Below are 72,089 nucleotides of genomic sequence, written 5' to 3'. Positions count from 1 at the left end.
AGTATTCATTTATATATTCACAACTTAGTTTCAGATTTATCAGATAGCAACACATATAGTTTAATACAGGTCATCAGTGCACTACAGAAAGTCAACGTTCGCGTTAGACAACGCTTACAACCTTAGAGATAAACTTCAGATCTGACTCACATACCTTAATAACTCCACAAGGCTTGGCACATGCCCGTGTCGTTCACCTGTATGGTCCTAAACTGCAAATAGTGAGTCATATAGCCTGGACACACGCCTATGTCTATAACACCCTAGATTTTAGGGTTAAAAGATTTGAGGTTTGAAGTAAGGGTTAGTGAGTAGGTTGAATAGTTGGGCTAGTTTGCACGTTTTAGTGTAAGAATGGGTCTACTGGTCTGGTGGTTGATTGAGTGTTAGTGTACCTCTAGGTTCTAGGTTCGAATCCTCATGCGCGCTTTGAGAAATTTGTTTTATTTTTGTTGCTTTTAAGTTTTGAGTATTTATTTATTTATTTATTTCTATTTTATTTTTATTTTAATTTGGTTATAAGAAATTTCATAGGAAATAAAAATAAAAAGAAAGCATGTTCTTTCTGTCTCCCTCTCTAGACGTTTTCTTCCTTTCTCCTTTTGTATTTCAATTTCAAGATTTTTTTCTTCCCTTTCTTTTCTATTCCTCAAATTAATCTTGGGTTTTCATCATGGTTGATTGATTGGGATCGAGTGTTCTATTGGATTGGTTTGAAATCGGGTAAGTTTTGTCTTTTATTTTAATGGGGGATTACGTCAATTTCGTTGTGTTGCTTAAATTAAATTCTCATAGTTTAGTTGTACTTGTAATTGAGGTCTCAGAATTGGTTTGGAGGAGCGAATCAAATAATTCTGGTGTTTGCTATCCCAAAATTAAGGTGTGGCTTCGAAAACTTTTCCTTTCTGTTATTGACAAAATTCTGATTTGGTTCTGTGAATTTCGACATGGTTTGTGGGTTTCTGAAATTTATCAACTGAAGTGTTGTTTTTGCAAAATCATTTTGAATTTTGGGTGTTTTGGCTTATTCATGAGTTAACGACGGTTGGGGATCATTTCGACATCAAAGGTATGTTTTGCAGCCTATTTCGGTGTTGTTTCCTAACCACACAGGTGGCTACACGAGCGTGTACCCCACTTGGGTAGCTCACACAGGCGTATGAGATCTCCACACGACCGTATCTCCTCTACACTTAATTTTAGCACTTCTGGACAGTGTGTTACACGTGCTGCTCACAAGGGAGTATCTCCCCTCCATACGGGCATGTGTGGCCTTCACACGAGTTTGTGTAGCCTCCATATGAGCATGTAGACCCCCACACAGCTTGGGCATTACCACACAGTCGGGGTATTTTGTGGTTCTGTGTGTTCCGGCCCTTGGCTAGGTTTTAGTAAAGGTAGTCAAGACTCTATTTCTTCTCAGGCATATCTATTATACGCAATCGTTGCATTAGTTAAGTGACTCATTAATGTGATATTGCCTAATATTTAAGTATTGTGGTGTATGATCCTGGATTTGGCTGATTGAACATGCGTACTTCCAGTTCTGTTTAACTGGTGTGTGACTATCTGAAAACTATGTGCATCAATTTTGTTATTGATTGACTAATTACGATCTTCTGTGTCAGTGTAATTGACAGTGTTTGGTGTGCAATTTTGCATTTACATTATGATTTCGAGTTTGGGAAATGAAGAGAAAGAAGTCTGATCTGATTTGTCAGTTTCAACCCCAATACATCTGTATAGCGGTTTACCGCATAGTACGATACTTCTGGCAGCCCAGCTACATACTGCTATTTACATGGCTTTGTTCCACATGCAGGGTGTGTAGGGTTGGATGGGATTTTTGAGGTCCTATGTGGTGTGCAGGGCTGGTTGAGCATCTTATAGCTCATTTGTGGTGTGAATAGGGGACGAAGAGGTGTTTGGTTGGATGGGTTGGTTTCACGTTGATGCATTTGTTCCACATTTTGTCTGTCTGATTGCGAGATTAATGGTATATAGATCGACGAATTTAGTACTGATGTGTCTGTTTTGGTTGTGATGATTATTTGGATATCGGATTGCCATTGTAAATTTTCTTTTATTAAGATACTTACTTTTTATTTTTATTTTGTTTCGATCTCACACTGAGCTTTTGTAGCTCACCCCTTTCAGTTTATTCCTTTGCAGGTACCCTAGTTTTTTGTAGCTGGACTTAGCATGTTGGAGGACTCGGATAGCCACGTTTTAAAATCAACTTTAAAAGTATTCTCATAAATTCCGCATTTATAAATAAACGGTTTGAATTGTGAGTTTTATTTAGAATATTATGGTTTAATTTTTGGGTTTTACGTACGTAATCTTCTTTTGGACTGAAATTTTTGTAATATTGGGATTTTACATCGGAGAGTTTTACGTAACCTAAATACTTTTTTGCTTATAATTGAGGAACTGAAACTTTTAGTTTTACGTACGTATGTAATCATGTTTCCCCACACGGGCATGTAAGATCTCTACACGGTCATGTCTCCTCTACACTTAATTTTAGCACTTTTGGCAAGTGAGTTACACGGGTTGCTCACACGGGCGTGTGTGGCCTTTACACGGGTGAGTATGGCCTCCACATCAGCGTGTAGACCTCTACATAGCCTGGCCACTTACACACTGTCGGGGCACACGACCAGTTTGTACTGTGTTGATTTATGACTAGTTTGTAGTACTGTGTGTTCCGACCCCTGACTAGGTTTTAGTAAGGGTAGTCGAGGCTCTGTTTTGTCTCGATCATATGTGTTATACGCAATCGTTGCATTAGTTAAGTGATTCATTAATGTGGTGTTGTCTAATATTTGAGTATTATGATGTATGATCCTGGATTTGGTCGATTGAACATACGTACTTCCAATTCTATTTAATTGGTGTGTGACTACCTGAAAACTGTGTACATCGATACGAGCTTCTGTGTCTGTTTGATTGACAGTGTTTGGTGTGCATTTTTGCATTTGCATTATGATTTTGGGTCTTGGATATGAAGAGAAGAAAGTCTGATCTAATTTGGTAGTTTCAACTGCAATACGTCGGTATAGCGGTTTACCGCACAATACGATACTTCTAGCAACTCAGCTGCATACTGCTATTTACGTGGCTTTGTTCCACATGCGTGGTGTGTAGGGTTGGATAGGCGTTTCTAGGTCCTATATGGTGTGCAGGGCTGGTTGAGCTTCTTATAGCTCAATTGTAGTATGAATGGGGAATGAAGAGGTGATTGGCTAGATAGGTGGTTCCATGTTGATGCATTTGTTCCACATTTTTTCTATCTGTCTTATTGCGAGATTAACGGTATATAGATCGACGTATTCAGTACTGATGTGCCTATTTTGGTTGTGATGATTATTTGGATATCGAATTGCCATCGTAAATTTTCTTTCATTATGATACTTAATTTTTGTTTTTCTGCCTTTTTGATCTCACACTGAGCTTGTGTAGCTCACCCCCTCTCAGTTTATTCCTTTACAAGTACCCTCGTTTTCTGTAGCTAGACTTAGCATTGTTGGAGGTCTCGAACAACCTCGTTTTAGAATAAACTCTAAAAGTATTCTAATAAATTCTAAATTTATAAATAAACGGTTTGAATTGTAAGTTTTATTTTGAATATTGTGGTATAAATTTTGGGTTTTACGCACGTAAGGATTTTTTGGACTGAAATTTTTGTAATATCGAGATTTGAAAATGGAGTGTTTTACGTAACTTAAATTTTATTTGTTTTCTAGATGGTTAAACTAATTTTTTTTCTACGATCACTTTGGTGATCAATGTAACCTCCGACATTCGGTCTAAATTTTTAAGTCGGGTTTGGGGGCATTACATTAAGCGGTATCAGAGCCAGGTTTGCAAAAAATCAGCCTGTGTTTTTATGTATCTGTGTGAGCGCGTGTTATTTTTTTAAAAAAAATTTGATAAACCGTACCATAGTATTTTGAAATGATATGTATTTCACTAATTTTAAGGAGATAAAATGTCTGAGACTTCAGTGCTGGTCTAGATAGAAATTCAAAACTGTAAGATTAGAAATATAGATTTTCGTATTTATTTTGTGTCTTTTTTTTCTAGAAATGTAGATACTCTAAGTTAGTCACAAGACTGATATTGATTCTGATGGTAAGCATGACCGTGAGGGTCAATCTGGTGAGACACTCAAAAAGTCGTTGGCTTCTACGGGACATGAGCTTGTACAGGAGTTAGAAGTCAATGCGATTTCGCCAACTTTGGGTAGTGATAACCCAGAGGTTTGTACCGATGTGCTAACTCGGGTGGTGAGAGGTGATAGAGAAAGTCTTCGAGGCTAGTTTAGAGAGGAATAAAGACTTTGTTCAAGGTAGGTGTGTGGATTGTGAGAAGAAAAGGGATCGTAGCCCTTTGAGGTTAGAGCCCCAGTCTGTGAAGCGTATAAGAACGCAGTTGGGTGTTAGTAAAGGTTATGCAGATGGTTCTGGTAATGGGGCGAGTGTATCCGTTTGTGAACACTATAAGAAGTGCCATTTGGGCAACTGTTGGAAGAAGTTGGGAGAGTGTCTTAGATGCGAGTCCATAGAGCATCCAGTTATGGAGTGTCCGTGACGACATTGAGACAGGTATGAAAGTAGGTTGTAGTGATTCTGTTTGTTATTTGTAGGAACGACATTGATTGCTTATTCGTTGGATAATGTTTGTGTGTGTGATGAACAAATATGTACCTACTTCAGTGGCTAACTGTTTCGGTTGTGTGTTTGAGGTTTTAGGTTCGAGTGTCCGTGTATGTAAATACGTTGATCTGGTTTAAAGGTTAGATGTTCGGTTTATGGGTGTGAGATTTAAATGTTTGGTACGATAGTGTTTCGGGTTTAGAGTGCGCAGCGAAAGCGTAGTGGTAAAGTTTGTGTTAGACAACTGTTCTGTTAGTGAAAATTTCAGGGACGAAATATCTTGAAGGAGGGGTGAGTTGTAACACCCCAGATTTTAGGGTTACAATATTTAAGGTTTGAAGTAAGGGTCAGTGAGTAGGTTGAACAGTTGAGTTAGTTTCCACGTTTTAGTGTCAAAATAGGCCTGCTAGTCTAGTGGTTGGTTGAGTGTTAGTCTACCTTTAGGTTCTAGGTTCGAATCCTCATGTGCGCTTTAAGGAATTTGTTTTATTTTCGTTGCTTTTATGTTTTGAGTATTTATTTGTTTATTTATTTATTTCTATTTTATTTTTATTTTAATTTGGGTATAAGAAATTTTATAATAAATAAAAATAAAAAAGCACGTTCTTTTCCTCTCCCTCTCTTGACGTTTTCTTCTTTTTCCCTTTGTTTTTCAATTTCAAGATTTTCTTTTCTTCGTTTTCTATTTTGTTTCTTAAATTAATCTCGGGTTTGTCATCATCATGGTTGATTGATTGTACTCGAGTGTTCTAATAGATTAGTTTGAAATTGAGTAAGTTTTATCTTTTTTTAATAGGGGGATTGCTTCAATTTTGTTGTGTTACTTAAATTAAATTATCATAGTTTAGTTGTTCTTGTAATTGAGATCTCAGAATTGGTTTAGAGGAGAGAATCGAACGATTCTGGTGTTTGCTATCGTGAAATTAAGGAGTGCGTTCAGAAACTTTTCCTTTTTGCTATTGACGAAATTCTGATTTGGTTCTCTCAATTTCGAAATGGTTTGTTGGTTTCTAAAATTTATCAACTGAAGTGTCATTGTTACGGAATCGTTTGGAATTCTGGGGGTTTTTGACTTATTCTTGAGTTAACGAGGGTTGGAGATCGTTTTGACATCAAAGGCACATTTTACAACCTGTTTCGGTATGGTTTCGTGGCCACACGGGTGGCCACACAGGCGTGTGCCTGACATGTGTAGATCATACGGCCATGTAAAATTAGAAATTAGGGTTTTTAGGTGAATTTTTGTGCCACATAGCCTGGCCACACGGGCATGTGTCCCCACACAGGTGAGTAAGATCTCCACACGATCATGTCTCCTCTGCATTTAATTTTAGCACTTTTGGACAGTGAGTTACACAGGCTGCCTACACGGTCGTTTGTCCCCTCCACACGGGTGTGTGTGGACTTTACATAGGGGTGTGTGGCCTCCACACAGCCTGGCCACTTTCACACTGTCATATGGCCCTATCTTGCCAAATTTTATACTGTGTTGATTTATGACCAGTTTGTAGTTCTTTGTGTTCCGACCCCTGGCTAGGTTTTAGTAAGGGTAGTTAGGACTCTATTTTGTCTCGGACATATTTGCTATACGCAATCGTTGCATTAGGTAAATGACTCGTTAATGTGATGTTACCTAATATTTGAGTATTGTGATGTATGATCCTGGATTTCGTCGATTGAACATGCGTACTTTCGATTCTGTGTAACTCGTGTTTGACTGCTTGAAAACTGTGTACATCGATTCTGTATCTGTGTGATTGGCAGTGTTTGGTGTGCATTTTTACATTTACATTTTGATTTCGGGTCTAGGATATGAAGAGAATAAAGTCGATCGATTTGGCGCTTCAATCAGTAATATACAGATAGCAGCCACCGCACAAGACGATACTTCTGGCAGCTCAACTGTATACTGCTATTTACGTGGCTTTGTTTCCTATGTGTGGTGTGTAGGGTTGGATAGGCTTTTCGAGGTCCTATGTGGTGTGTAAGGTTGATTGAGCTTATTATAGCTCATTTGTGGTGTGAATGGAGGACGAAGAGGTGTTTGGCTAGATGGGTGGGTTTGATGTTGATGCATTTGTTCCATATTTTGTCTATCTTATTACGAGATTAACGGTATATAGATCGGTGTATTCAGTATTGATGTGTCTATTTTGGTTGTGATGATTATTTGGATATCGGATTGCTGTCGTAATTTTCTTTTACTATGGTACCTAATTTTTGTTTTTCTGTTGTTTCGATCTCACACTGAGCTTGTATAGCTCACCCCTTTCAGTTTATTCCTTTGTAGGTACCCTCATTGTATATAGCTGGACTTAGCACGTTGAAGGTCTCAAACAGCCACGTTTTAGAATCAACTTTAAAAGTATTCTCATAAATTCCACATTTATAAATAAACAGTTTGAATTGTAAGTTTTATTTTGAATATTGTGGTATAAATTTTGGGTTTTATGCACTTAAGCGTCTTTTGGACTAACATTTTTGTAATATCAAGATTTTACAACAGAGAGTTTTACGTAACTTAAATATCGTTTGTTTTCTAGATGGTTACATTAAAATTTTTCCTACGACCACTTCGGTGATCAATGTAACCTCCGAGATTCGATCTAAATTTCTAAGCCGAGTTTTAGGGCATTACATTAAGTGGTATCAGAGTTAGGTTTGTAAAAGCTCGGTCTGTGTTTTTGCGTATCCGTGTGCGCGCATGTTTTTTTTTAAAAAGTTTTGATAAACTGTACCACAGTCTTTTGAAATGATATGTGTTTCACTAATTTTGAGGAGATAAAATGTCTAAGACTCTGATGCTGGTCCGAGTGGAAATTTAAAACTGTAAGATTAGAAATATAGATTTTCGTATTTATTTTGTGTTTGTTTTCCAAAAATGTAGATACTCTAAGTTAGTTAGAAGACTAATATAGATTCTAATGGTAAGCATGATCATGAGGGTCAATCTGGTGAAACCCTCAAAGAGTCATTAACTTCTCCGAGATGTGAGCTTGTACAGGAGTCAGAAGTCAATGCGGTTCCGCCAGCTTTGAGTAGCGATAACCCGGAGGTTGGTACCAAGACGCTGACTCGGGTGGTGAGAGAGGTGTTAAAGAAAGTCTTCGAGGCTAGTTTAGATAGGAATAGAGAGTTAGTTCAAGGTAGGTGTGTGGATTGTAGGAAGAAAAGTGATTGTAACCCTTTGAGGTTGGAGCCTCGGCCTGTGAAGCGTATAATAATGTAGTTGGGTGTTAGTAAACGTTATGCGGATGGTTATGGTAAGGGGGCGAGCGTATCGGTTTGTGGGCACTGTAAGATGTGCCATTCGTGCAACTATTGAAATAAGTTTAAAGCGTGTCTTAAATGCGATTCCATAGAGCATCGAGCTAGGAAGTGTCCACGACAACACTGAGACAGGTATGATAGTATGTTGTAGTGATTTTGTGTGTTATTTGTGGGAACGGCATTGATTGCTTATTCTTTGGATAACGTTTGTGTATGTGATGAACAAATATGTATCTGCTTCAGTGGCTAAGTGTTCTGGTTGTGTGTTTGAGGTTTTAGGTTCGATGTTCGTGTATGTGAGTATGTTGATTTGGTTTAGAGGTTAGATGTTTGGGTTATGGGTGTGAGATTTAAATGTTTGGCACGGTAGTGCTTCGGGTTTATAGTGCGCAGTAGAAATGTAGTAGTAGAGTTTGTGTTAGACAACTGTTCTGTTATTGAGAAATTTCAGGGCCAAAATTTTTTTAAGGAGGGGTGAGTTGTAACACCCTACATTTTGGTGTTAGAAGATTTGAGGTTTGAAGTAAGGGTCAGTGAGTAGGTCAAATATTTGGGCTAGTTTCCGCATTTTAGTGTTAGAATGGGTCTGTTGGTCTAAATGTTGGTTGAGTGTTAATGTACCTTTGGGTTCTAGGTTTGCATTCTCATGTCCGCTTTCAGGAAATTTTTTATTTTTATTACTTTTAAGTTTTGAGTATTTATTTGTTTATTTATTTATTTCTATTTTATTTTTATTTTAATTTGGTTATAAGAAATTTCATAAGAAATAAAAATAAAAAGAAAGCACGTTCTTTTCCTATCCCTCTCTAGACGTGTTCTTCCTTCTCCTTTTGTTTTTCAATTTCAAGATTTTCTTTTCTTCGTTTTCTTTTATGTTCCTCAAATTAATCTCAGGTTTGTCAGGGTCATGGTTGATTGATTGGGCTTGAGTGTTCTGTTAAACTGGTTAGAAATCGGGTAAGTTTTGTCATTTGTTTTAATGGGGGATTACTTCAATTTCGTTGTGTTGCTTAAATTAAATTATCATAGTTTAGCTGTGCTTGTAATTGAGGTCTCGAAATTGGTTTGGAGGAGCTAATTGAACGATTCTGGTGTTTGTTATAGTGAAATTAAGGTGGCGGTTCGAAAACTTTTCCTTTTTGTTATTGACAAAATTCTAATTTGGTTCTATGAATTTCGACATGGTTTGTTGGTTTCTGAAATTCATCAATTGAAGTGTCGTTGTTGCGGAATTGTTTGGAATTCTAGGTGTTTTTGACTTATTCTTGAGTTAACAAGGGTTGGGGATCGTTTCGACATCAAAGGCATGTTTTGTAGCCTATTTCAGTGTTGTTTCGTGACCACACAGGTGGCCATACGGGCGTGTGCCTCACATGGGTGGCTCACACGGCCGTGTGACATTGGAAATTAGGGTTTTTTTTCAAATTTGTGTGCCACACTACCTGGCCACACGGGTATGTGTCCCCACATGGGCATGTAAGATCTAAACACGGCCGTGTCTCCTCTGCACTTAATTTTTGCACTTTTGGCCAGTGAGTTACACGGACTGCTCACACAGGCGTGTGTCCCCTCCACGCGGACGTGTGTGGCCTTCACACGGGCGTTTGTGGCCTGCACATTGCTTGTAGACCCTCACACGGCCTGCCACCTCCACACGGCCGGGGCACACAGTCGTGTGTCCCTATCTTGCCAAATTTTGTACTGTGTTGATTTGTGACCAAATTGTGGTTTTGTGTGTCCTGACACTTGGCTAGGTTTTAGTAAGGGTAGTCGGGACTCTGTTTTGTCTTGGACATATCTGTTATACGCAATCGTTGCATTAGTTAAGTGACTCGTTAATGTGATGTTGCCTAATATTTAAGTTTTGTGATGTATGATCCTGGATTTGGTCGACTGAACATGCATACTTCCGATTCTATTTAACTGGTGTGTGACTGTCTGGAAACCGTGTACATCGATTCTGTAATTGATTGACTGATTACGAGCTTCTGTGTCTATGTAATTGACAGTGTTTGGTGTGCATTCTTGCATTTGCATTATGATTTCGAGTTTGGGATATGAAGAGAATGAAGTCTAATCTGATTTGGCAGTTTCATAGCGGTTTATGGCAATACGTCTCTATAGCGGTTTACTGCACAGTACGATACTTTCGGCAGCTCAGCTGCATACTGTTATTTACGTGGCTTTGTTCCACATTCGTGGTGTGTAGGGTTGGATGGGCTTTTCGATGTCCTATTTGGTGTGCAGGGCTAGTTGAGCTTCATGTAGCTCATTTGTGGTGTGAAAGGGAGACAAAGAGGTGTTTGGCTGGATGGGTGGGTTTCATGTTGATGCATTTGTTCCGCACTTTTTTTGTCTGTCTTATTGCGAGATTAATGATATATAGATCGACGTATTCAGTACTGATGTGTCTATTTTGGTTATGATGATTATTTGGATATCAGATTGCCATTGATTTTTCTTTTATTATGGTACTTAATTTTCGTTTTTCTTTCATTTCGATCTCACACTGAGCTTGTGTAGCTCATCCCCTCTCAGTTTATTCCGTTGCAGGTACCCTTGTTTTCTGTTGCTGGACTAGCATGTTGGAGGTATTGAACAACCACGTTTTAGAATCAACTTTAAAAGTATTCCCATAAATTCCGCATTTATAAATAAACGGTTTGAATTGTAAGTTTCATTTTGAATATTGTGGTATAAATTTTGGGTTTTACGCACGTAAGCGTCTTTTGGACTGAAATTTTTGTAACATCGGGATTTTACAACGGAGAGTTTTACATAACTTAAATACCATTTTTTTCTAGATGGTTAAAGTAAAATTTTTCCTACGATCACTTCGGTGATCAATGTAACCTCCGAGATTCGGTCTAAACTTCTAGGCTGGCTTTTGGGGCATTAGAATGTCTATAGCCCATGTAGACTCTAAAAGCAACAGTGAGTCACATAGCCTGGATACACGCCCGTATCCCTAACCTGTGAGATCCCTATCTTGTATTCAGTGTGTTACATGGCCTAGAGACACGCCTGTGTCCTTAGCCCGTGTGAACACTACACTAACCTGACCATACACGGCCTGGGCACATGCCTGTGTCCCTTGCTCGTGTGGCTTGTTTTTGGTAAACAGTGAATTACACGACCAACCACACGGCCTGGCACATGGTCATGTGGCTCACACGACCTACCACACAACCTGGCGCATGGCTGTGTGGCGTCAAAAGCCATTTTTTTACGTCCAAAATTTGTAAAAACTCGAGTTTTCGATTCACACCTGAAGTAGTTTTGATGTAGAAGCAACATAGAAGACTCCCGAAGCCTAACACAACCATCCAATTACACAATTGAGTCATTTAATTGACAACAGTTCCTAATTACCTCAGAAAAATATGTCAATAGTTTCAATGCAAAACCTTCAAAAATTTCAGACTTACCAACAAAATCAATTGCGATTACTCGAATTATTACGCTGAAGATTGTTGCTTTCGATATTCTCATCGAAAAAGAAACCAAACAATAAAAGAAATTTTAAAGTAATCGAGTTGGAAACAATTCTGGTAGTAAGGACACACGCACTTACCCGACAACGTAGCAGACAAACCGTGTGAACCAAGTAATAATTGGACAATAAAGAAGGAACAAAGTAAAGGGAAATAAAAGAAAAAGAAAAAGAAAGAATAACAGGAAAAAAATAAAGATGGAAGGAAGAGGGAATATTTAATTAATTAACCACAGATCAAAATTCTGGCATTAAGCAAAAACATTACCTAACGCATATGTCGAGACTCGAACACAGGACCAGAGAATGGACAGATGCTTAACTAATGAACTAACAAGCTCATTCTTGACACAGATTTACATAGAATTAAATTTAAGTCTACGGCCCAATAGTAGAGATTGATTAAAATTAAACTAGTAAAACTTCTAAAAACATGGTTTGAACTCCTAACCTCGAACACCTAAGCAGAGCATATAACCACAGATACAGAGACCTAATTACTATAGAATCCCACAAATAAACATTCAAACTTTTGGGACGTTACAGGTGGTTTACAATTGTAAGGAAATGTGTATCATAATCCATATTTACATGTATAAATCAATATTTCCAAGTCAAATCCATCGTTCACTCCTATAGATCTCATTAGAATATAACCAAAACCTTAACTAGCCAAACTTAGCATACAACACCTTTCACCAGTATCCCCATTTCTCGAAATTCCTTAAAATTTTACCAAGTTCCACTCCTACAGATGTCTCACTCTCTGAGGCATTTCCATTCAATATCCCAATGTTAGCAGTTTGCCAAATCTATTCGCCAAAGTATCGTTTAGGCGATTAGAATCATGCTACCATTTTTCTCTGACTTGTTCATCTGACCCAGACTTTGCCCAAAGGTATACCTGTATTTTAACATGTAAATAAAAAATCAGAGTAGTAAGCATGCTGAACATGCATTCGTATTTTAACAGAAACTAGTAAGCATGCGATTTCACACTTTGTAGAACAGATATATCAGATTTCAGTATTTACAAATCACTTAAATAAAAAAAAACCACAATGTCACATTGCAATGGGAATTGAACAAAAACATACCTTGTCAGTACTCGTATATACTTAGCTAATCAAAACATAAAATCATGCTTTTAGAGATTGCATATAGTAGTAGATTATTAATTTTCATACTCGTATCACAGACATATTGCATTATAGAACCTACGAGGTAGCTAGTCTCAAATTGCACTTCAAATATGGCCTTGATTAAATTTTACGGAAAATGGGCCTATAAGGCCTAACACAAGCCTATATGACCTACACGGCCTAAATAATCTAGGCCGTGTGGCCCACACGGTTTGCCACACAACCGTGTGGCTCACACGGTTTGCCACACAGCCTGACACACGGTTATGAGACGTCTATAGTGAACTTTTTGGCATCATGTTGTCTGTTATTTTTTGAGTTTTCCATTAATCAGTTTTCAAAGCACACACCACAATGAGAATTCCAGCACCTAAACCGACAACTAAAACCAACCATTTAGCATCGTTACACTAAATTTAAGCCACTAATTCTACCATAACCATTATCAATAAACGTTAACAAAACGAGTCAGACTCTAAACAACGACATTAGTCACTTACCCTTGACAGAAACAACGGTCTAAGGCACCTAAATTGCTGAAGGAACACCGAACGCCTCGCAGTCTCCTCCTATCAGTGCATCAAAACAATTAGCCCGACAAACCGACTTCTTTGCGATGAAACAATGACATGTTAACATCAAAATATTCAAAACCTTACCAAACCTTACAATATGCACAACCAATGTCAACGATAGAACCACAACAAAAAAACGACACAAAATGGTAAAAGAAAGCTTTGGGAGTAACAAATAAAATAAACACATTTGTTAATTCACATCAGCAACAAGAAAAAAAGGAAAGAAGTAAAATAAAAAGTATTTTGTTCTAATAATAGTTGACGTGAAACAAAATGAGAAAAATCAAGAAAAGTGGAAAGGTAGACGACTGAGTGGGCGAGTATTTTGGGGAGGGATTTTCTTAAAAAAAGAAAAAGAAATCCCAACTTATTGGATTTTCTACTACTTATCAATTGACCAAAGTTTGAATTTGACCCAAACACTAGTCCCATAGGCGACACAGTAAAGAATTAGGAAAAATTGTTCTCATTTGCATACGTAGAGATTCAAACACAGAACCAAAAGGTAAGCTAACACCGTACCACTGAACCAAAAAACTCATTCTAACATCAGTTGAACAAAAATAATATTTAAGGCAGAAGTTCAAAGAAAGGGGTTAGACAAAAATAACAAAAATACAATGAACAAGATTTGAACACAAGACCTCTTACACACAAACATAACACTTAACCATTGAACCAAATCAATTCATTTTACACAATTTTAGAATATTTAACTAAAAACAGAGCGACTCCACTCTATCAGTTCACTAACCCAATTTCTACTAACCTAGTTTTTGGGATGTGACAACTCTCCCCTCCTTAAAAGAATTTCGTCCTCAAAATTATGATGTCACTCCACTCACTTAACCACAAAATCCGTAACTATTTATTCCAACCGGACCATCATGCTACTGCTGCGCAACTTTAATTTCACAACAATCCCGACCATATTTCACTCCCAATCAAGACAATCTTTCTAACGAACTATCTATTAATTCTCTTGGCTTGTCTCTTGAAACTTTTTATAGAAATATTACTAACGATCCCTCTAACCCAGATTCTCAAAAACACTATTGAAAATAGACACTTGAATACAAACATTTCTTATCAACATAAGGTACAATTCAAATAGATCGTAAAAGTACCTGTATCAATTCGGAACACATATAATCATTTTAGTCATACAATATTTTTTAATTTATACAATTCAATTCAAATCAATACTATTTCATCAAAAAATTGAGCAGAAACAACATTTACATCATCTTTCAAATAACCAAATCCAATCACAATATACAATATTAAACAATTTGTTTCTTTTAACTTTATCCATTTAGTGCGATGAACTATGATAAAAAATACGGATACACGGGTAGCCACCCAAAATACACATGATTGTTCAAACAAGCTATACCACCCATATACACACCTAGGCACTAAGTACTAAGCTCGTAGATCTATATCACATCTATATCACACTTGAATCTCTGTAGAGATAAAATTGGTAATCTGCAACAATGTTGGGTTTCGGTAAGTGAATTTCCCATACATTTATATCACATCTCATATAAATCTCGTACAACACACAAATAACCTTATTAGTATGCCAATTGTATCATATCTTATTTGTTCGAGTATGCCCAAAGACCAATCATGAGATGATTGTAATCATATACTCATTTTACCTTATTTGTTAATATAAGGAATTGTCATTGTTATTTCAGTTTTTTTCTATGTGTAAATAAAATGGTTAATAATAAAGCCCTGAGTATAATATGATTAATCCTAAAAGGTCCTTAGTCAAATATTATTATGGGTTGCAACAATAATAATACATTAAGACTAATGTGTAGTTGATTAAAGACAAAGTATTGTCATTGACATAGGGATGTCAAAATCAATACATGAGTATGCGTTAAAGAACAACATATTGGACTGAATGGCTATGAGTATGTTTCTTGCATTATTATGTAATAGTCACAACATTACTTATAGTGATAACTATGTATACAATCCTCAGACTTGAGATCACCATTGTCCCGTCATTGTGAGTCGTATATTTTGACAGTCAAACGTCTACTGTAACAAGTTGTACTATAAAGATTTATGTTGGATATGCCACAATCTATGTAGTGAGATATGATTGATCAAGATAGGATTTGTCCCTCCTACATAATGGGAGCAATATATTAGGCCACTTGATGGAGTGAGACTAGAAATGCACGGCCATGCTCAAATAAGTTGATATGAGGTATCATACTTCTTTGTTTATTGAAGGCTACTTAGAATATAAAAAATGTAATGCCCTAAATAATTTATATCTGTTTCTGTAAATCCTGACACAAATGTGTATTTGAGGGTGTGTTTAAGGTCTTAAGTTCAAGTCCCATTTATGGAAAATTTTGTTATTTTTATCCTAGCGTTATCCCTACTGGTTAGGCTTATGTAATATTCTTTGTAAGCCCCTATCAAAATGAGTATGCTGGTTCGAGTGGTAAGGTGCTAGCTTGTTGGAGGTTCTGTGTTTAAATGCCTGCGTGAGCGAGGGTGATAATTTTTGTTTCGGTTAGCTGAGAGAGTTTGGGTGGACTTGAAATTCTAAGTTGGTTGCGTTGTTAGTGGATGTAGTGGGATCGTGTCCAAATTAATCAAATTTTATTTTTATCTATTTTTTAATTTTTTATTTTTCTCTCTTCCCAAATACCTTTTGACGTTTCTTCTCCAAATTTCTTTTCCAAACGTTTTCTTTTTGACTTCTTCTTTCTTTGATTTCTGTTCGCTATACTGTCATTCAATCAGTTTTTGGGGTTCCGTAATCCCTGCTCGGACTGTGGTAGGTAATTATTCTTAAAGTTTCGGGTATGTTAATGTCAAGGGGATTAAAATTCATCTTCTATTGTATAGTGTGTTTTGGCTATTGTAACTATTTTTGTAAGTGATCAAGCCTTTCGATCGAGTAAAATTATCAAGTATGTCGATTGGATTTTCGATAGATTGATGTTTCGGTACTTGGAATTGATCGATTAAATGGTGTTCTTTTAGGTTTGAAGGGCTTAGGATTGCTTATGCATCAAAAATGAACTAGGTGTGTACCCCTAACGCGAGAAAATAGGGTTTGGTGAAAACCAAAAATTGGGTCTGTCGACGCCATACGGGCATGTGGTCGGCCGTGTGGCTAGCCATGTACGAGACACGACCGTGTGAAAGTCGTAAGTGTGGTCTTGCACGAGACACAACCATGTGACGGTGATGGTTTGGCCGTGTGGGCCAAATGGGCTAGGCTTCATTGGGCATGTAGGCCTACATGGGTGAGCCATATGGGAGTGTGGGCCCACACAGGCATGTTGGCCCAAAATTTAAAAAATTTTCCTAAGGTCGTACAGGTTGATCCAATAGGCTATAGGCCCACCGTAGCGTTGGTAAGGGATAACCAAACCCTTTTTCATGTGATCTGATATTTTGATAGTCTGATCTTTGTAGGAAATTGATATGTATGTCTGACTGTTCTGTTAAAGCATATATGTTATTTGTATACGAGCATGATAAGCATGATAATTACGTTAATTTTGTAATCTTTATTTGTGTTTAGGGTGGGATTTGCATATGTGGAGGAAGTGATCTGTACGGTGACCTTTCACTTATTATCTGGCAGCTCGGCTACATATTATTATGTTATGTGTCTGATTGACACTATATAGTGTGTAGGGATGGGTGGGTGTTTTTAACCCCACATGGTGTGATGAGATAGTTAGAGATGGTGTGTAGCAGATGAGGGTAAGATTCCATATATTTGTTTTGTACATCTAATTACGATATCTATATCTGTTAAGGACTTAGGTCCAACTTTATTTCTGTCTGCATATGAGATTCTGTGAATGTTGCATGACTATTTTTGTTAGGTTACACATTGAGTTTACGAAAACTCAGATTCGTTTGTCTGATCTATACAGGTAACCTTCAGTCATAGGTCAGTTGGTGCAATAGAGGCTTAGTGATGACCACTCGTTGGGAAATTGTTTCCCTATTACCATTAGTTTCAGATTTGTTTGAGAGTTTGTTTGAGAGTTTGTAATTTTTGGAACTCTCTGGACTGTAAAAATTTAACTGTTGCTTTTGGTTTGGTTGCGTTTAAGTTTTTAAAATTATATTGATTGACAAATAGGGGTTTTATGTGAATAAATGTTTTGGAAACACGATCGGATGGTTTTGTTTTAAATGATTTTCAAACTTCTGCTGTGAAATAATTGATTAACTTAAAAGAACAACATGTAACGGTTCCAGTAACATATATATAACTGAATATTTTTTATAAAACTTGGACATTTTATCAAATAACTAAACATTGATTTATCGAAGTTTCATCAGTTTCAAAACCCTTCTTCGTAACACTCCTAGATTCGACCATAACGTTTAGGTCGAGTTTATAGTGTTACATTTAGTAGTATCAGAGCCAGGTTTACAAAACTCAAGCTGTGAATTTTAAGTTCCAAAATTGTGTTTTGAAAAAAGATTGGTTTCAAGCAAAAATTTGTTTTATCCTGAACGAGTATGTGGTACATCGAGTCTTTAGTGTCGATCTTGTAAATATTTTTGAACTTACATAGAACTTTATAAAAACACTATAGTTAGTATATTCTACAACTGTACTGAGTTAGTTAAAGACTAAAACCTCTGAAATACTTTTGAACTTCTGATAATTTAAGTATAAAATATTGGCTAATAAACACTGGAACTGATGCATAAAATTTTATAATGTAGATAAAACTGAAAATATGATGAGCGTTCATGGAACTTACAGTCGTGGTATTCGTGGGCGCGATGGGTGCTGTAGGGGGCTCAAGCTGAGTCTTTCTCTCTGGATAGTATGCCGAATTTGGGTACAAGTGAGACACCAGTTTTACCTACTACTGAGACTGGGTCTCAAAGCCTCTCGGCTAGGGACGACGTACTATCCCAAGCTATGTTGAGAGTGTTGGAGAGGGTCGTTGAACCCCATTCTGGATCTGGGGGCCTTGGGTCCATAGCTGAACAACTCCAGTCTAATGGCGCTAAACTGTTTAGGGGCTTCACTAGAGTCGCCCCCACTGTGGCCGAATATTGGTTGGAGGCCATTGAGAGGATTATGAATGACATCAATTGCATTCCTGAGTAGATATTGAAGGGTGCAGTTTCTTTGCTTCGCGATGAGGCATATCACTGGTGGTTGTCGATTGAGGAGGGTACTCAACCGGATCGCCTGAACTAGGACTACTTTAAGACTGCCTTCCAAGGAAAGTATGTGAGCACTAGCTATGTTGATGCTCGTAGGCGTGAGTTCACGAATCTTACGCAAGGTGATAAGTCTATAGCCAACTATGAGGCTAAGTTTCTGAGATTGAGTCGTTATGCTCGAGGTATGGTGGCATCCGAGTATGAGAAATGCGTTCATTTTTATGACGGTTTAAGGGATAGTCTGAGGGTTCTGATTACACTACAGAGGGAGTGTGAGTTTGCTATTATGGTGGATAATGTGAAGATCACCGAAGAGGTTAAGCGCGTGGAGTGCCAGAATAGAGACCATGAGAGAGGCAAGAATAAGAGGGAGTCGGAGCCCCTTAGTTCTGTTCAAAGGCTTAAGAAACGGTCCAGACTTGATGGGCTTGTTAGAGTAGGATTCCTATTGTTCCTACTAGGATTCAGCCTTGTGGTGATTGTGGTAGGTGTTATCTGGGCGAGTGTTGGAGGAGATTAAAGGTTTGTCTGCGATGTGAGTCATTAGACCACCGAATTGGAGAGTGTCTACATCGTTCTGATCAGATGCAAGTTTCAAGATTGGGTTTTATTTAGCCCTAAAGGGCAGTACAGCGGGCACTTAGGGGCCGTGGACCGGCTAAGGGTGGTAATGGTATGGGCCAAGGATAGAGAGCACTAGGCAGAGGTGTTAATCAAACTAAGGTAAGGCAACTTGCACTGGTTTATGATGCTCGACGTCGAGAGGACAGAGATGCCTCTAATGTGATAACAAGTACGTTCTTTATTTTTTATGCTCGATATACTACTTTGATAGACATAGGTTCTACACACTCCTTCGTAGCTAGTTCTATTTCCGAGAACTTGGGATTACTATTGAGTGTACTTCTGGTGAGGTCTTTGTGCTGAGTCTATTGAGAAAATCTGTTTGGGTAAATAGACTTTATAGGAATGTTCCATTAGAAGTACAAGGGGTTGTGTGTTCAGTAAATCTGATGGAGCTACCGTTTGGGGAGTTTGACTTAATTCTGGGTATGGACTGGTTAGTTGAGCACCGAGTTAGTTTGGACTGCATGACTAAGAGGGGTGTTCTGAGGATCAAGGATGATAAGGAGGTTGTGGTGATCGGTGAGCGTCGAGATTGCCTGTCTAATGTAATATCCGCTCTAGTGGCCGAGGAATTAGTTCGGAAAGAGTGTAAGGCATATTTGGCCTACGTCAGTGTTTCAATTTTTGGGGACTCTTTTGTCAAGAATATCAGAACAGTGAGGGAATTTTTGGATGTATTTCCTGATGAGTTACCGGGTTTACCTCCGAATCGGGAAGTTGAGTTTGGCATTGAGCTTCTACCGAGTACAGCTCTAGTGTCCATTGCTCCTTACCGTATGGCACCGAAGGAGCTTATAGAGCTTAAGGCTCAACTTCAGAAGCTTCTGGATCGTGGTTTCATCCATCCTATTGTGTCTCTGTGGGGGGCACCAGTTCTGTTTGTGAATAAAAATGATGGTACCATGAGAATGTACATTGACTACCGGCAACTGAATAAGGTAACTGTGAAGAATAAATATCCACTTTCGAGAATCGATGACCTGTTTGATTAGTTTAGTGGGGCTATAGTATTCTCGAAGATAGATCTTCGTTCTGGGTATCATCAACATAGGGTTAAGGAAGCTGATATTCATAAGACAGCTTTTAGGACTCGCTATGGGCATTACGAGTTCCTAGTTATGCCCTTTGTTTTAACAAATGCTCCAGCTGTATTCATAGATCTAATAAATTGATTTTTCAGCCGTATCTAGATCGGTTTGTAGTACTCTTCATCGACGATATTCTGGTGTACTCTAAGACTGAGGATGAGCATGATGAGCATCTTAGAGTAGTGCTTCAGAGTTGCATGTGGTTTTTACTGAGGGGATTCGAGTTGATCCTAGAAAGATTAAGGCTGTGCTTGATTGGAAACAGCCTAAGAACGCTTCTTAGATCCGCAGTTTTCTGGGTCTTGCTAGTTATTATCGGAGGTTTGTTCAACTCCTCTGACTAAGCTTCTACGTAAGAATGTTCCTTTTATCTGGACTGATGCACAACAATCAAGCTTTGAGAAGCTCAAGTCTATTCTGACTTAGGCTCCTGTTCTGATATTGTCTAAATCTGTTAAGGAGTTTGTAGTGTATAGTGATGAGTCGCGCGTCTGTCTGAGTTGTGTATTGATGCAAGATGGTAAGGCTGTAGCTTATGCGTCTTGTCAGTTTAAGTTACACGGGGGGAATTATCTGACGCATGATCTCAAGTTAGCCGCTGTAGTGTTTGCATTAAAGATCTAGAGGCACTATCTATATGGTGATAGGTGTATTATCTACACCGATCACAAGAGCCTCAAATACCTCTTTACTCAAAAGGAGTTGAATCTTAGGCAGCGTGGATGGGTGGAGTTGCTCAAAGATTATGACTGCACGATAGAGTATCATCCTAGAAATGCCAATGTGGTGGCTAATGCTCTCAGTCGTAGAGCAATGATTGATTTGAGGGTAATGTTTGCTCATCTCAATTTGTTTGATGATAGGGGGTCTGTTAGCCTAGTTGCAAGTAAAGCCGACTTGGATTGGGCAAATTCGGGAAAAATAGTTAGGGGATGAGTCTCTAGGTTTGCACTTTCGTCAAGTTGAGAGTGGAATTACTTCTGATTTTGGACTGAATAAGGATGGAGTTTTATGTTTTCAAAGTCGAGTTTTTACACCGAACGATTTTGATCTAAGACAGTCAATTTTGAGGGAAGCATATATACTATGCATCCTAGTGGCAATCAGAATTAGGATCTTTGTGAACTGTACTGGTGGCCGGGTTTGAAACGAGAGGTAACAGATTTTGTTGCTCATTGTCTGATGTGACAACAAGTTAAGACTGAGCACCAGCTGACTTCGAGTTTGCTTTAACTTGTTAAGATTCCCTTATGGGAATGGGAACGAGTGACGATGGGCTTCATTCGTGGGTTGCCCTTGACATCCACTAAGAATGATTTTGTTTGGGTCATTGTGTATTGATTAACCAAGTCTGTCTATTTTATTCCGGTTCGGACGGACTACTCTCTACAAAAGTTATAAAAACTCTATATTTTTGAGATTGTGAGATTGCATAGGGTTTCAGTTTCGATAATCACTGATAGGGATCCTCGTTTCACTTCTTGGTTCTAGAAAAAACTATATAAAGCTCTGGGTTCGAGATTGGACTTCAGTACGGCATTTCATTCTAAGAGGGTGATTCAGATACTAGAAAATATGCTTCGAAGCTATGTGATTGATTTCCGAGGTAGTTGTGAGGATTTTCTACTGTTAACTGAGTTTGCCTACAAAAATAGTTTCCAGTCTAGCATTCAGATAGCACCTTACGAGGTTCTGTATAGTGTAAGTGTCGTACTCCGCTATGTTGGACTAAGTTAGGTGAGTGACGAATTTTGGGTCCTGCGTTGGTTTTCGAGAGTAAAGATAAGGTTAGACTGATTCAGGATCATCTTAAGGCAGCTTCTGATAGATAGAAGTCCTATACAGTTCTGAAAAAGAGGGATATCGAGTACGCTATAGGTGAATTTGTATTTCTTAAGGTATCTTCATGGAAGAAAGTTTTGCGGTTTGGTCGTAAGGGCAAGTTAAGCCTTAGGTTCATTGGGCCGTATCGAATTTTGAAGCGTGTGGGAACAATCGCTTATTAATTAGAGCTACCTCTAGAGTTGGATCATATTTAGATGTGTTTCACGTCTCAATGTTGAGACAGTATCGGTCTAATCCATCTCACGTTGTCTCTGTTGAGGAGATTGAGGTTAGAATAGACTTGACTTTGAGGAAGAGCCGGTTCAAATTTTGGATCGGGATATTAAGGTTCTGAGGAGGAAGTCCATTCCGTTAGTTGAGTTTTTATGGTAGAATCATGGCACTAAGGAAGCCACGTGGGAACTTGAATACTCGATGCGTCAGCAGTATCCTCATCTGTTCGGTTCAGGTAAATTTCAAGGCCGAAATTTCTTTTAGGGTAGTAGAGTTGTAACGCCCTGAATAATTTATTTCTATTTCTGTAAATCCTGACACAAATGTGTATATGCTTCAGTGGTTAAATGTATGGAGGGTGTGTTTGAGGTCTTGGGTTCAAGTCTCATTTATGGAAAACTTTGTTATTTTTATCCTAGCCTTATCCCTGTTGGGTAGGTTTGTGTAATATTCTTTGTAAACCCCTATTAGAATGAGTTTGTTGGTTTGAGTGGTAAGGTGTTAGCTTGCTGGAGGTTTTGTGTTCGAATCCCTGCGTGAGCGGGGGTGATAATTTTGTTTCTTGGCTGAGAGAATTTGGATGGACTTGAAATTCTTAGTTCGTTGGGTTGTTAGTGGATGTAGTGGGATTGTGTCCAAATTAATCAAATTTTATTTTTATATTATTTTATTTATTTTATTTTTTTCTTCCCAAATACCTTTTTACGTTTCTTCTCCAAATTCCACTTTCAAACATTTTCTTGTTGATTTTTTATTTTTTTTATTTCTATTCATTATACTATCATTCAATCACTATGTTTTGGGTTCCGTAATCCCTGCTCGGACTGTGGTAGGTAAGTATTATTGAAGTTTTGTGCAATTGGGAATTGTTTTCTGGTGTGTTAATGTAGTGAATTCTTGTGTAGGTGTTAATCAAAATGATCAAAATTCATCTTCTATCGTGTAGTGTGTTTGGGCTATTGTAACTGTCTTGGTAAGTGATCGAGTCTTTCGATCTAGTAAAATTTTCAAGTATGTCGATTGTGGTTTTGATAGATTGGTATTTCGGTACTTGGAATTGATTGATTGAATCGTGTTCTTTTTAGGTTTGAAGGGCTCGAGCTTGCTAACGCGTCAAAAATAAATCAGGTGTATACCATTAACATGAGAAAACGGGGTTCGGCAAAAGTCAAAAATTAGGTCTGTCGACACCACACAAGCGTGTGGCCGGCCGTGTGTGAAACACGGCTGTGTGAAAGTTGTAGGTCTGGTCGTGCGCGAGACACGGCTGTATGACGGTGATGGTGTGGTCGTGTGGGTCACATGGGCTAAGCCCGATTAGGCGTGGGCTATACGGGCAAGGCCAATCTAGGCATGTGGGCCCAAAATTCTAAAAATAGCCTTAGGTTCTCACGGGTCAATCCGATCGACTGTGAGCCTACTGTAAGGTCAGTAAGGGCTAACCAAACCATTTTTCATGTGATTTGATATTCTTATAGCCTGATTTATGTAGGAAATTGATATGTATGTCTGACTGTTCTGTTAGAGCATATATGTTATTTGTATACGAAAATGATAAGCATGATAATCATGTTAATTTTGTAATCTTTATCTGTATTTGGGGTGGGATTTGCATATGTGGAGGAAGTGATCTGTACGGCGACCTTTCACCTATTATCTGGCAGCTCGGTTGCATATTATTCTGTTAAGTGTCGGATTGACACTATATGGTGTGTAGGGATCGGTGGGTGTTTTTAACCCCACATGGTGTGATGGGATGGTTTGAGATGGTGTGTAGAGGATGAGGGTTGGATTCCATATATCTGTTCTGTACATCTGATTACGATATCTATATCTGTTAAGGACTTAGGTCTGGCTCTATTTTTGTCTGCATATGAGATTCTGTGAATGTTGCATGACTATCTCTGTTGGGTTACACACTAAGATTACGAAAAATCACATCTATTTGTCTAATCTGTACAGGTAACCCTCAGTTATAGGTGGGTTAGTGCGACGGATGCTCAACGGTGACCACTCGTTGGGAAACTGTTTCCCCATTACCATTAGCCTCGGCATTTTAAATTCTGGATTTGTTTGAGAGTTTGTAATTTTTGGAACTCTCTGGACTGTACGAATTTAATTGTTGGTTTTGGTTTGGTTGTGTTTAAGTTTTTAAAATTATGGTGATTGACAAATAGGCGTTTTATGTGAATCAATGTTTTGAAAACACGAGCGAATGGTTTTGTTTAAAACAATTTTCAAACTTCCGCTGCAAAATAATTGATTAACTTAAAAGAACAACATGTAACGGTTTCAGTAACATATATATAAATGAATATGTTTATAAAACTTGGACATTTTATCAAATAACTAAACATTGATTTATCGAAGTTTCATCAGTTTCAAAACCCTTCTTCGTAACACTCTCGGATTCGACCATAACGTTTAGGTCGGGTTTAGGGTGTTACAAAAGAAAATATGAGATTGGACTATACAAGTGTGACTACTCCATGACTTGTGTCCAATCTATATATAAAGGATAAAATGATATAATACATGAAAATTTTATCACAAAAAGGTTATGTCGACTCACGACTTCTTGTAACTTGGGTTGCAATGATGCATTACTAGATGCCACTTATTGCTTGTAAAATTAGAACTGTTCAAGTATTACTACTAATGTTACAAGAGCCTACAGGGTCACACCTTTTGTTAAATCGAACAGAATCCTAACACAGTTGGTATTGTATTTAACTGTCACATGAATTAAATTAATTACTGAATTAATTTAATTTGACAGATAAATATTGAACGCATTATATGTACAAACTTGTTGTACATAAGCAGAGAACATAGTTAAAATTAATAAATGAATTTGATTCATTTAAAATATTAATTGAATATAGTTTACCGAAATTATTAAAATAAATAGTTATAATAATTTCGGTAAAAGATCAATAACATGGAAGATAATATTCTTTTGGAAAAAATATAATAAAACTTTCTTTATGTTCTCTAATGGAATATTTTCGTTTGGAAAGAATATAATAGAACTTTTCATATGTTCTTTACTGAAATATTTCCATTTTTATTATGTGATATGAAAGGAAAAAGAGAGTGAATCTCTGATTGTGTTAGGGTTATCAAAGGTCTAGCAGCCACTTTTCGAATTCTCTCTGGAAAAGTTCAAAGTGTTTTTGCTATTCATTTTTTGACTACGTGGACTATGTAGACACCAAGATTTTTTTGGTTGGGGCTTGGAATCGACATCGCAAAAGGAATCAGGTCTTAAAGGTATGTCTTCAACTCATTTTCAACCCAATTCGTTCCATGTACATGGATCCTTGGTTGATGATCACCGGAATAATATTTTCGCTGTGCCACAAGGCATACTAGTGTTCCAACACTATGTTCATCCGAGCTCAGTACACATATCAAAACAACTCTCTACAATTCAGTCATTTTCCCCACGTTTTGTACTAATTTGTAAACAAATTAAAATACATTCAAATATTATAATTTCATAAGAAGTGTCAGGCACTAATCTACATTTTTCCCTTTTCCTTAATTATCTACTGGTTGATTCAATTATTGATTTATACGGTAATTCATTTCAAATTATCAATGCCAATTACCTTAAAACATCTTATTCAAGGTATATTTCAACTTAATTTCATTTTTACAATTTCCTTAAAGTTTTACATTTTATTCAATTTAGTCCCTAAAACCAAAATTATCATATTTTTCACATTTAAGCTTCATTTTTCAATCCAATTTCAATTTCATCCTCCTGCAACCCTATAAATTCAATAATTATATAAATTTCATGTTAATTTTGAAATATTTTCATTTTACTCCTAAGCTCAAAACTAGCAAAACTCACTTTACAAATCACCTTAATCAATTATAAACTTACAACCAAGTCATTTAACAAAAAAAAAATCAAAAACCATCAACGACAATATTTCAAAACTTTAACAGTTTTACAATCTATTACTCGGGATAATTAATTTGAGCTAAAACGATTTTAAAAACATAAAATTTAGTAAAAACCAACCTCAAATATACTCACATGCAAGAACAACCTGGCTGAATCTTCAAAAATGGTGTTTTAGTGTTTTTGGTTTGAAGTTTCGGTGATGGAGTAGAATGATGATGATGGTTTTTTTTAGTTTTATGTTTTAACCTTTTATTATTGTTATTTTAATCTTAATTTAACATATAATTATGTCTAAAATACATATTAAATCGTCCACTATAATAGGTTATGAAATAATTTCCATTTAAATCCATTCAATTATACTATTTGATTCATTTAACTAATAAAATTAATAATGATTAATTTTTACGGTTTTTACGATTTAGTTTTTGTACATTAATTAACTATTAATTCAATAAATTTTTCGGACCAAAATTCAATTCACAATATTTAATAAAAATATTTACAGGTTCGATTTACGGAAATGAGGTCCGAATACCTCATTTTTAAAACCACTGACTTTAGGGTCGAACCACTTGTACTTTAACTAATTGTTCAATTAGCAAATTTATCAGATCAAAATTTAATATAACACTATAATTGAGTCGTAAATATTAAATAATAATATTTACAAGCTCACTCATCAGAACTAGGGTCTTAAAACCACTATTTCTATCACCACTGAAAAACGGTCTGTTACAAGAAACCGATAAAATTATTATTCCCAGAAAATATAATTTATACTTAGAAATAAATTCTCACTATTTTCTGTCAGAATAACAATATCTCAAAATTGTATATTTTAGCTCTACCAGTGTCATATATTTTATGGAGATATAGAAGAATCCTGATTGAATTAGTAGAATACAAATAATATTTATCTTATAGAAAAACTAGTCACCTAGTTTAACTAGAAGAGGGGGTTGCACACCCTAGTTTAGGGTTTTCGCCCCCTATATGTATTATGAGGGGTTTTGGGCCTCTCCTAAGGGTGAGTAAAATTCGATTCGATTTGAAAAATCGAAAAAAAATTTATGTATTATGAGGGGTTTTGGGCCTCTCCTAAGGGTGAGTAAAATTCGATTCGATTTGAAAAATCGAAAAAAAATTTAAATTTGAGTTAATCGAATCGAGTAATTCGAATTATTCGAGTCAACTCGAATAAGAAATTTCAGATTTCGAGTTCGAGTCGAGTTGAATTTTTACAATTCAAATAACTCGAATAACTCAAATAACAGATTAGTATAAATACCATTTTGATCCCTGTCAATTTTGAAACTGAGAAAATTGGTCTCTCTTAACAAAAATTACAAAAATATTAAAGTAATTTTAAAATTTTGAAAATAATTTTTAAAATTCAAAATATTTATAGAAATTCTAAAACTTATATTTTTAAAAATATAATTTTTTAAAATTATATAAAATTTAATAAAATAATAATTTTGGAATCTAAATAAGTGATTAATGATTCAAGTTTATCATACTAAAATATCTTTTTTATTTTGCTTTAAAAAGTTTTCAAATATATATTGTTTCAAATTTTGTGTTCTAACATAGAAATAGTTATATTGTATAAGATTTTAATTTAACATTATTAATTTTTCTAATTTAACTCAAACGATTTCACTCGATTCAATTTAACGCTCACCCTTAATTCGAGTTATCCAAAAATCAAAATTAAAAACGAAAAATTACGTTGTTCTGATAAATGTTTACCTTTTCTAAAGTTAAAAGTCAAAACTCAAAACTATCAAGTTAAAAGGTAAAACTACGTTGTTTTGATAAATGTTTACCCATTAGTCTTACTTTCCTTCCCGAATCGCCCCACTCTCCTTTTTTCCTTTACCCAAAATTAATCTAAAAGCTTATACTTCATCTACTAGTAAAATAATCAGTTCATGTAAACGGAATATTGAGTACAAATAATATGATTCGTTAATTCAACTCGACTCGACTCGAAATTTTTTGATTCGATTCGAAAAAAATTCAAATTGAGTTCGGTGGCTAAAATAGGATTCGTCAACTTGACTAACTCAAAATTTTTTTACTCGATTCAACTCGACTCAATCGAATACTCACCCCCTAGCCTTTCATGTCTTAGGCCCAATTATATGTGCTTCTTAGACTTTTAATCCAGCACTTTATAATTTAATCAAACCCAATACATGTTTTTCTATTTGCCAAAATAAATATTATTTATTAATTTAATTTATTAGATAAAATAATTTTTTAATCGTATAATTTCTCAATCAAATTCTAATTCCGTTAAAGTCATAACAACTTTACCGTAAAAGAATCTATGAGAAAATATATTTAATTTTATATTCAACGGATTCACAATGACCAATTAATTTAAATATATTTTTGCACTTTAATTATTTTATTAAATAATAATTCAAAAACTTAAATTAATTCAGATAATATTAAGGAGGTTACATTAAAATTTAATGTTAAAATTACTATCCGTTACGTATTCGTAACAAGTGCGAATCTAATGGTTACAAAATATTTGCTTCCAACAAGACCTCTTAAAAGCCATGCTTTAACCATAGATACTTACATTAAACATTGATTATAATTTATACAAATTAATAAATAACATAAAAAACATTTCAAAATTAAATATAATAATTAATAATAAAATTAAGTATAATAATTTTTATCCAAAAATATCTTCTTTAACATTTTATTCTCTTAAATCTTATTTAACTTTTCTTAAAGCATAATATTTTGTATCCGTAAACCTAAAACCGAACAATGAAATAGAATCATCGAAAATCCTGATTTTATGTTTATGAAAATCCTAATTTTGTGTTTATCTCCTTTATTATTTGTAGCAGCTGGAAGGATGTGGTGTTAAATTTCTTACATTGACTAGTAACAAGATTAGTCTTTAAAAATGAACATCTAACCTTAAATATGAATTTGTTGGTTAGGTTGTTTTTACACACCAACCTCGTCGAGGTTCGAAAGCTGGTTTGGATATTCATTTAGTCAAATAAATATTAATCAAATGTCATCATTTTTCCTAATTAAGTTTCCTAATCAAATGGTTTGTAAATTGGATATTTACACGGTGCATTCAAGAAGAACTGTTTTTATTCTTGTATAATATAATATGTTTGGATCGGTTCGAGCTCGAGATCAAAAAATTTCTATCTAAGATTTAGTCTATTTTAAAAAATGGGCCTTAATTTTTGTTCAAACTCATTTTTCAAACCTTTTTTTTTTTATCCAAATCTTCTTATTTTTTTTAATGAACTTTCATATTAAGCGGATGACCTTAGCTATAATCAAGCCTATATGAAATCTAAACTTTAACAGGATGTTTACTTGAATGTAATTGCACTTCAATGCAGCCTTTATTTAATCGGGTTTATGGTTTGTTTGGTTTTTTTTTTTTTTTTGTTGAATTGCCTATTGGTCGTTCAAGGGAGTTCCCTGAATCACCTACTCAGACAATCCTCCTGTAATAGCATTTTTCTTTTGGGTTCCAAAATAGTCCTTTGCTATCATTTTTTATTATTATTATAAGCGGGCTCTCTTTTGATAAGAAAAAAAAAATATTTCTTCTTCTTTTTATCAAAAATATTATTCCTCATTTTAATTATGACCTGTAATCTTTTAATATTTTTTCATAACAATACATCAAATAACCATTAATGGAAAGTTGAATAACACAAACCTAAAGAAAAATAATAAAAGATGGAGTGAGCTACTAGATTTTTGGGGTGAAAATCTCATCCTAATCTTTTAGATATTCGATTCTTTTCTTTTCTTTTAGAAAATAAAACTAAAAAACAATATTTAAATGATAATTTTTATTAAATCTCAAAATTTCTTGGGTTGAACAACGGTAACCAATGGTGTGAGGACTATCTCGAAATGAAAATAGGATGAATATGAAGATGAAGATGGTTTGATTCTAGAAAATTGGATAATTTGAGAGTGGAAAAAATAAGAGAGAGGGAGAATAGTATTAAGAAAATAGGATAAAGATGAAGAAGAGTTGTTTCTAGAACATAAGGTTCCGTTTGTTTTATGTAAAAGTTTTTATGGAAAATATTTTTAGTCTTTTTTGATGTTTGTTTAATGTAAAATAGGATGATCAACGTAAAATATTGTAACGCCCTGACTAATTTAAGTCTGTTTTTGTGAAACCTAACATAACTATGTATTTGCTTCAGTGGTTAGTATTTTGGTGTGTGTACGAGGTCTTGGGTTCAAGCCCTACATTTGGAAAATTTTGTTATTTTTTATCCAAGCCTTATCCTTGTTGGGTGGGCTTATATAATATTGTTTGTAAACTCATATTAGAACGAGCCTGCTGGTTTGAGTGGTAACGAGTTAGCTTGCCTTGAGGTCTCGTGTTTGAATTCTTGTGCAAGTATGGATATTAATTTTTGTCTTGGTTGTCTGACAAAGTTTCGGTGGGGCTGGAATTCTGAAGTGGTTGGTTTGGGTTAGTGGAGTAGTGGGGAGTTAGAGAGATTTTAGGGATGTGTTACAAAAAATTTAATTTGAGTTAAAAATCTTTTATTTTCTTTCTCCTAAAAAAAAGAGAAAACTCTCTCTCTTTCTGATGTTTCTATACTCTTCTCCTATCAAATTTCCTTCTTTCTTCCTTGTTGATTCCTGTCGAAATTTCCTCTTCCAATTGCGGTGTTTTACTTTTTGTTTCCGTCGTACGATTTTGAAGGTAAGGGTTCGTCTTGGTGTTGTGGGAGTCCTTTTTTGTACTTTTGTCTCTATTGATGTTTGAGTTAATCCGGTATACCGTTTTGGTAGGTGCTCTTCAGGAAAACCGAGACCCTTCAGTGGTGTAGTGAAGTTTCGAGGCTGCTATTGTCTAGGGTAAATTTTTGGATTGTTTTAGTGCAGTTTTCTGTTGTGTTTTCGAGTTGTGCCCAAGAGGTGTCTCGGTTGGATTTGTGAATTAAAGTTAATTGTGGGTGTTTTAGTTGACAATTTTAGGTGTTGTTCACTCCGAGGGTGTGAATTCTTCAAAAAACGAACCAGGTGTGTACCCCTAGCTCGAGAAAACGAGGTTCAACGAAAGTCAAAAATTGGGTCTGTCGACGCCACTCAGGCGTGTGGCTGGCCATGTGTGAGATACGGCTGTGTGACTGACGAAGGCATGGCCGTGCGCTTGACACGGCCATGTGACGGTGTAAGTGTGGCCGTGTGGGCCACACAGGCAAGACTAGGTTGGGCGTGTGGACTACACAGGCGGGTGGGTTTTGGGCTAGGCTGTGTGGGCCACATGGGCATGTGGGCCCAAAATTTTGAAAATTTCCTTAGGGTCGCACGGGTCGTTCCGATCGACTATAGTCCTACCGTAGGGTCAGTAAGGGCTAACCAAACCCTATTTAATGTGATCTATACTCCCATAGTCTGATTTGAGTAGGAAATTGATATGTATGCCTGACTATACTGTTAAGTATGTATTTATCTGTATATGAGCATGTTAAGCATGTTTATTCTATTATTTTTGCATCTGTATTCTATATCTGTGTTTGGGGTGAGATTTGTATAAGTGGAGGAAGTGATCTGTACGACGACCTTTCACCTATATTCTGATAACTTGACTGCATATTATCTGTTATGTGTCGCATCGACACTATATGGTTTGTAGGGATGGGTGGGAGCATTTAACCCCACATGGTGTGATGGGATGGTTGGAGATGGTGTATAGAGGATGGGGGTAGGATTCTGTATATATGTTCTGTACATCTAATTCTAATATCTATTTCTGTTATGGTCTTAGGTTCGAATCTGTATCTGACTATATATGAAATTCTATATATGTTGCATGATTATATCTGTTGGGTTACACACTGAGTTTACGAAAACTCACATATGTTTGTCTGTTCTGTTCAATTAATCCAGAGACATAGGCGGGTCAGTGCGACGAGGGCTCAGCGATGACCACTTGACGAAAATTGTTTTTATTATTATAATTATTTAACGGTTTTACTGGAATTTCTGATTTTCATGAGAGTTTTGTAACTTTTGGACTCTTCGGACTTTTTTGAACTGTTTGGTTTGAATTTTTGGGGTTTGACTACGTATGATTTCTAAACTGCGATGATTCGACAAAATACCGATTTTACGCGAACAAATGTTATTTTTGAAAACACAAGCGTGGTTTTGTTTTAAACGATTTTTAAACTTCTGCTGCGAAATAATTGGTTAACTTTAAAAGACAACATGTAAGGGTTTCAGTAATATATATAAATATGTTTTATAAAACTTGGACATTTTATCAAGTAACTAAACATGGTTTTATCGAAGTATCATTGGTTTCAAAACCCTTATTCATAACACTTCCGAATTTGGTCATAACTTTTAGGTCTGGTTTGGGGTGTTACAAAGATTTTCCAATTAACATAAAATTACCCCCTTATTCCCGTAAAATGTCTTACCTAATTTTTTCAGTAATATATTTTTCAAACTGATAAGGCTTTAGCTTCATATTAACATAAAACATATATCACTATCAATAATCAATCAAATCACGCTTAATTATCAAATTATACAAATTTTGTAATTTATTCAATTTAGTCCTTAAAATCGAGACTAACATAACTTTCAATTTAAAGCTTCAAATTGAATTCTGATTCGACTATTATACATTAGAGACTTCCTATTTCTTATTTTTACTTTACATTTTATTCATTTTAGTCCTAATGTGTGAAACTATTAATTAAGCTTTACAATTTAGTCATTTCTCACATCTAAGCTTAAAATCTATCAACTTAACACCTAAAACTTCAAGAAATCAATAATGACAACTTTCTAAAGCTTTAATAGTTTTAAAAACTGGCACATGAGCTAGCTAAATCAAGCTCCCGTGACCTCAAATCTATAAAAATTACAAGAAAATAACCAATGACTTACTTGAATTTTGAAGTTAAAAGCTTGGAGCCCTAAGAATGGTGTGTCCCTAATTGTCTTCATGTTTTACGATTTTCGTAACACCCCAAACTTGGCCTAGACGTTATGGCCAAATCTGGAGATGTCACTAAGAAGGGTTTTAAGAATAGTGTTATTTCGACAAAGATTTGTAAAATGGTTTGAAATAAACCATCCATGTTTGACTACTATTACTAAAAAGTGTTATTTAATTAAACCAATTGCCAAAACATTGTTTATAGCAGAGTGTTTAGAACCCATTTTTACTTTAAAAATCCAATTCGTATTTTTTGGAAAAACCTTTGTTTTCGTAAAACTGCGATTTTAGTCAAATGTCACAATAAAGGTTAAAGCACATCCAAAACTAGAATAAAATTCAAACAGGGAGAGTCCAATAATTACAAAACTCTCAGAAAAATAATACTTAAAAATAAATAAATCAATATTAGAAATAGTTCACAACTCGTTGTCATCATGAGACTCCGCCGCACCGATCTGCCTAAGTCTGTGGATTACCTGAACAAAATAGACAAACAGATGTGAGTTTTTGTAAACTCAGTGTGTAACCCAACAGAAATAGACATGTAAAACATATAGTAAACTCAACACAGTCAAATACAGAATCAAACTTAGGTCCATTTCAAAAACAGATAACATAATCAGATATACAAAATAGATATACAGAATCCCACCCCCATCCTTTACACACCAACTCCAACCATCCCATCACACCATGCAGGGTTAAAAACACCCACCCATCCCTACACACCATATTGTGTCATTAAAACACATATCAGATAATATGTAGTCAAGCTGCCAGAATATAGGCGAAGGTCACCATACAAATCCCACCCCAAACATAATTATAGATTACAGATACAGAAATATCATGCCTAACATGCTCGCATATAGATATCAGATATATATAGTAGAATAATCAGACATGCATAACAGTGTACCATACGCCCAGATTGGGCTTGCCCGTATGACCCACACGGCTTGGCCCAAAACCCACACGCCCGTGTGGCATCCCTGTCTGGGCCCATACGCCCAAATTGGTCTTTCCCGTTTGGCCTACACAGCCACAGCCGCACCTTCGTCAGATACACGACCGTGTCTCACACACGGCCTACCACACAGGCGACCACACGCTCGTGTGGCGTCGACAGATTGCACTTTCGGCATTCTTTGAAACTCGATTTTCTCATATAAGGGGTACACACCTAGTTCGATTTTGATGCGATACCACTCCCAAGACCACCAGAACCTAAAATCGACAATCCAAACTCCCAAAATCAGTTTTAATCCTCAATTAAACTGAACCAACGATACTGACAATGGTTCAATTCAAGTGTTCGATACCTACCCACTACCCTAAGCGATTCCGACTACGATTTCGCGAGAGGAGAGTCCCGTTCTTCTTGAATCACCGCTGCCAAAACCTGAAAATCAAACTAAGAAAAGAAATACTAACAAGAATTTTCACTAACCATTACCATAAAAACGAACAAGAACTCACCCCCTTCGCTCACCTAAATAGACGAAGACAACAAGGATCCGTATTACAGTGATTTGGAACAGATATTAACAGAATAAAGTAAAACGAAACAAAAACTTTTGATGGGGAAGAACACAAAAGAAAAAAAATGCCAGAAAGAATTGAGAGGAGAGAGAAAATAATAAAAATTTGAAAGAAAATCGAAAAATAAACTATATGCAACATATCCCCTATTTTTCTTCCACTAACTCACAACTAACTCAGAATTTTAGCCTTATCGAAACTCTATCAGACAAGCGAGCAAAAAATTATCACCCACTCTCAAACAAGAATTTGAACACAAGACCTCCAACACCCCAACTCCTTACCACTCAACCAGCAAGCTCATTCTAATATATATTAACAGACAATTTTATATAAGCCCACTCAACAACAACAAGGCTTGGATCTAAAAATAACAAAATTTTCTAGAACTAAGACTTGAACCCAAGACCTGAAACACACCATCAAATCACTTAATCACTGAAGCAAATACATATTTGTGTCAAATTTCACAATTACAGACTTAAATTATTCAGGGCGTTACAATTTTACCATAAACTTGAGCCCTTGTTTTACTAATTGAATAATAATAAATTAGCTTTTATTTAATTTTTATTCTACTATTTTTTGAAGCTAATTTATTATTATTTAAAAAAATATTATAGTCATCATGTAGTGTACTACTAATTATGTACTTGGATAATATTATTAATTTAACGTTATGTAGTAGTAATTGTGATTTGGAAGCTAATTTATTATTATTCAATCTTTTCTTTTTTATAACACAATCAAGAATCATCTATTCGTTTTGGTTGTTTTCAATTTATAATTGTTAATATTCTAAATTAATAATTGAGTAATATTATATATTTAATTTGATGTATTTATTTATAAATAAAATGAAAAACAATGTAAAATATAAATTTATAGATATAAAATAAACTCAATTAAACAATGAAAAGATAATAAAATCTCAAATGTATGTGTAGCGACCTAAAAATTTGGGCACGGGCTCTAGTAGAAGTAATTATTGCAAATTTAAAAACAAAATCTCAATTTTATTTGAAAAAGGAGTCGCCACCGAGCTTTTTTCTAAGTGTGATCGGACACCTAATAAAAGAAAATTTATTTTTTCAAATTTTCTAAAAAATATTCGATTTTAGGTCCACGTCAAAATTCAGAGAAAATTAGGGTTCGGGAGTCGGTTACGCGCGAGGAAGGTATTAGCACCCTCGCGACTTCCAAAATTGGTATCTCGTTAAACGCGTGTTGTCTTAATTTTCAAAAACGCAAGTTCAATTTAATATTTAATCGTAATCCGATTGAAGCATGATATATTTTTTAAAAAAACACGAGAATTTTGAAACACAATAATTTTTTTTTAAATACGGAAAATTTTGAAATACGAGAACTTTAGAAACACGGAAATTTTGAAAACACGAAACTTTTTTTATTTTGAAAACACGAAATTTTTTGAAACACGAGAAATTTTTGAAATACGAGAATTTTAGAAACACAAATTTTGTTGAAAACACGGAAAATTTTTTAACACAAAAATTTATGAAATACGAGAATTTTTGGACATGAAATTTTTGAAACACGAATTTTTTTATTTTTTTAGAAAAGAGTGTATCGTACTTAACACGAACCGGTGATATTCACTCAACATAGCGATAAAATCATCGAATTAGTGTCAAATCGATTCAACTTAATATTTAATCGTGATTCTATTAAAACACGAGAATTTTTTTTAAAACACAAAATTTTTTGAATATTTTCGATTTTTAAAAGGGCGTATCATGTTTAACACAAACTAGTGATATTCACCCAAAATAGCAATGAAATCAACGACTTAATGTTAAAACAATTCGTTCCCTTATTTATTGAAATTATTTAAAATTAAAATAAATAAATATAATAAATATAATGATGTTTTGTAAAATTAAAATAAAGATAAAGAGAATATTAAAAGCATAATATAAAATACGAGATATTATAAAAGTACACAAATTAAATTAAAAATGGAAAAAAGAAAATTACCGAAAAGCTCGAAAATACGAGCTTAATTGAACGGGTCGCACGACTTGGGCCCCTTTTTCTTTCTTTTTTTTATTTTTTCTTTTTTTCCTCTTCTTTTTCTTTTTGGTTGCTATTCTTTTCTTCTTTTTTTCTCTTCTTTTTTTGGCTTTCTTGCCTCTGGGCTTGAGCCCGACGGCTTCCTCTTCTTTGGCGTTGCACTACTGCTACTGGGCTGCGCTCTTGGGCTGCACAAAATGGGCCTACTCATTGGTCAAAGCGCTAGGCTTGGTGGCTCACATCTTTTTTTTTGCTGTTGGTCAGACTTTCTGGGCACAGGGCTACTTGAGCTCTTCTTTGGACAGTGGGGAGTTTGGTTGTGGCTCATTTGTTTTTTTTTTTTTCTTGAGACTGCTTTGTTTTGGGGTCATTGGAGAGCGGGTCGGGTCACGGGTTGGTGGGTCGGGTCGAACTCGAGTCGGGTCGGGTCAACTGACTTTTCTATTTCTTTTTTTTATCTATTTTTTCTTTCCCTTTCTTCTGTCTTTTTTCTTTCTCTCCTTCTTTTTCTTCTTCGGGCCGAGCGCTTAGCCTCCTTTCACCATCGACGACGCTTCCTCTGCCTGGTGCGACGGCCGACGGTGGCGCGGTGGTCCTCTCCTCCTTTTCTTTTCTTCTTTTCTCCCTCCCTTTTCTTTTTGGTTGTTCTTTTTTCTTTGCTTGCTGTTTTTATATTTTGCTTGTTGCTTTGCTTGTTTGTGTAGGTGCGACGGTGGTGGGAAAGCAAAGGCGCGGCGGTGGGCACGGTGGTGATGAAGGAACGACCAAATTTTCTTTTTGGACTTTTGTTTTGTTTTTTTTGCTGCTGCGTTTTTTATTTTGCTTTTCTTTTTTGTTTCGGTTTCCCTTGGCTTCTAGGTGGTGGTGCGGTGGTTGCGGTGGCGGGGTAGTGGCGCGACGGTGGCGATGGCTTTTGGGCTGCTGTTGTTTGGATTTTTTGTTTTTTTCTTTTTATGCTTAAAAACCGAACCCCCTTCCCTCTCTTGTAAATTTCTTTTTAATCTCCTTTCATTTTGTCTTCTTCCTCTTTGTTTTCAGGTGGCAGTGGAGCAATCATGACCTACGGAGGCTGCTGGAGTAGCTGGAGGTGGGAGGAGCACTCTCGGCTACCGATTGGGTGATTTGACATGTCTAGAAGGACCAAACTGCAGAAGATGAAGAATTTCTGGGGTAAAAGTGCAATTTTAGGAAAATATGTGGCCAAAATGTAATTTCTAGAAATTTTAAGGGTCTAAATGTAATTTACAAATTATTAGGGGTTAAGATGTAAATTTAGAAAAAATTAGGGGTCAAAATGTAATTTTTGAAAAGTTTAGGGACTAAAATGTAATTTATATTTTTTGTATTTTTTTTCAAAATTTTATTATTACTATTTTATTAATATTTAAAACAAAAATTAAAAATGGGCTAAAATAAGTCCAAAATTAAATCCTAATTGGACCAATCATTAGGCCCATACGAGACCAACCCGACCCAAAACCCTAACCGGGCAAAATTCAGTGATGACAGCTGCCCCTCTTTGCTCATCGCTGTGAAACAGGGATAGAGCAAAGACTTAAAAGCACTGAATTTTGTTCGATTGTCTAATTTTTTTTTGTCTATATTTTTTGAAAGCTTGAAATTAAAAATAGCTTGGTGTGCGATCCTAAGTTCAACTCACTTATCAGATTATGAGTTGACATTTGAAAAATAGAAATTGAAAAACACCTCGACATAGGACCTAAGGCTCAACTCACCTCTTGCAATATAAGTTGATTTTTGAAAAACAGAAATTAAAAATTCCTCGGCGTATAGCTCGAGGCTCAACTCACCTCTCGCATTATGAGTTGATTTTTTTTAAAAGAAATTAAAAATACCTCGGTGTGCAGCCTGAGGCTCAACTCACCTCTCGCAATATGAGTTGATTTTTTGAAAAAAAATTAAAATATACCTCAGCATGTGACCTGAGGCTCAACTCACTTCTCGCAATATGAGTTGATTTTTTTGAAAAACAGAAATTGAAAATACCTCAGTGTGACCTGAGGCTCAACTTACCTCTCGCAATATTAGTTGATATTTTTGAAAAGCAGAAATTGAAAATACCTCAGTGTGGCCCGAGGCTCAACTCACTTCTCGCATTATGAGTTGATTTTTGAAAAATAGAAATTGAAAATACCTTAGGATATGACCCGAGGCTCAACCCACCTCTCGCATTATGAGTTAATTTTTTTGAAAAACAGAAATTGAGAAATACCTTGGCATGTGCCCAAGGCTCAACTCACCTCTTGCATTATGAGTTGATTTAAAAAAAACAGAAATTGAAAAATATTTCTTGAGAAAAACAGGGTTTCCAAAAACATCAGGTGAAACTAAAAGCCTTCTTCTTCATTGATTCTGTGCATCCTTCTCCTAATATTCTTTACTCTATTGGGATACCTGTATATGTCATGTACAATGTTATCATTATATGTACGTGTTTGCCCTAAATGCTTTTATGCCTACATAATCATGCCATGCACCCTGGGTTGTTTGTCACATGCCCCTCTTTTCGTGAGGGACTGCATTCATTGCTTCAATCCTTGACTTTTCTCTCAGGTCTTGTATTCATCTTCAAATTTTGAAAATAATCCATATTTCTTCGTATATCACTCTCTTGCCCCCTGTTGAACTGTTTTCTTGCTTTGGGGCCCTCATACTTATTAAATTCTCATCCAGGTAATGCTCAACATTCCTTTTGTTTAGAGTATGGCATCTTACTATTTATCATTTAAATGAATCAAACACGAGATGCATAAAAAAAACAAAGTAGGCTTGAAAGAAATACCTCACATTCATATTTTTTCAAAAGTAACAAACAAAGGAAATTGACAAGGAAAGTTTACTAAATAAATCGTCATAAAGAAAAGAAAGCGAATTCAATGGCCACAAATGCTCTAGATATCCAATGCATGAACTTCTCCATATTTCTTCATCCTGGATCTTTCCGAGCACAGCTTCTTGTGCAGAAGATTTCGAGCTTCTGAGAATGCTTCAAATATTGTAACTTCACCATTCGACTCCCCATTCAAGTCATCTTGCTCCTTAAGCTCGAGCCCACTTCATTAGGACGCCCTTTTGGGTTTTCATCCTAATCCTTTTTGTTTATCAAGACACCCTTTTTGGGTTTTAATCTTGATTTTTCTTCTTTTTTGTGTTTTGTTTTGTTTTTTTAGGCATAATATTTCTTCACAGCATCTGAGTTCACTGGATTAGGTAATTCTTTCCCATCCATCTCAGTAAGAATCAGAGCCCCTCCTGAGAATGCCCTTTTTACAACGTATGGCCCTTCCCAATTTAGCGACCATTTTCCTCGAAAGTCCTTTTTTATCGAGAGGATCTTTCTTAAAACGAGCTCTCCTTCACGAAATTCTCTTGGCCGCACCTTTTTATCATGGGCCGTGATCATCCTTTTCTGGTACATCTGTCCATGACAAATTGTCTTCAAGCGTTTTCCTTCAATAAGATTTAGCTGATCATATCTGCTCGAAGCCATTCTAATTCTTCTAGTTTTGATTCCATTAAGACACGTAGGGATGGGATCTCCACTTCGATGGGCAGAACAGCTTCCATTCCGTAGACTAGAGAAAAAGGAGTTGCCCCCGTAGATGTTCGTACAGAGGTGCGGTATGCGTACAAAGCAAATGGTAGCTTCTCGTGCCAGTCCTTATATATCTCAGTCATCTTCTCGATAATCCTCTTAATGTTCTTATTAGCCACTTCTACTGCTCCGTTCATCTTCGGGCGATAGGGTGAAGAATTATGATGCTTTATCTGAAATTGCTTACATACTTCTTTCATCATCTTGTTGTTCAAATTTAAAGTATTATCTGAAATGATTCTTTCAGGTAGACCATATTGACATATAATCTCCTTTTTTAAGAACCTACAGACTGCAGCTTTTGTCACATTAGCAAACGAAGTGGCTTCTACCCATTTTGTAAAGTAGTCTATAACCACAAAGATGAATTGATGTCCATTAGAAGCTTTCGGGGAAATTGGCCCTATAACATCCATGCCCCACATAGAAAAAGGCCACGAAGAAGTCATGACATGAAGGGGCGATAGAGCTGCATGAATTTTATCGCCATAAATTTGACATTTGTGGCATTTTCCTGCATAACCAATGCAATCCGTTTCCACCGTTATAACCAAGTCTCATAATCTGTCTGGCCATAGTGAAACCACTGGCATGCGTTCCACAAATTCCTTCATGAACCTCTTCAAGTATCTTTCTAGCTTCAACAACATCCACGCATCTCATGAGCACTTGATCTTTTCCCCTTTTGTATAGGATATCACCGTCAAGAACAAATCTAATCGCCAATTTCCTAATTGTTCTTTTGTCATTCTCATTTTCTTGCTCGGGGTAACTTTGATTCTTGATATAATCCAAGATATCATGGAACCATGGTCGTCCATCTGACTCCTCCTCAATACTAAAACAGTGCGCGGGGGTCTCATATATACTCATTTGGATGGGCATTATCTCAGTTTCTGTGTTTGCTTTGAACATCGAAACCAATGTGGCTAGGGCATCAGCCAATTGGTTCTCCTCTCGTGGAAAGTAGTTAAAAGTCACTTCTTTGAATTCTTTGACCAATTTCGCAACGAGATCGTGATACCTGACTAATTTTGGATCTCTCACTTCTCAATCTCCATGAATTTGATAAATGACTAATGCTGAGTCCCCGTGTACCTTTTAAAATTTCAATTTTCCTCCTGATAGCTGCACGGAGTCCCATGATGTAAGCTTCATACTCTGCTATATTATTGATACAGAAGAAATTCAAACTGGCAGTAAGCGGGTAATGGTCCCCTTCAGGTGACACTAAGATTGCTCCGATCCCATGCCCCAATGCATTTGATGCACCATCAAAGCTCATCTTCCATGACTTCTCTTTTGATGACTCGCCCTCTTTTTTGAAATGCACCTCAAATCTTCATTTGGGAAATCAAATCTCAAAGGCTCGTATTCCTCTGTTGTTCGACTTTCCAAAAAGTCAGCTATTGTGCTTCCCTTTATCGACTTTTGGCTCACATATACAATGTCATACTCAGTTAATAGGATCTGCCATCGTGCCATTCTCCCTGAGAGTGCAGGTGACTCCATCATGTACTTTATTGGGTCCAGTTTTGAAATTAACCATGTCGTATGATACAGCATGTATTGTCTGAGTCTTCGAACCGTCCAAATTAATGCACAACAAAATTTTTCAATTGACGGGTATTTTGCTTCATACTCTGTGAACTTCTTGCTGAGGTAGTAAATTACCTTTTCTCTTTTCCTTGACTCATCATGCTATCCCAGTACGCAACCCATTGAGTTCACAAACACGGTCAGGTACAATATTAATGGTTTTCCAGAGGTCGGCGGTACTAGTACGGGAGGATTAGATACATACTGTTTTATCTTGTCGAAGGCCACTTGGCACTCCTCGTTCCATTCTCCCGGATTATGTTTTCGAAGGAGTCGAAAAATTGGATCACACTAATTGGTAAGTTGGGCAATGAATCGAGCAATGTAATTCAACCTTCCTCAAAATCCTCTGACTTCCTTTTGTGTGCGCGAGGGAGGCAGTTCTTGTATAGCTTCTATCTTATTTGGATCAACCTCAATACCTCTCTCACTGACAATAAAACCTAGCAGTTTTCCCGAGGTAGCCCCAAACATACATTTGACTGGATTAAGCTTCAACTGGAACTTTCTTAATCTTTCAAACAGCTTTCTGAGACTCCCAACATGTTCTTTTTCTTCTCGAGATTTGGCAATCATATCATCGACATAAACTTCTATTTCTTTATGCATCATATCATGGAATAATGTCACCATGGCTCTCTGATATGTTGCCCCAGCATTCTTTAATCCGAACGGCATTACCTTGTAGTGAAAGGTCCCCCATATTGTTATGAATGTAGTTTTCTCCATGTCCTCAGGAGCCATCTTTATCTGATTATAGCCTGAGAAACCATCCATGAAAGAAAACAAAGAATGCTTTGCCGTATTATCCACCAAAGTATCCATGTGTGGTAAAGGAAAATTATCCTTGGGCTTGCTTGATTCAGATCACGATAATCCACGCACATTTGCACCTTGCCATCTTTCTTCGGCACCGGGACTATGTTAGCTACCCATTTTGGATACTTGGAGACTTGTAGGAAGCCATCATCAAATTGTTTCTTGACTTCTTCTCTTATCTTCAACAACATTTCGGGTCTCATCCTTCTTAGCTTCTGTTGAACAGGTTTGCATTCTGGTTTCAGTGGGAGCTTATAGACCACAATATCTGTGTTCAACCCTGGCATATCCTGATAAGACCAAGCAAACACATCCTTGTACTCATGGAGCAAGGCGATCAAATCCCGCCTAGTGTTTTCTAAAATGGAAGTCCCAATCTTCACTTCTTGTTTCTTTTCTTCATTCCCCAAGTTCACTACCTTAACAGATTCTTGATGGGGTAGGATATGTTTCTCTTCTTGTTCTACCATTCTCAGTAAGTCAGGAGACGAGACACAATCTTTAACATTTTCGTCAGCTTCAAATTCTCCTAAACAAACAGCCTACTCAAAATTGATTTCAGGATTAAAACGGGATTATTCATGCCATTGATATCTGAGCACCTAAAAGGTGAATGGAAAAAGCTATAGAAGAGCATTGAGGTATTGGAATCAACACACAATGATATGAGATGATATGAGACATATGCCAGAAAAGGATATGAACAGAAGGAGTAGTCGCGAAGTTAATGGAAATGAAAAGAACATGACAATATAAAACGAAATGCATCTTCATTAATGTTCATTGAAATGATAAAGAGAAAACATAAGCTCTTACAAAAGGAACCCTACTGTTTAAGGACACACAAAATGAAGGGTTAACATTGGGCATTACTCTGAAGGGGACTTAAAAACTACAATGAGGTCCACAGCAGTCCAGTTGTTCAAAGAAAATCCAGGAGGACAAGGGCGTATCATTGAAGCATTCTTAATTTCAGCATTCTCATTGTCAACAGCATTTAGGCTGATATTCTGAAGACCATTTTCAATCAATAATGTGACTTGTGGATTGTCCTGCCCTAGGTACATCACCCCTGCCAATGTAAATGTTCTTGACAAAGGAGGATACACCGACGGCTCCCATTCTAATTCCCAGCCCGAAGCTCTCGCGATTCTTCTTTCTCGATCTTTTTACAATTTTTTTCTTCTTTGATGTATATCTGGCTTGAACCCCAAACCATATCGACCCTTGTGATGCGTTGGTTTCAAAGCTCTAACCATCCCTTGTTGATATTTTCCCAAACCTTTCCTCGCTCGAGCTCCTTTTCCCACAGTCAGCTTGATTCCCATCTTGGTATTCCTCGACAGTTTGGGAATGGGGATCTTATTCCCTTCAGTAACAAATGAAGCATTAATAAATTCCAAGGAGCGAAAAGAACATTCTACAACATCTTTGCTTATTTCGATATAGGGTGCATCAGCAGAGATAGATGTGACGATGTCTTCCTCACCAGCGACAGTAATCAAGTGGCCATCCATGATGAACTTTAGTTTTTGATAGAGAGATGAAGGAACTGCCCTAGCAGAAAGGATCCAAGGTCAACCTAAGAGGCAATTGTATGAAGGCGTGATGTCCATGACCTGGAACTCGATATCATATGCACATAGCCCCACTTTTAGAGGAATTTGGATCTTTCCCATGACCCCTCGTCGTGTCCCATCAAATGCTCTTACTATAGAATGACAAGGCCTCAGATAGGACATATCAACCGACATGCTAGAAAGCGTGGCCAAAAGCATAACATTTTAGTGCAGATCCATTGTCAATGAGGACATTTGGTACTATGTAGCCCTTGCAATTGGTTGTGATGTGCAATGCTTTTACAGAGCCCCTACCATTTGGCGGTATTTCATCATCACTAAAAGAGATGAAATTATCTGCATTCAGATTATTTACCCACCTATCAAGCTTTTCCACAGATACATTATTCGCCACATAAGCTTGATTTAACACTTTTAGCAAGGCGTTTCGATGTGGCTCCGAGTTCAACAATAGAGATAGTACCGAGATTCGGGCTGGCTGCTTGTTTAATTGTTCTACAACGTTATATTCATTGTGCTTAATGAACTTTAAGAACTCACGTGCTTCCTCCTCATTCACATCCTTTTTAACTTCTTGCTCGGGCGGTATTTCAACATCGTCCTCAACCTCATACATTGGTGCTTTTCCTTTTGGGCTCGGACCAGTAACCTTTTTCTTTGGCTCAACCGTCTCGAGAGAATAACACCTTCCGCTGCGAGTAAAATGTCCTACTCCACTGACACCTTCATTCATAACTTTTGACTTTTCACCTCTAGGCACAACGATATTGACATCATACTTCCACGGCACTGCCTTGTTGTCCTTGTAAGAGAAAGGAGCAGGTACTTCGATTATCAAACTTGGTTTAACTTCTCGACTAACTTCTTCCTTCTTTGCCTCGTAATAAATCACCAAAGGTCTAGCGACGCTATAAGGGGAAACCATCGATTGATTATCAGAGGCATATATTTCTCCTTCCTCGGCCCCTTCCACCCTATCAAAGACTTTGACCTCCTTGTTATCCATCATGTCCTGAAGTAATTTTCTAAATTCCTTGCAAGATTGGATGTCATGCCCTTTGACGCCATGGAAATCACAGAAACATTGGTCTTTTGTACTTTCTTATTTAAGAATTCTACTAGACGGGCAGAGCAAGCCATTTTCAACCATCATCTCTCATACTTTCCGCAAATGTGTCCTTACTTCGGCAACATAAACTTTGGCTCACCAACCGTCTTCATTTGCCACTGCATTTACATTCCCACTAGTATGGTTAGGAAGAGGATTTTCAGTCATATTGCTAACACCATCGAATCGCAGAATGCCAGCATCAATAAGACCTTGAACCCTCCTTTTAAAAGCAAGGCAGTTTTCTGTAGAGTGTCCCTGATTCCCAGCGTGATATACGCAGCTCGCGTTAGGATCATACCACTTTGGGTACGGAGCTTTCAGGGGTGCCATATAATGTGGAGATATTAATTGGTTTTCCAACAGCTTCGGGTATAATTCCCCATATGATACAGGAATTGGTGTGAACTGAGGTCTTTCGGAATTAGGTCTCACTGGTCTTTGTTTAGTTTTGGGTTGGCTTTGTGTAGGCATGGTATTTGGTGGGAACATGGTGAATGGTCTTTGGTTGTTCATGGCATACACGGGGTAAGACGGAGGTGCTTGATAGTAAGGACTTTGAGGAGGAAAGTAGAAGTTTGAAGGTGGGCGATAATGAGGTCGTGATTGGGCGGGATACAGATTGGGGGTACATTGACTCTCGGTTCCAACCATATGGGTCTCTGCCTCCTTTTTCTTTAAGGGTACTGTCCTCTTCGAACTCTCGGGGCCTTCCATTATCCCACTCTTGACGGCGTTTTCAATAAGCTCCCCGGATATTACAATATCCGCAAAGTCCTTTGTGGCGCTTCCTACCAATTTATTTTAAAACGACACTTTCAGAGTATTGATGAAGAGAACCGTTATCACTGTCTTAGTTAACGGGGGCTCTACCTAAGCAGAGATATCCCTCCATCTTTGTGCACATAGTCAAAAAGTCTCTATCGATTTCTTTTCCATTATTTGTATAGTTAGTCGATCAGGCACCATATCTGATACATGCCTATATTGCTCACAGAATGCTGATGCCAAATCCTTCCATGATCAGATTCTCTCTCTACTGAGCTGATTATACCATCGAAGAGCTAAGCCAACCAAACTATCTTGAAAGCAATGTACCAACAATTTATCATCATTCACATAACCAGTCATCTTTCGGCAAAACATGATCAAATGCGCCTTTAGACATCTTGTTCCTTTATACTTCTCAAAATCAGGTGCTTAAATTTTGGGGGTAGAACCAGATCGGGTACCAAACTGAGTTCTTTGGCACTCAAAGTAGAGAAAACTTCGGCACTCTCTACCGCCTTGATCCTCTCTTCCAAGATCCTATACTTATCCTGAGTGTTATTGTCATCAATTTTCAGCCTTGCTATTTCTACGGGATCATCTAGGTCTGGAACAATTGGATCCGAGGGATTAGCCCCAGGGTTCGATACAAACATTCCTTGCCCTAGATGAGCAGATGGAGCAGGATGTTGTTCCAGGGCTGTAGGTTCTCTTTGGGGATATCCTCTTTGCATTGGATGGACATGAGGTGGAGTGAATCCCGGGGGATAAAGTGGATCTTGACTAGCTCTTGCCTGAGGCGGTTCTACGATATCAGGGCTCTACATAGGTCCCTTTTCTTTGACCAAGGCTGTCATTATTTCCATCATTTTGGCCATTTGATCCCTTTGCTCGAGCGATTCCTCTCGAGATCTCACCATCAAATCTCTCTCCTCTTGCTGCGACTTGGCCAGTTGCTTCTGCAACTCTCTTTGGGTTCTTTCCATCCTTTCCATTCTTTAATTGAGTTCAGCGTCCATAGCTCTAGCTCTTAGGCGTGTCCTATAAGAGTGACGTGATTCCAGACTCGTAGTGTAACAACTGTGAATTAGACAGTTTTAGCCTTAGCGAGCGATTAGGATGATATGTACATGCAATGAATGAATGAATGACTAATGAATAATGAATGTTAATTATACCAAAAAAATATGCAAAAAGGGTGTTGATTTCAAGATAGCCTCATATTTGGGCGTTTCATTAATCAAAAGAGTCTATTACAAAAAGTTTTGCCATCCTTGTTCAGCAGTAACATAAATTTCCTAGCCACATCGCCTTGTTTCTTTATTCGTTCTAGGAACTCTGATATGCTTGACCTTTGGTTTAGAGGGTATTGGCAACTAAGAACTTCGGCTTCATCATATAATTGTACTATTTGCCCAGCCGCCTTGTGAATCTTATTGATCAAACTGCCGAGATGCATGTCCTTTTCTTGGAGGGCTCTCTCGTAGGCACGTATGTCTCTGTCATGCTGACCATTCTTCTCTTCCAGAGCTTTTAAGAGGTCATCCAAATGTTGCTGATGAGCTTGCAGTGTGCTTTCAAGACTTCGAATTTTTCCTTTTAGCTCTTGACGCTCAGCCTGACTAGCTGTTAATTCTTTAGACACAGTTTCGTATTCAACATTCTTCTTCCTCAACCCTATCATAGCACGTGCAGCTCGTTCCTCCTCCTTCTTCGCTTTGGCTTTCTAGAATTCCATCCCACATTTGATATTACTTAGTTCCTCTTTCCATTCTATTGATGATTTGCCCAATCCACTATTCTTTATAGTGCCTTTTAATTTCTTGTTTTCCAAACGAAGGTCTCTTAAATCCTTTCTCGTGACCTCCACTTCTTTTTAGACTTTTTCGGTTCTGGATTTTTCAATTTGGACATCAATCTTCAGCTGGAAGTTTTCCTCCTGGAGAGAACTGATATCTCGCAACAGTTTGGCTTTTTCACTTTCAAATTCATGTCTTGCAATTTCTAGTTCGGATGGGATTTCCTCTGAGAACGGATTCCGGCAAGCTTCATCAATCGGTGGGGTTATTTGACTCTTCACTCGTCGTTGCCTCCATGTGTCATAGTCTATAGTGATAGTATCAGCATAGAGAGCCAATTCCATTAGTTAGATTTGCCTCCAAGAATTCGCAGTATCTCAAACTTTTTTCATGTAACCCTCACTCATAAAGGCAAACTTCGATTGTGCCAATCCATCGGTAACTGGTACAAACTGTCGCGAAGCGAACTATCTTTGAACCATCAATGGAGCATATCCAACTCCTCCCCATAATCCTAGTAAAAGCACCCAATCTTGGTTTCCACACTTGTATAACAAGACAGAGGGACGAATCCAAGGTGTTCCCCAAGTTATATCTTCGGCACGGAGGTTCTGAAAAACTGAGACCTAGTGTTGTTCAGTGACATCCTTTGGCCAATCTTTTTCAAGGTGTGCTTCCAGCAGAGCGAATGTCTTTGAAAACATGTGGAAAGGTGTGCGCTCCACCTTCCAAAAGTGGCTAAAGATCCAAACATTCAGTAACTGAGCGCATCCGAAAAAACGTCCTTCCCCTTTTCTCCTACAAGCATTTAGAGATCTAAAAGTCTCAGCCAAGATGGTTGGGATCGGGTTGATTCTTTGCCTCAACTTTTCAAAGAAATCCACAATCGCAACTTCAATATGCCCAAAAACCTTCAGGAAGACAACCAGTCCGTAAACGGCCAAGGCAAACAAATCTACTCTTTTCAAAACATCTGGATGATTCTGAACTAATTCCCGAAGAGAAAACCACGGACCACAACTGATTTCATTCTTCTTCTTTATCTGTTTTTTAGCCCATGTATCAGTCATCCCCGTCAACTTCATTAGCTTTTTCTTGAAGGTCATTGGTTTAGGCTCCTTCACAATATCCTGTTGAATTGTACATTGTCAATGCGAAGCAAAGCGGCATACTCTTCTATGGTCGGAGTCATGTCTTCCTGATTGAAAGTAAAACACTGATAGGCTGGGTCCCAGAATTGAACCATGGCTTGAATCAACTGCTCGTTCACATTAATTGCTATCAAGTGAGCTATATCCCTGTACTTTTCAGTGAAGATGCCTTTAGTATCTGAGTCCCACTTCTTCCAAATCCTAGTCAAGTCTTCGAGATTGTTCTGACGAGCATTCGAAGTCACACACTCGGGAAGATCAGAGGTGTATCCTTCCTTTAAACTGTCCCCTTTCGCTTTTTGAGTCCTCAAAGACCAATCTCGGACTACAGCATTTTTCTCGGTTACTCGTGTAATTGACTCCTCCATCAGAAACCCATTTTTGGCAACCAATCTTTAACCAACACCTTCCTAATTAGATGTCTACGATGCATGATGAAAAATAAAATGAAGAACAAATAACTTTGGTTAGAGATCACAATAGATATAAAAAGAACAATAAAGGCTATGGAAAATTTAACAAATTAAACTATTCAATCATGCAATTTGGAGGAACAGACCACACATTCTTTTTTTTTTTGCCCCAACATGCTTTAGAAAAACCTACCCTACATACCATCAAACAATCTATCCGACCCAGTTTATTAAACAGACTCAATTCAATTGTAAATAAGTGTAAATGTAAAAGAAATAAAAGGTAAGAGACGTTTCTCCCGTGTACTTATTTTGCTGACTATTCAACGGACGAAGATTCAGCATGGTTCTAATCGGGTGGCTCGTACGGTTCACTATATGTAGTTTCGGTTCTAGAAAGGTACTCGAATTATCCATACTATCACCTACTAAGGCTAGTATGGAACATCGATCATCACTTATCACAGGCTCGCGAGCTCAATTCGAGGGACTACATTTACTTATGTCTATGCGGAGGGACAAGTTAACTCACGAAAGCATAAGTCATATGTAACCCGGAAGTATTTCACTAGCCTATCCGGAGGGACGAGTTAACTCACGAAGGCGTAGCGTTTACTTCCACTTAAACGGACGAAGCCCGGGTAGAGAGCTCATGTTATGCAAGAATGCAAGTGCACGGTGCGTGGGGAGAAACTCACAAACCTTTTAATTTTTATTTTACTAAAAAAACTAAAAACCGTAAAACTTAAAGCTGAAAAACAACAGAAAAAATAAAACAAGTTAGAAAAATATAAATTTAAAAACCAAATGCGGATGCACGACTTTCAAAAATAAAATAAACGGATCACGATTAAAAATTAATTTGGACAAGAAATTTTGAAAATTTTGACAACAAGCGTTTAACATCAGACTCGACTCTCAAAAAAAGTCCCCAGCGGAGTCGCCAGCTGTAGCAACCTAAAAATTTGGGCACGGGCGCTAGTCGAAGTAATTATTGCAAATTTAAAAACAGAATCTCGATTTTATTTGAAAAAGGAGTCGCCAACGATCTTTTTTCTAGGTGTGATCGGACATCTAATAAATTCTCCTTTTTAAAAGAAAAATTATTTTTTCAAATTTTCTAAAAAAAAAAGTTGATTTTAGGTCCACGTCAAAATCCAGAGAAAATTAGGGTTCGGGAGTCGGTTACCCGCGAGGAATGTATTAGCACCCTCGCGACGCCCAAAATTGGTATCTCGTTAAACGCGTGTTGTCTTAATTTTCAAAACCGAAAGTTCAATTTAATATTTAATCGTAATCCGATTGAAGCACGATATATTTTTTAAAAAAACACGAGAATTTTGAAACACAATAATTTTTTTAAATACGGAAAATTTTGAAATACGAGAACTTTAGAAACACGAAAATTTTTAAAACACGAAACATTTTTTTTGAAAACACGAAATTTTTTGAAACACGAGAAATTTTTGAAATACGAGAATTTTAGAAACACAAATTTTGTTGAAAACACGGAAAATTTTTTAACACTAAAACTTATGAAATACGAGAATTTTTGGACATGAAATTTTTGAAAACACGGAAATTTTTTGAAACACGAATTTGTTGATTTTTTTTTAAAAAGAGTATATCGTACTTAACATGAACCGGTGATATTCACTCAACATAGCCATGAAATCATCGAATTAGTGTTAAATCGATTCAACTTAATATTTAATCGTGATTCTATTAAAACACGAGAATTTTTTTTTAAAACACGAAAATTTTTGAATATTTTCAATTTTTAAAGGGCGTATCGTGTTTAATACAAACCGGTGATATTTACCCAACATAGCGATGAAATCAACGACTTAATGTTAAAACAATTCGTTGCCTTATTTATTGAAATTATTTAAAATTAAAATAAATAAATAAATAAAATAAATATAATGATGTTTTGTAAAATTAAAATAAAGATAAAGAGAATATTAAAAGCATAATATAAAATACGAGATATTATAAAAGTACACAAATTAAATTAAAAATGGAAAAAAGAAAATTACCGAAAAGCTCGAAAATACGAGCTTAATTGAACGGGTCGCACGACTTGGGCCCCTTTTTCTTTCTTCTTTTTTTCTTTTTTCTTTTTTTCTCTTCTTTTTCTTTTTGGTTGCTATTCTTTTCTTCTTTTTTTCTCTTCTTTTTTTTGGCCTGCTGCCTCTGGGATTGGTGCCGACGGCCTCCTCTTTTCAGACTGGATCGCCTGCGCTCTTGGGCTTTGCACAAAATGGGCCCTCTTGGATGGGTCGAATCTACTGGGCTTGGTGGCTGCTACTATTTTTTTTTTAAGTGCCTTTGAGTGCAGGCTTGGGGTGGCTTGGGCTGCTTGCTAGACAGGCTGGGAGTTGGGTTGTGGCCTGCTTTGTTTTTTTTTTTGCTGCAGGCCTCCTGTTTTGGGGCTGCTGAAGCGCGGGTCGGGTCGCGGGTTGGTGGGGTCGAGTCGGATCAACTGACTTTTCTATTTCTTTTTTTTCTATTTTTTCTTTCCCTTTCTTCTTTCTTTTTTCTTTCTCTCCTTCTTTTTCTTCTTTTTTTCTTCTTCGGGCCGAGCCCTTAGCCTCCTTGCACCGTCGACGACGCTTCCTCTGCCTGGTGCGACAGCCAACAGTGGCGCGGTGTCCTCTCCTCCTTTTCTTTTCTTATTTTCTCCCTCCCTTTTCTTTTTGGTTGTTGTTTTTTTCTTTGCTTACTGTTTTTATATTTTGCTTGTTGCTTTGCTTGTTTGTGTAGGTGCGACGGTGGTGGGAAAGCAAAGGTGCGGCGGTGGGCACGGTGGTGATGAAGGAACGACCAGATTTTCTTTTTAGACTTTTCTTTTGTTTTTTTTGCTGCTGCGTTTTTTGTTTTGCTTTTCTTTTTTTGTTTCGGTTTCCCTTTGGTTCTAGGTGGTGGTGCGGTGGTTGTGGTGGTGGGGTAGTGGCGCGACGGTGGCGATGGCTTTTGGGCTGTTGTTGTTTGGATTTTTTGTTCTTTTTCTTTTTCTTGGCTGCTTAAAAACTGAACCCCCTTCCCTCTCTTGTAAATTTCTTTTTAATCTCCTTTCATATTGTCTTCTTCCTCTTTGTTTTCAGTGGCGTTGGGCATGATCATGACCTAGGAGGTCTTTGGAGTAGGCTGGAGGTGGGAGGAGCACGCTCGGCTGCCGATTGGGTGATTTGACATGTCCAGAAGGACCAAACTACAGAAGATGCAAAATTTCTAGGGTAAAAGTGCAATTTTAGGAAAATATGCGGCCAAAATGTAATTTCTAGAAATTTTAAGGGCCCAAATGTAATTTAAAAATTATTAGGGGTCAAAATGTAATTTTTGAAAAGTTTAGGGGCTAAAATGTAATTTGTATTTTTTGTATTTTTTTTCAAAATTTTATTATTACTATTTTATTAATATTTAAAACAAAAATTAAAAATAGGCTAAAATAAGTCCAAAATTAAATCCTAATGGGCCCAATTATTGGGCCCATACGAGACCAACCCGGCCCAAAACCCTAACCGGGTAAAATTCAGTGATGAGAGTATGTTTTTTTCATTGAAAACAACTTTTATGAAATATTTTCAAGAAATCTGCCAAACAACAGAAAATATTATACACGGATTCATCCAAACAATTGAAATAATTAGTTTTTCCGAAAAGTAGGTAATTTTATAGAAATCATTTTCCGAAGTTATTTTAGTGAAACAAACGTAGCCTAAGATAAATTTAAGAAAGATATTTTTAATGTTATTAATTATTATAATTTTTGAAATTATTAAAATATTATTTACTTTTTAAACATAAAATAATATTTACTTAAACTAAAGGTAAATTTCTCATTATATATATTTGAATATTCTTTAATAAAATTGTCATTTTATAAGATATTAAAAATAATATAAATAAATTATTATTTTAACTTAAGGGTAAAATTGTTATTTTCAATCAAATTCCTTATCTATTCTACAATATTATTTCACTCAACTAAAAAAGGTAAGGTTATTACGTGTTAATTCTATTCTATTTAACTAAACTAATGTTATAGTTATTACATTTTATTACAACTCCATTTCATTGTAATAAACCAAATATGTCGTAAATGTGTAACTAATTTTATGATAGATTATAATATATACAATTAATATTACATCATCAAGTTAGATTATTAATTATATGTATCCCTATGTTAATATAATGTACATGTAACTAACTTTATATTAGATTATAATATATACAGTTAGCAGTATATGATTAGGGTTAAGTAATTAAGTTATTCGGGATTGTTATGGAACTGTCTAATTTGTTTAGAATTCTTATGTTTAAGTTATTAGGTATATTTAAATTGTTGTGAAATTGTTATGTTGATTTATTTGAATTGTTATTTTACTAGTTTTGTTAATTTGTATTCATTAATTGTTAATTATGAATAATTTTTTATTTAAAATTATTATTTTATTTTATTTTATATTCACTACACCAAAACAGGTTTTTAGCGGCGTTTTTTAGGCCTTTGGCGGTGCTTCTTAATGCCACTAAAGGTATTTGCGGCGCTTCCACAAGCGCCGCAAAAAAGGCCGCTAACTAAAATGTCGCAAAAGTTTGCAATTTACAAACAAAACGCGCTAAAGACCATATTCTTTAGCGGCTTAAAAAACGCGAAAGATCATGTTCTTTAGCGTTTATTTCTAAGCGCCTCTAAAGAACATGTTCTTTAGCGGCGTTTATTCTTAGCGCCGCTAAAGAAGATGATCTTTAGCGGCGTTTTCTTCTAAGCTGCTAAAGAACATGGTCTTTAGCGGCGTTTAAGCTACCGCTAAAGAACATGGTCTTTAGCGGCATTTTTATACAAAAACGCCACTATTTTGGGATTTTTTTATATTAAAATTTTCATTTTTCAGCCCTCCTGTAGCAAAAAATCAAAAGCAACCAGATCTAAACCAGCCAAAAGTAATAAATTTATATAATATTTCAAATTAAACGAATAAAATAATATTAATATCAATAAATAAAAGTGAATTCATATTATTTTTGCAAAAAATGTTAAATGTTAAAATGATAAAAATATTTATGTCATACATTATGAAGGCGGAAGTTGCGACTGAAACATCTTCATCATAATCTGAAGCTACTGCTGGAGTTCATCGTACTTTTTGCTCTGCTCTGCTTCTCTCGTTACGGCCTTCGCTTCCCTCGCTGCAGCCGCTGCTTCCCTCGCTGCCGCCTCTGCTTTAAGTTGTACCTGGAGTTCTTCATATTTCTTTTGAACCTCAACTGTGGTCGCTTGCATCTGAGCCATCTGGTCTTTTAACCTCTGAACTTCAGCTTGAGTCTGACTCCCCGAAGCCATGTTTTGGTGGGAGCTGGATCCAAAATATTGGGTTGGGCTAACAAAAGATCCTTGAAATCGAACCCGACCATACCTTTCAGGACCCAAAACTTCAGTAATAATCTGGTTATCAATGTCTTCAAGATGAACAGAACTATCACTAGAAGCAATCGCTTCGTACTCCGTCTTTTTATCTTTTATTTTTTCCTAATAAATAAATCGCATAGTTAGGAACGCAATATTATATATTGAAATACATATGCAACATAACAATAGTCGCATTACAAGCAATGAATTAAACCATTAGAAAATAAACACTATAAAAACTAAAATAAGTCAAATCGTATTAAGTAAGCGTACCATTATTTCACCGACTTGAGTCATGGAGATCCATCTTTCTTCCTATGTGTAATTTCAAAAGTTGAAGGCGTCCAACTTTTTGACCGGACAACGATTCCTACAATATAGTAGTATAAATATTATTTAATAGAAAGTTATACATATTCGACAATATTAAAAAAATTAAAAATACCTCCGCCTCACTACACATGCAAAACTTCTCGACCCTACTGTGGGTGAATTTTTGTTTCACTTTCTTGCTTTTTCTAACTTGTTCACGATCCTACGTTATGAAATTTTTAGTACGTAAATAGAAAATACTATAAACCAAAATAATTACAATAGTTTGGAAGTACGTCATACCTCGCCTTTCTTCGAATGCCAAAATCTAACTGCATCTTCCCATTGGTACCTCAACATACCCGGCGGGACATTTTGCAATTTCTCATCGAGGGTTGTTTTTGTCTTATAATAATTTTTATTCAAAGTACTTTTATTGTCTCTCCATCTTTTTCCCAATGCCTTCTTTACATAAGCATCCGAGACCTCTAAAGCAAACCTCGCCTACAAAAAACCAAAAACACAAGTTAGTAAAGTAAATATAAATGAAACTATTTACCAAGCATTACAAATGACATTAACATTTTGTTACCTTAATATTATCGAGGGCTTGGTTTTTGTTGCTATCGGGCAGTTGATGCCATGACTCGTAGTTGATAGGCAACATATTCGGATTTCGTGCTAAAATGCCCATGTATCCTGCTAAAAGTCAAGCTTCTGATCCAACAGGCTGACCAAAACTGTTTCGTCCAACTTTGATACGCTCGATTGGATCTAACTCGTATAACTCTCTAAGTAGCGTACGTCCTCGACCTCTGCGCGTCCCACCATTTTCAGCTACAAATGGTACATTATAATATAAGAATTTGAAAAATAAATCAACTATAACAGAAACACGCATGTAAATTAAATGTAAAATTACTTTGAACTTCTGTAGGATCCTTAGCTGTAATCGGAACATTCGAAGATCCAATTGCTATCTGTTGTTCAGTACTATTTGTTTCTGTCGAGTTTGGATCATTTTGAACAATGTTTCCCCTTAGAATTTTTCTTCTAGGCATTTTATCTGCAATACACATAAAATAGTTGACAACTTAATAACTAATTACAACAATAACAACATATATAAAACAGTTGAAATATATAATAAGACCAAGATTTAAATTATGATATTACATATAATTAAACAATCGTAAAATCTTACTACATCATTATTCGTAAATATCTTCATCAGTATCCTGACGAACCCAGTGAAATTGTGCACTAGTACTAGGGATATTATCATTTAAGTTTTGTTCTGGAAAGGGCAAAGTTACTGATCTATCGTCGATGATATCTCTACTTCCACTGCCCATGTCAAACAAGTCTCTAGGGATGTTACGGAGTACAACGTACCAACCCTCATCAATTGGATCTTTTGAATAAAAAACTTGTTTGACTTGAGATGAGAATACATACAACTCATCTATCAATTGTTGTCCTGTGTGAATCAATCGGTCAAAGTTCACCATTGTAAAACCAAATTGATCTTGCTTAATTCCACAAGCTGTATTAACATCGGCCCAATCACTACGAAATAAGACAACTTTCCATTTGCCGTAGTAATCCAACTCAATTATGTAGAAAAGATGTCCGAAATATTCCACATTTCCCTCGACAGGATTATTGTCCCTAGCACTAGCATAACTTGTGATTACAGAATTGACAACTATTCCACAATTTTGCGTTCTCCTCAACCTCTCGCGATATTTTGTATGAAATCTGAATCCGTTGATGAGGAACGCACTATATCTTTTAACCACTCGATTTGGACCTTGGGAGAGCCATTTAACATCGTCGCTTACGCTCTTCCCACTCCAAACCTATTGAATGGAAAGTAAACTGAGTAATTAAAAATGTTATGAGAAAACATTATTATTTGTAAGCGGAAGCTCGAATCGTATACCGCTTTGGCTTAACCATTCATAAAAGATTCGTAAACAACTTATTGATATCTCGATGTTGTGTTCTTCTGGAGCGAACGAGATCTCAATATTTGTTTGTACTCACTATGTTAAAAAAATGTGATCTTTGTTAGAAGATAAACAGTTATTAGTTTGATAAATATTTATCAAATTTGTAGAACTTACTTCCGTAAAGGTTCCAATGATTCGTGGTGAAACAGAACATATCAATGTGCTTGTACCCACGATAAATGATCTAATTCTGCAATTTCAACTTTTCCGATTGGTTCTCCAAAACTTTGGAACAAATAAGTATCGACTAAGTTATGGTCCGTGAGTCCAGCATTCCTATTTGGTCTGTTTAACCTTGTTTCAACATCTTCCAAATATCTTGAGCAGAAGGTCATACATTCTTCTGCCAAGTAGCCTTCAGCAATCAATCCTTCTAGATATCGCTTGTTGCGGCAGTAAGACTTTAATTTGGATAGAAACCTAAACACAATATACAACATTTCTTAATTATTGAAAGTAAAGGCATAGAGGTGAATGAAGGAAAACTTTAAAAATTTTAATTAACACCTTTCTATGGGATACATCCATCGATAGAAAATGGGTCCGCCAAGAATTGCTTCGTGCGAGAGATGGATTATCAAGTGAACCATAATGGTGAAGAAGGAAGGTGAGAAGATTTTCTCCATGTTGCATAAAGTTAAAGCGGCTCGATCCTGTACCTTCTGAATTTCTTGAACGTCCAAAACTTTGCCACAAATGGCTTTCATTATGTTGGATAGTTCAGTTATACCAGACGTCACCTTCTTGGACATACAACATCGTAGTGCCACTGGCAGTAAATCTTGCATCAAAATGTGATAGTCATGCGATTTTAGCGAATATAATCTTTGATCTTTAACACTAACGCATCGAGATATATTTGATGCATACGCATCTGGAACCTTTATATCCTTCAACATCGTGTAGAACACTTCTTTTTCCGTCTTCGACATTGAAAAAATAGAAGGCGGCAGCCGATATTTCCCATTCGGAAGTGGATTGGGATGAAGATCAGGTCGGATTCCTATTTGGACTAAATCAAGTCGACTCTGAAGATTGTCTTTTGATTTACCGTCGACATTCAAAATTGTACCCACAATGTTCTCGCAGACATTTTTCTCAATGTGCATAACATCAAGATTGTGTCGTAGAAGGTGATACTGCCAATAAGGTAACTAAAAAAAATACTTCTTTTTTCCACAAGTCCGCCTCATTAAGATCGTTCTCTTCATCAGAGCCATCATCAGCTTCATCATTGGATCTTCTATTTCTTTGCGTGTTTGGCGGTTGGTTCATCTTCCCATAAATGAAATTCATATCTTCCAACATGAACAAGATTTTAGAGCCACTGGTCTGCGAAGGATCTTCTCTGAACTCTTGATGCAAGTCAAATCTGAACTCTCGAAATCTAAATCTATGATTTTTCGGTAACCACCGACGATGCCCCATGTAAGAGAACTTCTTCCCATTGTACAACCATTGCGAACATGTTTGTGCAGCACAACAATGACACGCATAACGACCCTTGGTACTCCAACCGGATAAATTGGCATAAGCGGGAAAGTCATTAATGGTCCACATCAAAGCTACACGTAAATTAAAGTTCTCCTTTCTCAGCACATCGTACGTCTTGACACCAGCCCACAATTGTTTTAACTCTTCAATAAGTGGCTGTAAATAAATGTCGATATCATTCCCGGGCCCTTTCTCTCCAGGGATAATCATAGATAAGATAAGGGAAGATTGCTTCATGCAAATCCACAGAGGCAGATTGTAAGGAACAAGCACTACTGGCCAAGTACTGTACGCAGTACTCATGATCTTGTACGGATTAAATCCATCAGATGCTAAGCCAAGCCTTACACTCCTAGGATCGCTTGCAAAGATTGGAAATTTATTGTCAAATGATTTCCAAGCTAAAGAATCTGCTGGATGCCTCATCTTCCCATCATTGATTCGTCCATCATGGTGCCACGTCATAGACTCCGCTGTCTTCGACGACATGAAAAGCCTTGGAAGCCTTGGTATGAGCGGAAAATACCGTAAAATCTTGATCGGGTTCTTTCTTGGCTGTGCATCATTTTCATCGTCGTTCCCATCTTCTGTGTTTCTATTTATCCAACGTGATTGGCCGCATATGTGACAGCACTGCTGGTTTCTTCGATCGCCCCAATACAACATGCAGTCATTCGGGCAACTGTGGATTTTGGTGTACCCAAGACCTAAGTCTTTTATCATTTTCTTCATATCTTTGCATGATTGAGGGATTTTTGCAAACGGAAACATCTCTCTCAAAAACTCTAACAGCATTGTTAAAGAGTTCCCGGTCCACCCTCCCAAACACTTTAACTGGAAAAGACGAATACAAAAAGACAATTTTGAGAATTTTGATCCCTCAAACAGTTCTTCATTCATGTCATTAAGTAGCGCGTAGAACTTCACCGCTTCTCCATTCGGCTCTTCATGATGTACACTTCTTCCGGGTTCGGTAAAAGCATTTCCACTGATATTACAATCATCAGATGGCACAAAGTCGGCTGAGAACGACTGTAAACCATGATTGTGAATATTAAATGCTTCCCGCAACATCCCTTCCATGTCATCCCCTCTAACAGACTGATGGTAAGTAGTACTGTCATAAGATACATCCATCCTTGAAGAGGAAGTACTAGGCGGGCATTCTCCATGAAAAAGCCATTGTTTATAACCCCGAACAAACCCATCAACAATTAGATGCTCGTATACAACTTCACGATAATGGAAGTTTGTGTTGACACACTTCTTACACGGGCAAAGAATCATGTTCTCCTGGCTTGCACATTGAAATGCAAAATTTAGAAAAGTCTGTACTCCATTTCGATAACCGTCGCTTACCCTTGACAAATTCATCCAAGACCGGTCCATTTCTTATTTCTTGATGTCTGATTTTCACCAGAAATTACAAGGGTAAGTTGTTCAGTGGTAACTACAAATGAGTTATGTAAGTATATCATATGATATATATTTATGTATTAAGTAAATTATGTAAGTTAGGTACGTGTATAAGTTATGTAAGTTATGTATTAAGTAAGCTATTTAAGTTGTGTAAGTTATGTAAGTTATGAAAGTAATGTATGTTATGTAAGTTGTAAGTTATAATGTATTATTTAGGTTATGTAAGTTATGTAAGCTTTGTATTATTTAAGTCGTGTAAGTTATGTATGCTATGTAAGTAATGTATTATGTAAGTTTATATAAGTTAATATGTAAGTAATGTATTATGTAAGTTTATATAAAATTTTATAAAAGTCATGTATTATGTAAGTTAACATGTAAGTTATGTATTATGTAAGTTTAATAAGTGTATGTGTGATAGTTATATAAGTTTATTGAATATTAATAAGTTATGTAAGTTCTTGTAAATACAAAATTTGATTATGTAAGTAAATATTAATAGTATATCACTTTTATGTATCTTATTTATAATTATTTTGAAATTATAATATATTTTAACAAGTTATGTAAGTAATGTAATATATACTTAAATTTTAGTAAGTAATATATAATTAAGTAATGTATTTAAAATTTAGACAAATTTTAGTAAGTAATGTATTTAAGTAAATTATTTAAGTAATATATTCAAGTAATATATTAAAGTATATTTTAGTAAAAATATGTTTTAGCAAGTAATATGTAAGTCATGTAGAATATACTTAAAATATATATTTAAGTAATGTAAGATATCAATTTTAAAAATTATTACTTAACAATATATATATATATGTTTAATAAGTTAAATTAAATTGTAAAAATATATTTAAAAATATAATAAATATTGAAAATATAATATATTTTAACAAGTTATGTAAGTAATGTAATATATACTTAAATTTTAGTAAGTAATGTATATTTAAGTAATGTATTTAATATTTAAACAAATTTTAGTAAGTAATGTATTTAAGTAAATTATTTAAGTAATATATTCAAGTAATATATTAAAGTAAATTTTAGTAAAAATATGTTTTAGTAAGTTATATGTAAGTCATGTAGAATATACTTAAAATATATATTTAAGTAATGTAAGATATCAATTTTAAAAATTATTACTTAACAATATATATTTTATTAATAAGTTAAATTAAATTGTAAAAATATATTTAAAAATATAATAAATATTGAAATTATATATTAACTTTAAAATATATATATTAATAAGTTATTTATATTAAACATGCAATCAAGTAACAAATTTTGAGAATTCATTATATAATCAATTTATTAAACATTCAATCAATTAACTAACCAAAATTGATAATTCATTGACATTCAATCAATTAATCGATTAATTTATTGAATAATCATAGATTATTAAACATTTATTTATTGAAATAAAATTTTAAATCGATAAAATTGAAAATCAATAATTATAAATACAGATAATTACGAATATATATTCGAATAATTATAAAATTAAATACAATTATATAAAATTATATAAAATTTACCCAAACAACTAACAACTATACATGAGAAAAATCAAGGCTATATATTGAAGAAATCAAATTTTGCATCTTTATCAACAATGCCATTTGCAGGATACCTGAACACTTTTGAATTCATGCCTAGTGCATGAAAGAAATATGAAAGTAAATATTGACTTTGATTTCAAACATACAACCACTTCATCTAAAATTGGAATGCATGCAAAATAAATTTAAAATAGGAATAAATACTGCCAAAAAATACGAGGAAAACATATGTAAATTAGTACCAAATAAACAAGAAAAAAATAAAACACTTTAACTCTAAATCCATTACTGCAAAATAACAGTTAGGCACCTATAGCAATTGAATTCGGATTTCAGTTTGGTTATAACAAGTTACAACAAAATCAAACCAAATCAGAAATGATAAAAGGAAGCCTATATATATTCATTATAATCAAACACAAGAATGGCTTTTCTTTAACAAAAAAGTTTCCCATTGAAAAGTTTTTAAAACAAATTCATTAGATATAACAAATGCCAATAACAAATTCATTAGATATATTTAGCAGACTAAAGGCAAACAAAATTAGTACCAGTTCCAAATATGTTATGAGAAAGTAGTGTTTCACATAAAAGAAACACGTGGTACCCTAAACCCACTATCAAACTAATCAAAAGCATCGACTAATTTAGTCATAAAGGACCAATTTTTGAGCATGAACGAGTCCAATAAAAGTAACCCATATCAGAACTAAGGACCCAAAGCCACTAATTTTAAATGATGAATTTAATACCGAGAGCTTTATACCTTGGAAAGGGTATTGCCCAAAACTGAAGATTGAAAGCGTCTTCTCCTCGGTTTCAGCCTTGGAGCTTCTGGGAAAGTTGGAAGATTGAAAGTGTTGGTAGCTGAAAGGAAGGAGTCAAAAGAACAGTAATGAATAAGCAATAGAGATACATTAACGCATGAAGAAAAAGAACGAAGTACTCGAACTTACCGATGGTTGCGGCGCCAGAAACGGACGGACGGAGTGATGCAGTACAGGAGACGGCAGAATAACAGGTGGTCGGGTTTGGGGGGCTGTTAGGGATTAGGGAAAATATTAGGGATTTGGGGGAGAATGAGTATTTGGGGCATAAGTGATGGAGAATCGGGTAAATGTATTTGGTCAGACGGATGGAAAAATACGACGCCGTTCTCATCTAAAAAATATCCATTTGCGGCGTTTACATCAAAGCGCCAGTAATTTTAATTTATACGCGGTCATTTCATAAACAAACAGCTGAAACATGTGGCGTTTCCCAATAAACGCCACTAATAATATAGATAAACGACATCGTATCAAACATTGAAAAAACATTTTTGCGGCGTTTTAAGCAAAGCGCCACAAACTATAAGTCAAAATTTGCGGCGTTTTAAACTAAGCGCCACTAAATATAAGTCAAAACGCAGTCGCTTCATCAACACTTACCTCAAACCCGTGGTGTTTTCGAGAAAACGCCACTAATAACATTTACAAAACGGCAACGTTTCAACAAATGTTAGAACAATTTTGCGGCGTTTTAAGTAAAGCGCCACTAACTATAAGTCAAAACGAAGCCGTTTCCCCAATAGATTACCCAATGTTGTGGCGTTTCTGAAAAACGCCACTAATACCATAGACAAAAACGACAACATTTCAATAAATATAATTACAATTTTGCGGCGTTTCACGGAAAGCGCCACTAATAGCAACGTAAAACGGCGCAGTTTCATTAACTCCTAATACAACTTGGCGGCGTTTTTTAAAGCGCCGCTAATAGAGAAGAACAAAACGGCGCCGTTCCCCTTCCCAGTGACAGGAAACAATGCAGTTTTACTTAACATTAAAATACTATTTCTGGCGTTTTGAGATAAACGCCTTTAACGCCTTTCATTGTAAAAAAAATTTAAAATTTCTACAAAATTTAAAAATATTTATAATTTATTTTAAATTATATATACGCTAAGAATAGAATACAAATATACCTGCTTAAATTATAATTTCTAAACTTAAACCCCAAACCCCAAACCCAAAACACTAGAAGTCAAAACCAAAAGTCCCAAACCGTAATATTCCTAAACCACATTTTAGGGTAATTGCGTGGCCAATGTGACTGTAGTACAAAACATATATTTTATATTCATATATTAAATTGCATGAATCTTTAGTAAAATCTAAATGTTCTTCAATTTTTAAACAGTATCCTTAAACCCTAAACACAAACTCTAACACATAAACTATTAACCCAAAATAATAAACATTAAACTGTAATCCCTAAAACTCTAAACCATGGATATTAAATCATATATTCTATAACGTAAACCCTTAAATAAAATAAAAATTTTGCAGCACCACTAAAGTTCCCAATAACCCTAACCTGACCCCGAATCTTTAAACCCTAAATCACTAACTCTTATCTTCTAACCCTTAAACCCATAAACCCGACCCTAATTACTAACCCTAAACCTTATTTAATACATAAATTAAAAAATATTAATTAATCAAAACCCTAAATCCTAACCCGAATCCCTAACCCCTACCCTTAAACCATATTTTATAAAAATTAAAACACACTAATTAATCTAAACCCTAAAGCCTAACCTGACACCGAATCATAAACCTTAAATCCCTAACTCTTAATCTATAACCCCTAAATTACAACCCTTAAATTAACCAGAATCCCTAATTCCATAATCTATATAAACGTTAATATTGTAACTCTTAAACCGACCTTAAATCCTAAATTGATCGTATACCCTAAACCGCATATATATTAAACCTTAAAATATAATGATAAATAATTAAATATTTTAAAATTAATACTATCGTATCTTTTACAATTATATATGAAATTATTTAACATATAAATTACAAATCAATCAGTCATGTACCTAAAATTTTTAAAATTATTTTAAATAATACTATTTCAATTTTTCCACTTTTAACAAATATTCAATTAAAAATAAATTGAATTTTAATTAATATAAATAAACAAATTAAATATTAAAAACATATAAAATGATTTTGTGGCGCTTTAAGGAAAAACGCCGCTAAAGCACTAAAAAGTTCCGAAAACGATGCCGTCTGGCTTAGGTTTTTTGTGGCATTTTGGGAAAAGCGACGCTAATACTATGCTTTAGCGGCGTTTTCCCATGTGCGCCACTAATTCCAGTATACATCAAGAACCAAACGTTGTGTTTTCGTTAATATCTTTTTGCGGCGCTTACCAAAAGCGCCGCAAATAGTAACCATTAGCGGCGTTTTTCAATAAGCGCCACTAATTCTAATATACCTCAAGACCAAACTCTGCGTTTTGGTTAAGATACTTTGCGGCGGTTTCCACAAACGCCGCTACTACTATACTTTAGCGGCGTTTTCCAGTAAGCGCCACTAATTCTAATATACCTCAAGACCAAACTCTCCGTTTTGGTTAAGATATTTTGAGGCGCTTACCACCAAACGCTGCTATTACTATCCTTTAGTGACGTTTTCCTTAAACGCCACTAATTATAGTATACATCAAGACCAAAACGCTGCGTTTTGGTTAAGATGTTTTGCGGCGTTTAACGCTCAGCGCCGCTAGTACTATACATTAGCGGCGTTTTCTTTATAAGCGCCACTAATTGTAATATACATCAAGACCAAACTCTGCGTTTTGGTTAACATCTTTTGCGGCGCTTCTGCTAAGCGCCGCTAATACTATGCATTACCGGCGTTTGTTCGTAAGCGCCACTAATTCCAATATACATCAAGACCAGAACGCTACGTGTTGGTCTTGAGATTTTGCGGCGCTCTGTGGTAAACGCCGTGAATGATGTTCTTTAGCAGCGTTTTATAAGAAGCGCCGCTAATGCTAGATCTTTAGCGGCGTTTTATTCTTTGCGCCGCTAATGCTCGATTTTTAGTGGCGTTCATTATCCAAACGCCACAAAGTATGCCGCTAAAAGCCTGTTTTGGTGTAGTGATTATTTCTCAGATTAAAATTTGTATTTGTGCAGGTTCAGATATTTGGCGGATAGTGTTAATTAATTCGAATTCGAATAGTAATATTTCGATAATTTGTGGACTTGGATTTGTGGATTTGGATAATCCGAAATTGCATATATCCAACCTGCTACCATTCCTTTACGGTAGGTATAATGTCTTTACAATTTGATCTACATATTTTAAATAGACTTACGGATTTGATTGATACCATACTAATACTTAAAAAACTCAATTAGAACGTCTCGAAGTTTAAAGATCAATTTAAAATATGTATATAGTTTAATATAGATAATAAAATTAAGTGAATTTAATTGTAAAGTTTGTAATGATTTATCATCTGGTTCACTATTGACTAATGACAAATAAAATTATAGTGTGAATGTCTTAAAAATAAATGGTTAAAACTAAAATTATGATTGAAAACGATGGTTCACCATTCTCTACCTTGCTAAGTAATATAAGAATAGCTATGGATTTAGGGAATAGTTTTAATTGGTGTGAATTTGCCATGGAAGTTGATTTTCTAGGATTATTTATTTGCAATCAAAAAAAGTTAGAGGTAGAAGCTCATGAGAATTCCAGTTGAAGAACAAATTATGATGGGTTTTTTGTGGTTGACGGGATACGTATGTTATTTGATTAGGTATGAGCGTTGAAAATGCTATATATGCAGTTAAATTTTTCTAGAAGCCATATCCTATTATCTGAGTATAACACGAGTATTTCAATAAAAATGATCATGGAAAACGATCTCATTTTATGCTCGTACAATCATTTTACCTCCATTTCTTAGTGTTTCAAACTACAAATCACACTAACATTTTTACATTACCATTCCGAGATGTGTTTTTCAATATCACATCATCATAAGTTTAATTTTCACCATTGATAATATTTTATCAATTTGATTTTTATTTTTTAGATAAGTTTGGCCTCAACTTTTTTAAAAAGAGTTAAATAGTTTTTTCACAAAAATACTAACTAAAACATTATTTTTTAATGATTTTGGTGTGACGACCCGCATGATAGTCTACGTGTACTTTATGTCAACATGACACTATTTATCTTATATACCATTGTCAACAAATAATTTAAAAACTATAAAATATTAAAAAATCAAAGTTCAAAGTAAAATAAAATAAAAATTTACAAAAATAGTATGAAGTGCATGTGAATTGTCATTAAACCTATTCGTGGGTCGGGTTAAGCCGAGTTCAAGCCGGGCCTATGCTTGATATTTATTTGATTTTCATTGCCTAAGCTCGGCTTGACTCAAAAAATGAACCTAATTTTCAACCCAAACCTAGCTCAAAGAGAAATCTAAAAGTTCGGGCTTAACCCAGTCCGCCCATATTATTTTTTATATATTTTTTTGTATGAAAATAAAATAAAAATAATTGAACACACTGAAATTCAGTAAAATAAGAATTTTCCAACCCATTGAAAATAGATTAAAATAAAATAGCGAGAATTTAAAAAACACAAGTAACATTAACAAAATTGACGCAATGTGTTAACACATTTGTTCCTGATTCTGATTTGGAGAACACTTGAGACTCACCTATATTTAATGTTCAATAAAGAAACATAAGAAAATACCATGAAAATATAATAAAGAACCAAGCAGCTCGTCTTGTCTCATAAACATATATATATATATATATATATATATATATATATGGAGAGAGAGGGAATTTAACCTAAGCTAGTAAGTTTGGACAATGAAGAACCATATGATTTTACCCTACAAACTTCAGCTAAAATGTTATCATCTAACTCTTTTTGTTTGACATCTGATACAAGAAAATGAAGAATCCGGACTGGGTTCGTCTATGGGGATGGAGAACGACAAAAGAAACAAGAATTGGAATTGAGTTGTTTGTGGGAGTGAAAAATCGTGGGTTATTTTTGAGTTGTTTGTGGTTTGGGGCCAGTGGATTTAAAATAAATTTTATTAATATATTTTAACATATAAACTATATATTTAATATATTACAAATATAATATATTCGGATTGGGTCAAGCCAAAAAATTCTATCCAAGGCCCGACCCAAATAGAAAACGGGTCTTAAATCTTACTCGAGCCCATTTTGCAGGCCTCGTTTTTTATCCAAACCCTCTCATATTTTTGGCGAATTGCCTAACCCACGAATAAGTCTAATTATCATGTCTGTTACCATGTTTAAAAATTTAGTGTTTTAATCAAAAAAGAAAAGGGCCAAACTGATAAAAGATGTAAACATTGAGCACTAAATTTATCATTATGCCTATGTATATATATACTTACACCGATGTAGCCCTTTCATATATTTTTGTACGATATTTCAACAATCTAATTGTCATATTTTATATTCTATTCATATTGATCATCTTTGTCAAATTTGATATAAATTAAAATTTTCTAATTAATTGTTTTCGTAAAAAAACTTTCAACTGTTCAATAGATAAATATATACAATATTTTATATTGATATGATAGATATATCGATCGACTTAAAATTTTACATGAATGACAATATAATTATATTGATAATTTCAACAGATTAAATCGTTAAAATATTAATCATACAAAATATATGAAATGGTGTATATAAGTGGATCCATCCTTTCTCTCTCAATATATATATTATATATATAGGGTTTAAAGTTAATCATCTAACTATTAGCATGTTTTTGTTTTGGTCACTTAGGTTTCAAATTTTTATTTTAGTCACTAAAGTTATAATATTTTGGTCACTCCTCTGTTAAATCATAATGAAATGTTGGCATGACATTTTTATTGGTATAATAACAAATTTAGCCATCCAATATTTATAAATTCTATCAATTTGGTCTTAATTCATAACAATTTTAAAAAAACTTTAAAATTTAAAAAAATATTTTGAAGTTCATTTTTAGCATGTTTTTGTTTTGGTCGCAAATCGGTTATTTACAATGTTGTATCGCTGTTTTTATGCTTAGAACTTGTTTGATTTGGTATAATTTTGAGTTATTGAGGGCTGAAAAGTGCTTCGAGAGTGAAAGCACATTTTTCTGGGTTATTTTAGGGTGGTTTCGTGACCATACGGGTGACCACATAGGCATCTACCCGCACACAGTTGGCTCACACGACCGTGTATAATTAGGAATTAGAGTTTTTGGGCAAGATTTAGTGCCACACAGCCTGGCCATACGACTATGTGGTTGATTTGGGGAAATTAGTCGATTTCCACATGGTTGTGTCTCTTGGGCACATGGGTGTGTGCGATTAGGTATTAAGGATATGTGATTTGGTGCCACACGGCCTAGCTACACAGTCGTGCGGCTAATTTGGGGATTTAGAGATTTTACACAGGCGGGTGTTTTGGACACATGACCGTGTCTAGTGGGCACACAGGCATGTGAGACCTTCTCACAACCGTGTCTACCCTGAACCCTAATCTAGTGTAATTAGACAGAGAGTTACACGGCCTGTTCATACGGCCATATCCCTAGCTCACACGGACGTATGCCTTAGTCACACAGCCGTGTGCCTCCTCTCACACGGGCGTGTGTTTCCTCACACGAGCGTGTCTCCCTCTCACATGGGTGTGTGTTTCCTCATACGGGCATGTCTCCCCCTCACATGGGCATGTTGACCCCCCACACGGCCTAGGCTTTTCCATATGGTCGTGTGGCTCAAAGTCACCAATTTTTGTTCTATATATGTTTTTTATCTGAAAAGGTGTTTGTGTGTTCCGAACCTTGACTAAGCTTTAGTGAGGGTAGTTAAGACTCTAATCTGGGTTTCGGCTTGTGTGTTATTTGTGACTGTTGTACGAGATATTTGATTCTGAACCTAGTTAGTTATGTGTGTGCATGTCTGTTTCTATCTGACTGTTTGTCGATGTGTTCATTGTTTCTATGAGGTTGTAAGCATACATGCACAAGCATAAAGAAAATTTGGGGTTGGTTGTGAAGAGAAGAAATACTGATTCTGATCTGATCTGGCAGTTTAACTGCAACTTATCAGTACAGTGATTTACCGTACTGTACCGTATGTATGTCAACTTTGCTGCGTACTATTATCTGATTAGGCAGTTTAAACTGCAACATATCTATATAGCGGTTTACCGCAATGCACTGTACTGTATATACGCCAGCCTTGCTATGTATTATTATCTGAGTGGCTTAGTCCACATACATGGTGTGTAGGGTTGGATGGGCCTTTCGAGGTCCTATGTGGTGTGTTTGATTGGATGAGCTTAAACAACTTTTTTGGGGTGTGATTGGGGGACGAAGAGGTGTTTTGGCTGGATGGGTGAGTTTTTAATACTTAACTGCATTCATATGCATCTGGCTGTGAGTTACTTGTCTGTAATCTATCTGTTCATCATAGCATTTATGACTAATTCTGTGCGCATTGAAGTGTTAGCGTAGTGACATTTTGGATTGTGATGATATGTATTATTGTATCGACCTGTTGATAGGTTTATTTGTTGATTATTCTGTGTCTAATTTGGTGTGCTTTGACTGTTGCATATTTTTTGGACGTTGGTTCCAAGTTTACTTTCTATTTCTGAGTATCTCTGTAATTACTTTTCATTATCGAACTATTGTTTGGTTTCTGATATGTAATTCCTTTGTTAGATACGTTTTAAACTCACACTGAGCTCATGTAGCTCACCCCTTAGTGTTTCCCCTTTCAAGTACAATATCGCTTTCTGAAGTTTGGATAAGGTATGCCAGTGGTCTCGGACAGACACGATAAGGAGACATGTTTAAAAGTATTCTTTGCGATTGCTATTTTGGTAAATGGTTTTAATGTAAACAGTTATAAGAACTGTGGTACAATTTTAATTAGGGCAATCTATACACGGTTTTCTTTGGACAAATTTTTTTTGTAATAACGGGACTTTATATCTGAGCATTTTTTCTCTCAGAACTTAAATACTGAAATGTTTTTTGGTTTGTTAAACTAAATTTTCCACGATCACTTCGGTGATCAATGTGACCTTCGGAATTCGGCCTAAACTTTTAGGCTGGGTTTTGAGGTGTTACATGCACCTATCAATTAATAGTATAGCTACGGTGAGCAAAGATATTGTTCCCACGAGGACTAAAAGTACTAGTAATTACTGTCTTTCTATTATTTAACTAAATAATTGGAGTGATTGATTAAAACTAAAATTAACTAAATTAATTAACTAAAAAACACAACAAAGAACAAATCAGGAAAATAAACGATTAACAATCAAGAAGAGAGACAATACCCAGGAAAGAATCCAACTAGACTTCATCTATCATTATCAATCTATATTACGCAATTTCTTCACTAAGCATCTTGATCCATAGAAATACCTAAATTATGCTAATATCTCTCTTCAAGACTAAGAGCAACTTACTCTAGGTTGATTAATTGAAATTTCTTTCTAATTAAATCCCCTATTATCGCATTAACTTGATTTATGGATCCCCCTATTAGATTTGACTCTAATTTGGTAGATTTATGTCGTTCTATTTCTAGGATTGCTGTAACATCCAAAACCCGGCCTAGACGTTATGGTCGAATTAGAAGGATTTCTACATTAGTTTGTTTTAAATCTTTTGATTTAATCAAACTTGGTTGTACGTTTTAAAAGTATAAAACTTGACAAAACTCTCACAAACGTTCAGAAAAAAAAACTGAAGCCCAAAAACACTTATTTCAAACCTAACAATTTAAATAAATTTTGTTGGTTTCAAAAGTACCAATTTTGGATAAGTCTTTTTCGATTAATGCTAACATTTGTTAAAAACTATATAGTTGTTTACAAAAAAAAAATTTAAGACCTACTTACTTTACAAAAAAAACTATATAGTCCGAGCTCCCGCACGTCGTCCAGTCCTTAGTCTAAAGACCACCTGAACCATATTAAACGCACGAGTGAGCTAGAAGCCTATTGTGTGACTCGACCCTCGAACATAATTTTCTTATCGATTTTGCATATACAATAATCAAATTGTAATTTCGTATCATATTACACATCAAAGCATATCATAAAACATATCGGAGCTCATCATATATCAAAACACATTTCTTAACAATTCATATTGTATCAGATTTTTCATCAAATTATATCTTATCATAATATACCGTATCATATTATATCATATCATGTCCTACCCCTATCCCCTACACACCATCTTCGACCAGCCAATTACACCAATATGGAATTATAAGAGTCCATCCATCCAACCACACCAATATGTGGCGATGCACCACTCACATAATTGCAGCTAAGCTGCAATAATTGCAGTATAAACTGCCATATAACACTTCATCCATCATATCATAACCCTCCCCAATACATATGCAAAATCACATTAACATACATACATATCACATAGGTTGTATAGCATGCATTCATAAACAGATTTCATACGGAGCGTAACACAACACATAACTTATACAAATCATAACATATCGTATTACTTA

At 35.7% G+C, this 72,089-nt stretch overlaps 1 protein-coding gene across 1 annotated transcript; it reads right to left on the bottom strand.

Annotated features, from left to right (window-relative positions):
• Positions 1-40,695: 40,695 nt before the first annotated feature.
• Positions 40,696-41,500, bottom strand: LOC105795875 (uncharacterized). Its single transcript, XM_052628897.1, has 2 exons — positions 41,314-41,500; positions 40,696-41,207 (listed from the first exon to the last, which is right to left on the bottom strand). The coding sequence occupies exons 1-2, from the start codon at positions 41,498-41,500 to the stop codon at positions 40,696-40,698; spliced, it is 699 nt and encodes a 232-aa protein (XP_052484857.1).
• Between the last annotated feature and the right edge of the window lie 30,589 nt (positions 41,501-72,089).

The sequence above is a fragment of the Gossypium raimondii genome, chromosome 3, assembly GCF_025698545.1.
Source record: "Gossypium raimondii isolate GPD5lz chromosome 3, ASM2569854v1, whole genome shotgun sequence".
Lineage (NCBI taxonomy): Eukaryota > Viridiplantae > Streptophyta > Magnoliopsida > Malvales > Malvaceae > Gossypium > Gossypium raimondii.
This window is presented reverse-complemented; position numbering and strand designations above follow the sequence as displayed.

Coding starts and splice junctions, on each gene's coding strand:
- LOC105795875 (XM_052628897.1), bottom strand. CDS start 41,500: ATGAGCTTTGATGGTGCATCAAATGCATTGGGGCATGGGATCGGAGCA. Junction 41,208..41,313: donor GAAAATTGAAATTTTAAAAG/GTACACGGGGAC, acceptor AATTGGTCAAAG/AATTCAAAGAAGTGACTTTT.